Source organism: Aristolochia californica, unplaced genomic scaffold (genome assembly GCF_029961685.1).
Source record: "Aristolochia californica isolate CCGP_79_NKW_82.1479 unplaced genomic scaffold, dmAriCali1.0.hap1 SCAF_7, whole genome shotgun sequence".
Classification (NCBI taxonomy): Eukaryota; Viridiplantae; Streptophyta; class Magnoliopsida; order Piperales; family Aristolochiaceae; genus Aristolochia; species Aristolochia californica.
In genome coordinates, this window is record NW_027182268.1 from 6656711 (window position 1) to 6725387 (window position 68677).

A 68677-nucleotide genomic window follows, 5' to 3' on the forward strand; every position below is an offset into this window, starting at 1 on the left:
GATTTTGATGTTTTAGAATGGTGGAAAGTGAATCATATGAAATTTCGGAAATTATCTAAGATGGCAGCAGACATCCTTGTAATTCCCATATCCATAGTAGCTTCAGAATCTACGTTTAGTGCTAGTGGTAGAGTAATAGACTCATATCGTTCTTCCTTGACACCAAGTACAGTTCAAGCTTTGATTTGTGGCAGTGATTGGGTTCGGGTTCTTCACGGTGTAAAGAAAAATCAAAAGGTGAATTTCTTTGATCAATTCTTTATTATGATATTTTTTAGTATATTTTTTAGTTTTATTTATTAAAATTTTGTTTTATGATTATAGCCTGAGAAGAAGAGTATAGAGATAATGCTACCAGCTATATGATTTTTCATGTTTCTCTCATCATGGTAATTTTAATATTTTTAACGACATTAAGTAACTAGTAGTGGAAGAGTATTTTTTTATCTGACAATAACTAATTTTATTTTTTTGTTTTTGTCATAGGTGGAGATTTTGCTCATGCAGGGACGTATATTATTTTCTAGCATTAAGAGAAACAACTATAGTTTGTAATTTTATAATGGATTTATAGTTTTTATTTGGGTGATTGTAAATTGATAGTGATATTTTATTTAATTTTGTTGTGTTTGATTATTGTATGAAGTTTATTTATAATATTATGCAGTGTATGAAGTGTTTAGACTATTTTATGGAGTATTTATGGAATGTTTATGGAGTATTTATGGAGCGTTTATGCAGGTATTATGTATATTGATTATGCCCAATTTTAAGTAGAGGTAATGCCGAATTTTATACAGGTATTGTATACATAGATTATACTCAATTTTAAGAAGAGGTTATGCATTAATTTTATACATGTATTATATATATCGGTTATGCCTAATTTTATGTAGAGGTCATGCCCAATTTTATGTAAAATGTATGTAAAATTTTATATATAATTTATTTGATATATAATTTTTGAAAATTTTTAAATGTATGTTGAGGCTTGAGTTCGGCTCGAAGCTCGGCTCGAGCTCGGTTAAAATTTTTGGGCTCAAGCTCGATAACAATTTTAGGCGTGAGACGAGGCTCGACTCGAAGCTCGGCTCGAACATAGACAAGTTCGGGCTCGGCTCAGCTCGATGCCACCCCTAGTGGCACTTGACTTTCATGTAATAATATCGATCAGAACTCAGAATATAAACTAGTTTGAGAGTCGACAGAAGGATCCATAGCAGAAACGGAAAAATGGGTTGGGTCTTCAAGTCTTTTGTTCTTGGTTTCTTATTAAGGATTAGTTATTTATATAGAAAAGCAATCCATTTCAGGGTCTGCTACCCTTTCCACCGATTACAGATTCGATGTCTTTATTCTCCGTTTGGAAGTTGCTAATTACTCGTTCTCTGCAACTTGTCTTTTGACTCTCTATCCATGCAACGTTAACTTTTAACATTGATAGGGACTCTCGTTCAGTCCAGCTCATATTAAAGACTCCAGAGTTCTCACCTTCTGAAAATTCAAATCTTTGTATGTTAATGTCTGTTTTTCCACTCATGGCGGCTTTGCTTCACCAACCTATATATATATGGCGGCTTTGCTTAATCAGTAAGCCTATATATATTACTTGGTGTCTCCAATATTCTCCATTCGACTTGTGGCTCAAGCAATTCTTAGGATTGGTTCAATCTTTCTGTCTTCATTAATGGCGTCCTCCTCTGCAAACTATCTTGTCTGTGTTCTTTGCTTCCTAGCAGTGGTTCTTCAAGCTCAAGGGCAAGGCACGCGAGTGGGTTTCTACTCCACTTCATGCCCACGAGCAGAATCCATTGTTCGTTCTACAGTTCAGAGTCATTTTCGATCAGATGCAACCATCGCTCCTGGTCTGCTTCGTATGCATTTCCATGACTGCTTCGTGCAGGGCTGTGATGCCTCGATTCTCATCAGTGGAGCCGGTACAGAAAGAACTGCTCCACCGAATTCCCTGCTGAGGGGTTACGAAGTTATAGACGACGCCAAGACCCAGCTGGAGACTGCCTGCCCTGGTGTGGTCTCTTGTGCAGATATCCTCGCCCTGGCTGCAAGGGATTCTGTTGTCCTTGTAAGTAGTAAATCATCACCTTCAGTACTCTTCAGCTACTGGGTTCTTTAGTTTGTTCCATTTTTCTTAATTTCCATCGATGAATTCTCCATTGTAAGGAAATATAATTGAAAAGGTTAGGCGATTTCATGCAGAGCAAGGGATTAAGCTGGGCTGTGCCTACTGGGCGCACAGATGGAAAAGTGTCGTTGGCCTCCGATACGTCAAACCTGCCATTCTTCGGAGACTCGGTGGACGTCCAGTAGCAGAAATTCGCTGCTAAAGGTCTCAACACTCAGGACCTCGTCATCCTTGTCGGTAAGCATCGCCATCTTCACTTTACAGAACTATATCAAGTTTCATCACCCGCAAGATTTTGGACAAATCGTCTTCTTTTGCTTTCGTATTAGGTGGACACTCGATTGGAACATCGGTTTGCCAACCCTTCAGCTACAGATTGTACAACTTCACCGCAGACGGTGGAGCGGATCCCTCCATCGACGCCGCCTTCCTTCCACAGATGCGAGCTCTCTGCCCCGCCGGCGGCGACGGCAGCAAAAGGGTAGCTCTGGATACCGGAAGTGGCAACGGATTCGACGTTTCGTTTTACAACAACCTAAGGAAAGGACGAGGAGTTCTCGAATCAGATCAAAAGCTGTGGATGCTTCCACCAGCACTTACGTTCAGCGTTTCGGAGGACCCATCAGGGGTCTGCTCGGGCTGCGATTCGACGTGGAATTTGGGAGTTCGATGGTGAAGATGAGCAACATCGATGTGAAAACGGGTGAGCAGGGCGAGATTCGAAGAGTCTGCTCTGCCGTGAACTAGCAATTAGTTGTGTTTTGATTGTGATTCGAACAAATTGTAACTGTAATTTCGAAGACAAAGACGAAAAAGAAAACGAAAATTGGCCCATGCAGGTCTCGAACCTGCGACCTTCGCGTTATTAGCACGACGCTCTAACCAACTGAGCTAATAGGCCATGTTCTTAAATTTTCCTATTGTTTTATAAAATTTAATAAATATGAGCAGACAATATCATCTTATAAAATATTTTCTTATATTTTCAATAGCATTTTGATGTACTGGGGAAAAACAGAATGATACTAATTAGATGATTAATACACCTGATATATAATAATGGCGCATATGAGATTGGGTGAAATTAAAAAATATAGAGCCTATAAAACAATATCATCTCCACTCGTCCTTATATGAATATAAACAACATAACTAATTTTTTATTGTTTCTTATTACGGCACCAACACAAAAAAAATGGGTTAAAGAGAAGGGTTAGTTAAGAAAATTTTCAATGAGAGAATAAGTTGAAGAAGAAACGATTTTCTAGTCAGTGTTGTTTTCCTATCTGCACAAAAGGTCCCCAAAAAGACTAATTTAGTATTTTGGTCGGAGACGGATATTTTGGTTTACAATTTGTCACAAACACTATCTCTATCTCGCTTTTTTAACAAAAAATTGAAGCCAAGACTCAATATTGCAAACGATGACTGTTTTTTTATTGCTTTTGAAGTGATTATTTTAAGCATGAATCGACTTTAATTTTTTTTTTTTTTTTGAAAAGAGAACTATTAGTAAAAACAAAAATCTCTTATTTTTATTTATTTTTCAAGCACATTGAAGTATAAATATCTCTTAGATGATTTTTATTGGATTAATTAGAGTGAAATAGAAAATTATAATTTTATTTATTTATCAAGGTTATTTTAAGCATTTATTTATTGAATTTGGAGGTGATTAAAAATTGATTATTGATTTTTTGAAACACGAAATTAATATTGATTAAGGTATCTAAGCCACCCGCCATATCCCAAGTTGGAATATTGACTATTTTTATATTTTAATAAGGTCAATTTATTTTTAATTATTTAATAATAAAATTTATGAAAATAAAATTTTGGCTAATCATCTTTGAAATAATTATGAAAAATTTGAGATATTTCGATTGTTCACTTGTGCGATCGTGTAAAGGAAATCGGTTCATCATGGGGCATGGGCATTTTCTGTAATCTCTCATCCCAGCAAGCTCTTGAAGTTACAAGCACAATTGAATAGGAGAAAAACTCTCATACGAACCTCCTACAGAAAATTCGAGTAATTCCCAGTGGATGATTGCATGCAATCGTGACATGACACGAATGGAATAGGGATGATGATGACTGAGGTGGCTTGGCTATCTCTTCAATTTCATCAGAAGACCCATTTTTATTGGGAAATCGCTGTCTCTTTTAAGGAATATTCCCACATGGATTAATGAGATAAAAGATCTTGAGTTTGTTAGTTGGCAGAAGAGGTTTCTTAAGTGGCTAGTCATTTTGGGATAGTACATTGGATTCAATTTATCATGGTATCAGAGCATATTCGATCCTGAAATAGTCGAACTTGCGTTTCCAGATTTTTTTTTCAAAAGTCTTCTGTTTATGTAGGTCTTTCCTGGAGTCCCTGTTGCAGAGCTGCTCTGTAGTAGAGCCTCAATTGCACAGATCTTTCCCGACATAGTATACCTCTATCACAGAGCCGCTCAGTCGCAAAGTCAAAAAATTGCAACTCTCCTATCGCAGAGTCACAAAACCTCTGTTGCAGCGCCTCCGATGCATCGTCTCCGTCGCAACACCGCTTCCGTTGTAGCACAACCATCATAGAGCCTCTGTCATAGTTGCATGCCGCCGCTCCAGCGCAGAGCATCCAGTCAAAGTGTCTTTGTTGCAACGCCTCCGGCGTACCGTATGAGTGCCACCTTCGTTGTCGTTGCCTGCTGGCCCATCGTGGTCTCCTTACAATTATCGATGCAATGAGAAAAACGACATTGTTGATTTATTTTTTCCAAAGTTAGGAAAAATTAAACCAATGTTGTCTCTACCCGAGTCTCGTATTGGACCCGTTCGAGGATTACTTGGTCCGGTTCTACTGAGTTAGATAGGGTCAACTCATTTTAAAAAAAAAAAAGGATATTACCAAATGGCATCCAACCTTGCTAATCCCAATCACCCACTGTATCTTCACTATTCAGATCTACCTGGGTTGGTTCTCGTACCACAACTCCTCACAGAGGAGAATTATAGCACATGTAGTCATTACATGACTATGGCTTTATCCGTAAAAAAATAAATATGGTTTTGTTAATGGATCATTGAAACGCCGAGACGAGGATGTCGACGATGAATTGCAACAGTGGATTCGTTGTGACAACCTTATCAAAACATGGTTATTAAGTTCAATTTCCAAGGATATTACAACAAGCGTGTTCTATTGTGATGGAACACAAACAGTGTGGAATGAACTATGTGAATGTTTTTTCTTAGGTAAACATCATTCGATTATTTCACGTGAGAATGAAATAAATGATTGTATACAGTGTAATATGTCTGTTACCTCCTATTTCACCAAGCTCAAAGGATTGTGGGATGAATGAAATATTATTTGTCCTATTTCACACTGTGATTGTGGAACTATGACAGATGGTCTATCCTATCGAGAAACACAGAAAATCATCAAGTTTCTCATGGGATTAAGTGAATCTTTTATTATAGTACGTGGGCAGATATTGACAATAGACCATTGGCCTAAGATTGGCAAGGTTTATTCCCTCGTGTTCAAGCATGAACGAAAGAAAAAAGTATTAGCATAGTTCAACCTGAGGTAACAACTTTTGTCGTCAACAATTCAAGCAAGAGCATAGTTCAACCTGAGGCAGCAAATTTTTTCGTCAGGAATTCAAGCAAGAAAGGTGGTACTTCCACTTGTACAAAATGTAATAAAGACGGTTACAATGTTGCAAATTGTCGATTACATTTGAAGTACACTTATTTATGAAATAGGGGTCACACAGTTGATTACTGTGGCAAACTCAAGAAAACAGAATCAACTAAGTACACAGAGAAGAAGAACATCTCCAGCTCCTCCCTTTTTACTCAGGAACAATGCCAACATATATTGCAAATGGTCTGTCATAACAAGTCATTTATGGCAAATCATGTGGATAACTCAACCCATGCCGAACTTTCAGGTAAAACTCTTTACTTTTCCTCTCCACACAAGTAAGCCATATGGATCCTCGATAGTGGAGCCACTGATCATATTGTTTGCTGCCCTGACTTGCTTACATCTTGGAGAGTTGTTACGAATAAAATAATGGAATTACCGAATGGTTCTCATGCCAATGTTACACATGTTGGTCAAGTGGTTTTTTCTTCTAGTTTGGTTCTTCATAATATTTTATGTGTCCCAATTTTCCAATTAAACCTCATTTTCATAAGCAAAATTTTCAATCATTCTATTTGCATCACAGTGTTCCTAACCCATTTTTGTGCCATATAGGACCTATGCTCGGGGAATATGATTGGGACGAGAACTAAACGAAAATGTCTCTACTACTTCGATCAACCACAAAAATCATCCTGATATTCCGTGTATTCTCCATTTGGCATTTAGCATCAACGTCTTGGGCATCCTTCAAATAATGTTTATGTTTCATTTCCCTTTTTGAATAAAAACTCTTGTAGTTCAAACAATTGTATAGTTTGTCCTTTGGCTAAACAAATTAGATTGTCATTTTTTTAGCACAATCTCTAGCAAACCATCTTTTGAAATGTTACATGTTGATATCTGGGGGGGGTTACAAAATTGCATATATTTCAGGGGCCCAATATTTTCTTACTATAGTTGATGACTTTACTAGATGCATATGTTTTTATTTGATGTGTCACAAATCTGAAACTCGGATTCACCTGATTAATTTCATTAGTATGGTAGAAACCCAATTTTCTTCAAAGGTGAAAGTTGTGCGTAATGACAATGACCCTGAATTTACTCGTGCAACCTACTACTTGTCCAAAGGCATTGTCCACTAAACAAGTTGTATCCATACCCCGCAACAAAATGGGGTAGCAGAACACAAACATCGACACTTGTTAACATTGACCCGTGCCTTGCTTTTTCAAGCCCATCTTCCTAATACATTTTGGGGGATGCCATTTTAACTGTTGCTTATCTAATAAATCAAACACCCCCAATCTTGCAAGGTAAAACACCTTATGAGCAATTATTTAATAATATACCAACTTACTCACATTTACGAGTATTTTGATGTTTATGTTTTGCCTCCACTCATACCCACAAATCATCCAAATTTGATGCACATGACATCCATTGCATTTTTTTGGGTACCCTTATGGACAAAAAGGATAAATTATATGATCTTGAACTCAATAGAGTATTTGTCTCCCGAGATGTTACATTCTTTGAAACGGAATACCCAACTTAACATGGTATCAAAACAACCACTCAGTATGTGGGCATTCCGCCCAAAGTATCCATGTACCACACGTGAGGGCCTCAATCCAAATTATCCACGTGCCTACACGTGATGGGGAGTGTTAAAGAATAGTCCCACATGAATTAGTGAGATAAAAGATTGTGAGTTTATTAATTTGATATTTTATAAGTAGTGGCTCTACTTCCCTCAACGACACCGTTTGACAGAGCTTTTCCTGCTCTATTTATTTAATAGGTTTTCTAAACTCTATAGACATAGTGGGTATTCAATTCATGGACAACGATAATGGGGTCATCACTGAATAAGAGATAGAGGATTGCATGAATTTTGAAGAGAGAGGCGTGGACGAGCTATAACAGCCGATGTGGAAAGATCGGATGTTCCTTCGACAACTTAAGGAGCTAAATCGGAACATATCCGGATCTGGTCAGTTGAACCAACTCACGGCGGCGAACGAGGAGCAATCTTGTAGGAAGAAGGTGGTGAGGGCCAAGACGTGATTCTCAAGTACATGCTAAAGATGATGGAGGTCTGCAAAGCGAAAAGAGTTTGTCTACGGAATCATCTCTGAGAGCGATAAGTCGGTCTTGGTTTATTCTGATAATCATTGGGAATGGTGGAAAGAGGAGGTGAAATTTGACCAGAATGCGCTGACGATAGCGAAGGAGTCCTTGGGGAAGTAGAACACCAACATGCTGAGACTAGTTTCTATGTCAGTACTCTTCATGAACTACAAGATGCGACACTGAGTTCCCTTCTTTCGGCACTTCTCCAACACTGTTTTCCTCCATAGAGGAAGTTCCCGTTGGAGAAGGGTTTTCGCCACTATGGTGGCCAACGGGGAATGAAACATGGTGGGGAGATAAGGGGACAACGAGGGAACAAGGGCCGCGTCCCTATAGGAAGCCTCATGACATGAAAAAGGCATGGACTGTGAGTATCCTCTTTGTAGTTCTGAAGCACCATGTCAAGAAGCTAGTGTGGCAGTCCAAGTGCTTGCAGAACAAGACCATAGCCAGAGAGACCGAAACTTGGGCCAAGTGATGGAAAAGAAGAAGTTCTCCTCAACCTCACCAATAAATCCCTTAAAATCTCCACCCCAAAAGAAGAAGACGATGACACATGCAAAGAGAAGAGGAAGAGTGTCTTCGATGAAGAAGCCAAGGCTGAGCGGACGGTGAACATTTCCCAATACCACAATTGTTCGTAGAAGGACCTTGATTCATAGTTTGCTACTAGGAGCTCTTGGGGCCATGATTAGTTGAGTTGCACTCACAAGGATGACAAGAACCTAGACGTCAAGGAAACCAGGAGGGTCGATTTGCCACAAATCGGTATAGCAGAAGAGGGTCTCAGATCAATCAATGAGCTCATGGAGTTATACTACAGTGTGAGAAATAAACCTACTTAGATGAGTCAGAGCTTGAACAAAGAGAGATGAAGATACAGAGAATGCTTACATGCTGAGAAAGAGTACTAATGGTGGCTTCAACTTTTGCTCGGAGAGGGATTTCATAGATGAAAGAATGGGGATGTAATTTGAAAAGTAGCAAGAAGAATTGAAGTTGAATGACAGTCTATTTGAAAGAGTAGTGATGAAATCACCTGAACTGGAGGCCATCAATGTTATGGCCCTGCGTTAAGTACCTATGTCTTCCGCTCTTAACAAGTCGGTCTTTTGGGTGGTATTGGCTAGGTGCTTGACTCAAAACTCAGAAGTTAAGCGAGCCTGGTCGAGAGTAATTCTAGGATGGGTGACCTCCTAGGAAGTACTCTTGCCTAGGTACTTATCATTTGGTATCAGAGCGGGCTCCCACTTTGCGAGTTTGAGTCCTGGGACGTGCAAAGGCCAGATTAAAATACTGGTAGGTCATTGTGATAAGCCTTGGGTCAGGACAATGTCATTGTGCGGGTGCAAAAGCTGGATTAAAATACTGGTAGGTCGCGTCTAGGTATTATCGCGGTCGGGCTAGTGTCGTTGAGCCGCCGTGGTCGTCGGCTAGCGAAGGTGGGGTGTGATGTTATGACCCTGGCTTAAGTACTTATGTCTTCCGCTCCTAACAAACCAGTCTTTTGGGTAGTATTGGATAAATGGTTAACAATCAACTGACGTTTTGGGTTGGATGAGGAAGCCTATAAAAACGGTGCTCATATATTTACGAAGAATTGATGAAAAGGAGTGATATCATACAATGTGCAGGAAGATAAGGACTGAAATAATGCATAGATGGAATTTTCTGAGCAACATGAATTGAAGCTGAAGAATTTCAAAATTTCTGTCAGGAAGGTGTGGTAGAGTTTTTTAATGGTGTATACTCGGCTTGAGTAAGTGACGATATAAGAGGAGAGCGGAGAGGGAGAGCCAGAAGAGAGAAACCTTTAGTGTTGAGTGAAAGTGAATTCACTAGTCTCATGGAGTTACTTCACTTTCACACATTTTTTCACTCCCCACTTACATAGTGCACTAACCCTTTTGGGCCACTTTCCTCCGTCAAAGTGAATTATTCACTTACATATACACAGTGCACTAATAGGGCATGTATTAGTATACATAATATTTGTATCTTTAGAAAGAGTAGAGGTTTTTATTTTATTAGCTAATTCAAGAAATTTTTATTGCTTGATTACCAAACAGTGAAACCATTTTGTGAAAATACCAAATTCAATTCATCCCTTGGTCAGCTTGCCTAATAGACAAATTGTTCACCAACTTATAATACGGGTTATTCATGGAAGACATGGGGAGGATTCCAGATTTGAATTTGGATTTATTCCATTGTTACAAATTGCCAAACACCACAATGTGATTGGTCTTCCAAATGGTGATTTGATATTATCTATACAAAAAATCAATCATCAAAATTAGGATTGATCAACGCTTTAAATCATCGATATCGATCAATATTGAAGGTTCTTGATGGTTAAAATCAAACTTCTCAAAAGTATAGAGATTTAGTTAATCAGTCGATCAATGGTCAAAATCAAAGTTTTGCTCAAACTTGAGGTTGATTATTAAGATCAAGGCCCAATCAATGGTCATGATAAAATCGATTACATTAACCACAAATTAAGATTAAATCAAAAGAGAACACCTAAGAGCCACATAGAAGGAAAAAAATATCGCAGTCCAATTCACAAATAGTTAACGCTAGCTTTCTAAAAGAGTTTAGGATTTAAGATCATTGGTAAGACTCTCAACTTTCACTTCCTATTTCAGTACATTGCCAGATTCTCTTTTCATTGACTTAGAATAGTTAGCTTGCTGGAAAGTTCCACTCTAGCAAGAGAGGTAGCATGGGCAACACATGTTGTCCTAGGAAAACTCCACCTAAACAAAGAAATTGACTCGTGGGCAACACATGGTGTCAGAAGGAAGCACCACCCAACTAAGGAAGGTGGCACATAGGTGACACATAACATCATAGGAAAACTCCACCCAAACAAGGGAGTGTTAGACCAATCATAAAATATTGTTGTTCTCCATTAGTTTGATAATGACAAATTGGTAGCTTGAAAGTGTGTTAGTAACAATGTTATCAATGTATTTCAGACACATGCCTTCTAACACAAATATTATAGTTTTATGACAAAAGGTTAAGACAAAAAAAATGATCAATCAAGTTGTAAAGTCAAGACAAAAACAAAAATACATTGAAGATTGTTGTTGTGAAGAAGAGCTTACACAAATAAAAAGACGAAAGATAAAGTCAAAGTCAAATAGAAAATCTCAAAAACTCTAACTACGTAAGCAGGTAGCCAAATTAAACTTCGATTCTTAAGCACATAGATTTTATAAAAATTTAGAGTATGAAACATTTCCAAAACCATTTTTTAACCGAATGCATAAATATATTTTATGATAGTAAATCCCTTAGAATAACATATATCATGCTTAAATATCAAAATAGTACAATGACATATAGCATGATCGATCAACCTAGATGAACTTGATTAGTCATCCAAAATATAGTTTGACATAACTTATAAAACATAATTGATCATTGGTTCAAGAATGATTGATTGTAGAGAATGCTGCTAGGAAGATGCCCTGTTGCATGATCAATCATCCCATGTTGCACGATTAATCATATAGAACTTTGCATAGTCAGTTCTATCATTCAGGTTCGACCAATCAAATTAGGTTTGGTTAGTCAATGATTTTTCGGAAAGGTTGATTTGTTAGGCCCCATGAGTGAAGTAGCTAGATCGACTTCTCATTTTGTATGGTTATATATTTTTATATATTTTATATGTACTTTTTTGTTTTTTTATATATTTTCTTTTTCATGTATATTTTTATGCATTTTTATGTACATCAAATATTTATAAAATATATAATTTTGATTTAATATATTTGTCATTTAATAATTATTTTTATTGTGTGAGTTTACTAGGAAATTTAAATTATAAAAAATAAAATAATCTACTTTTTTTAAGGAAGATCTATAATAAAAACAAATATAACTGTGAATTTTATAATTTTACCGGCAATGATATTCAATATTGGCACGGAAATAATTTTTTTTTGCTTATATATTAGAGTGGGAAAAGTGGGATTCATAAAGATTGATGAGAAACATAATTTCTTTGGAAAAGATTTTAGTGGCAAAAGTTTTGCCCCAAATTGTAGTTTTGTTGGCAAAAACTTTGAAACTTAGCTAGGAAAAACTCATGTTCGCTGGCACAAGTTTACTCTTTACCAACAAAAGTAGTTTCGCTGGTAGAATTATATAATTTTAAAAAATAATTCACAATACTGATCCATAGTTGATCCTCGCACTAATGAAAACCCCTGACTGGATCATAAGGTTTAATCAATTAATCAAAACTTGGTAAACATTTCTTCTATAATTTTGATTGAGAGTCAATCAAGTAGAGGAGACAAATAGATCAGAAATCAATGGTTGAGAATACTAAATATACTGCACAATATGGTAAAACTACGTGTTACTCCACTGTGTTGCCTCTACGTTTATCGTCTCTCCCATTACGATCAACTCGTAAGCAAGGAGTTAATGGTCTGATAAAAGCTTTGCTTAATCTATACACGGAAGAAGAAGAAGAAGCAGAAGAAGAAGATGTAGTGGTTGTGTTTCAGAACTCGTAGAAGCTGTGCCTCTGCGGTATGATATCATCGCCCAGCCGTGTCCCGTGCCTCCCTAAGCTCTTATTCATCTCTACCTCGGTCACGAAAACTGCACAAACAGGTCTGTGATCAGAGAACCTAGACTCTCCGCGGATATACGAAAGCTGATCGATGCCGTTCCCGTGCCAAAGGATACGATCGCACCTGTAACACAGGTGAATTCAGTTCTGGCCGGGTCCATTAAAGTAGAGGAAATTGATTCCCATTTTGGAAGATTTGACTAGTTACCAGGCCGGCGTCCGTCGTTTCTTTTTAGACTTCACCGTCTCTCCGGCGTAAGAGTCGGAGTTGTAAGTGTACTTGTAGGTTGGTGCGAAGAAGATCTTTCCCTCTTGCCAGCCTGAAAATACTCTACCAGCTTCTCTCTCGATTATCAACTGCAGATCATTAATTTGTTCGATCCAATCAATGTGACTTTTATAATTTGGAAAAGTCTAGAAATTGAAAACGAATCAGCTGCAATGAGAGAAACGGACCTGATCCTTCTCCAGAAGGGCATCCCAGTCGTTGTCTTCCAGGAGAATCCGTGTTTCAGCATAGCTGAGAGCTATTCGGTAATTCAAGTCGCCGAGCCATATTATCCGACTGCGGCAGTTGAAGACAATCGTTAGGGAGGTTAATAATATTTGAAGAAAACTTTGAGCTGCTTTGAGATTAAGATACTGGGATTGGGATTATACTCGTGCTCGAGAATTTTTTCTGGAATTCGACGACGGGAATGCTTGCAGATTCTGGGAAACTGTGTGCTCTTCAGTATCTCTGCAACATCAGAGTTCCTCCTTAGCTCATCGCCTTCTTTCTCTCCGGAAGCCAAATGGCTACAGATGAAGCAAAATGAGGTCCTGTGTAGCGACATGCTCACTGAAATACATCCCTGCAAGACAAATTCATCTCCATCAGCCTCGACATCATTTTCACTGTGAAACAACTGAAGAAAGAAGAAGATGTATGTATACCTTGTTTCCGAGACAACCCATGATCCCTCTCCCAATACAGGAGACACGGAGATGGCCAATATGGGGCACAAGCTCAGTCCTCGCCCACACAGAGAGAAAGATGCCTACCATCTGCTTGCTCGTGATTAAACAGTAATTCAATTGATTCGGCGAGTTGAAGTCCGACATCGAGAAACTGGGATTATAAGTGTCATCGTCGTAGTTAAGATCATGCCGGTTAATCAAGTCACTGAACTCCGTCGTTCTTCGCCGCATTGACAATGACTCGGAGTTACAGTTACAGGTCTTCAGCAAACCATTGTCGATCCTAAGGTTCCTGCTCAGAACTTTGAGAGAAGGCTTCTGGAAGTAGAGAAGCCCACTCTGCGACTTGGGTTCCTTGTTAAACTTGTAGTTGTTGGATTCGGAAGAACATATAACGTCGTCTCTGAAAGGGTCACTGGATCTGTTGAGAGCTTGGCTGATGAGGGTCAGCCATCTCACTGCAGGTTCATTGTCTTCTATCACAAGAACATTTCCTGCATTTAAAGGAACGATTTCCTGAAACCTGAAAAAAAAACAAAAAGCAACAACGCCATTATTTTATCAACTAAAACTAATCCTCAACAGTTTTCCTTAATTTTTTTCCCTCAAGAGGATTGATTAATCGATCATCATACCCTATGACATAAATGTCTGAAGAACCTTCGACCTGCAAGAAATCTTCCAAGTTGAGATCGGGAGAGGGACATCTTCCGCCCACGTTCCATGTTCCAACAAATATCCTTCAAATAACGAAATGAGAAACAGAAACAGCAATATTAGTTGATTAGGAATTCCCCAACCTTCTTGAACAGAAGACAAAGTAACAGTTCATACCGGAATTCCTGAACCTCGCCATTACTGTCCATATTGAGATCGTAGTTACTGAGGTTCAATCCTTCTAGCCTCGAGCTTGTGTGCCTTTCTGGATCAAAAACATGTCAGACCTTGATTCCCAAGATGAGTTTTGCTTTAGATATGGCTATTGATTCAACCTCGGAAACTCCAGGGTTAAAGAACTTGAATCTAGGAAACATAACGTGTTCTATCTTTACCGAGGGATTTTAATTTGTTAACAGTACTGAAGATCTTCCGGAGCTAGTTCATCAAATCTTCATAACCCTGTAATGAATTTAAACCATCCCCAAACAATCTCATGGCAGGTTTAGAAGCCCAGAGGTCTCAATCCGTAGGTAAAATGTATCCAATTATTTGTGTTTCCTCCATGGATAACCTTCAAATGGGTGGATTGGCTTTTATAGACTTTCAAGTAAGTATTCCCAGAAATAAATAGAAATATTTTTCCTAGGATATACGCTAGAAAGACAGATTCAAGCAAGTCCATCAGACGTATGACAGAAAGAAAAGAAGAAAAAAAAGAAATCTCCTAGCAAATGGCTACAATTTCCATTCTTACAGTTCACTGACTCTATAAACTCTCTTGTTGAATTTTATAACCTTGGATGGGTCCATAAGCCAGGTGTTCTTTTACAAAAACTTGCCGCAGACAGAGGATTTTAAAAAGTCCACAGAGGTAGATAACCTACTACAAATATATCTCCATCACGACCAGTTTCCGATGCTTTTGATTAGTTTCTTGATATCCCAGAAGCATGATTTCTAACTAAAATGGTGTGTTTGAACAGATTGGAAGATCATCACAATTTAAAACCACGCGAAATGAAGATGTGAACAAAAAAAATTAAATTAGAGGTTATGATCACCTGAGAAGCTCTTTCTTATAACTAGAGGAGTGTCTAAGAAACCCCTTTTTGCACCAGAAGTGAACCTCCTCTCCAGTTCTGTACCATGAAAAATTGATCACGAAAGAGTAGAGGAGTAAATGGAAATGCAGATCCTTTAAGAGTGAAATTCAAGGATTTTTTTTTTTTCCTTCTCAAGAGTACTGTTTAGACATTATTTTGGAAGGATATTGATGTGAAGCCATTGTTGTCCTTCAATATGAAACTCGTTAACAGAAAGAAAACGACAGTGTGGCCACTAACTGGCTTCCCTGGTTTAAAATGTTCAGTAATAGGAAGGAAACGAAAAGAGCAGTATACCACGAGCGGCTTCATTTCTTCCCAAGTTCTCATCGCCTTTCCCGTCCTTCTTCCCGAATATCTTCGGAAGGATAGACTTCAGAGGAGAACGACAATTGAAAACGAAAACCAAGTAAGAAATTAATAAATAACGAGTAGGAAGGAATCAGATTTTCGTATCTGTTATTGCATTCTGAATCGTTAAATGTATAGCAATTATAATGCTTTCTCTTTCTAGACAAACTTAACGCGTAGAGAATTGAAAGGGAGGGAGAGAAAGAGAGGAGCAATAATACCTTCTTCTTCTTGTCGTTCTTGACAGAATTATCCGGGGTGGTGCAGGGAGATTTTGCCATGTCCTGGTCGGCCTTTCCCTGCCGGGGCGCCGACGACATTCATTCAACGGCGAATGTTTTTCTGGGTCTGATTCCGGAAACTTCTTCCCACAGTCATACTTCGGTGGAATATCCACCCGCTCAACCTCATTACAGCCAAACAGGAAGCCAATTATACCGCCATCAACAACTACAACAGGACAAAAATTACACTAAACCAACGAAACCCAGAAGTTCAGTTTGTTATAGAAGGAGGTGAAAGAGAGAGAGGGGAGAAGAAGAAGATCTTGTTTTGCGATAACTAGTTTTCCTTTGGGAGGTCTGCATTAGTTTTCTTCGCCACAAACAAAACAAACTTCCCACTCCGCCATTTCCTTCGGGAAGGCTCTGCAAAATGGAATGACCTTGTCAACGTTGATATGGAGCCAGATACGCCCACGTCCATTTACATGGATATCGTCTGTTTATCCCACTCTAATTGCCGGATTTTCCGATTTCTTCTTCCTTTTAATGGCTTCTCGTTAATCTATTTCTGTTCTGCTCTAAAATTTAAATTCATAATCCAAGTTTTAAATGAACTTGGTTTGGTTTCAGATTTTCAATTCTGGAACTGAATTTGGCGTTATCAGACAGCACGCTAGAAAGAATTACAGGTTTGCATTTAGAATTTGAAAACTGATTAAATTAATTATATCCATTAATCCTAATAATCCAGCCATCAAGCCAGTAGAATAACTGGTTTTGGTCCAGTTTTTTGAAGTTGGACATTAATCAATCTTCGGTTGGTTGATACGGCTTTGAATCACTATTTGGTTTCTATCTTCTTTCTTAAGATGCTATGTGCACTTACGAAGCTCAGTTGAGAACAAGGATCCAGTACATACACCTTATAAAAAGAGTCTTCATTAAGCTTGAATCGTTGCAGCCTAAACAAGTATTTCAAATTACAAAACGAGAATCAGGAACATCTGATGAACTCAATCGCATTCACCACCAAATCTCATCAAAACACGAAACGACTCAGTAGAGCACATACAAAGGTCTGAAAATGGAGCTTCTTGAGAGAAAAGAAAAAAAGGACTTCTACCCATCGGAGACAATATTGCAGAGACTCCATGCACTGAACAACTATTTTTATACAGCTATGTGTAGAGTGACTTCCCAAAAGGTATAACTCCTGACTTGACAAGAGTTACAAAGGGTGATACATAAAACAGCTTCCAACTTGAGTTTCAACAAGTATGAATATCGATGACTAACACCTGCAAATGAACAATTAAAACAGCAGATATCAGCAGTTTTTCAGAAAAAAAGAAAGCAAGACCGATGCTTATGAGGTTCAGAACTCACCTCTTAATAAAACAGGAAGAAAAGCAATTCTAAAAAATCAGTGCCGCATTTCATCTAACTTCTCCCTATAAAGAGCCAAAGTCTGCATACCAAGAACAACTGGTTTTAGCATCACAAGAGATACGCATTGAAATGTAAATAGATGATCATTGACAGTAGCAAAATGATGATAAGCCCATCTTTAATCACTATCTGAATTCACCAACTTTGATCACATGTTGCCTTACAATCGAAACAACATTTTGTTCCTCCAAGAGACTCCTGAGTTAGAGTTTTAATGATTAAGAATGGTCATGAAGTTCCAACAAGCTTCTAGAGGTTTTATTTCAAAATATGCAAGTTCAGATCAACAGCAGGCAGGTCTGGTTATCAGAATTTTCAGGTTCATTCCTGGCGATCCATTGTTTTAAGTTTTGATTGCTTGATTGCCTGATGGTCTCCTAGCCGTCAATGCCAGAAGAGTTAATGCCATCTAGAGTAACTAATAACTGCAAAATATTAAGTCATTAGGGATGTAAACGGATCGGATCTTGGAACTTCGGATCTAATCCAATTTGGATATCCAAAATTTTAGTATTGGATCCAGATCCATTTACAGCCATATCAGTAATATTCTCAGAGGCCTATCATCAGAAGTCCGTCTTTTGAAGTAGGGACTACCTGCATCTCATTCTATTAACAAGGATTAGAAATTGTTTTGGAAGCATAAAATTGCATACCCTAGTGTAAGCATAGACGCCTGCTTCAGAGGGCCCAATCGGACTTCCTCTTCTAATAAATTTTCCTTCTTTAAATATGTAAAGCATAGGGATGCCAGTTGATAGCTCTAAGCTTATAACCTGTGACAAGAAACAATTCACAATTAGAACCACCATAATACAACAAAACTAGTTAATAGATTTTCTGAAGCACTTCCAGCATCACCTCTTGAGACGTTAATTTGTCAAGGTACATAATTATGGATCTCAAAGAATTCCCATGAGCTGCAATCATCACATGCTTCCCGGACAAGAGCAAGGGTTCAATCTGCCATGCAATCCATTTCAGTTTTCAGACTTTGACACAGGGAAAACAAATAATGTTCCCAAAGCCAAGGCAGGTAATGATACATGAAAACAAACGATTCAACCCTTGTAAAGAATCAAACACATCCTCGCATCCTACACATGGAAACATCTAAAAGATACATTGCCCAAGCACAAAGAGAAATGCCTAACTTTTAGGGAAGGGACAACAACACACTGTCTTAGACATCTCTTCCAAAAGAGAAATATGCCTACTGGTTATGTTTCTCTTCAGAATGCATTTTCCAAACCTTTCTACAAAATAATAATTAGAGAGAGAGAGAGAGAGAGAGAGGATATCACCATACTTACGTATTCTCTGAAATAAGCAACAGCTCTCTGTGCACACATTTCTAGGCTCTCGCCATTTGGAGGGGGGATATCATAACTTCGGCGCCATTCATGCACTTGCTCTTTCCCAAATCTGTCAGCTGTTTCTTGCTTGTTCAGACCCTGTAACTCCCCATACCTGCAATAACAAGCAGCCATGATATACATTTAAAAACTAAACAAAAAAAAAAAATCGGTTTGATTCAAACTAGAAAATAAAATACATGAATCAGAGGAAAGAGATTTCTTTACATTCTTTCATTCAACTGCCACGCTGTTATGACTGGGATAGACTGTTTCATTGTTTCTACACTGTAAACCTGACTCCAAAGTTTGGCTTGTTCTGTCTCATTGTGCATTATGATTGGCACCTACAGACATAATCACCAATAAGTTTCTTATCTCAGGGAGGAGAAGAAAGCAAAAGATACAAGTTGGTACATGTTTAATTCTACCTTCTTCCGACGGTGTTGGGTCATAGCAAGCATTGCAGTCATCTGTGCACGGATTAAAGCAGACGTGTAAATCATGTCAACTGGTATATTGCTAATTCTTTTACCAGCTTCAATTGCCTCTTCAACTCCTTTTTTGGTCAAGGGCACATCCACGCATCCCGTGAACAAATTTTTCTCATTCCACAAAGATTCACCATGGCGAATTAAAATCAAAGCAGTTTCATCTGAATTATAACAGAATAAATAAAAAATAATGAGATAAGGTAAAAAGAGAAAAACCCAGGAAAGAGCTTTCTCATAATCAGTAAAAAGAAGAGGATGGAAAACTATCCATTCAAATTTCAAATAATATGATACAATAGGATGAAAAAAAGGACAATACTGGCAATTTCAATTTGAGAAAAATGGTGACACAGAAAATGAAGCACAGGCTACAGTGTTGATCAAGCAAGAAGAACAAAAGAAAGTTCAATAAAGGACTCATAAATGATCAGAGGGAGAGTCTTACTTGATTTCTTGTGCGAATCACTGGTCTTGTTGCCTGAGGTCAACGAGACTGGATCTGCAACTGATGTATTAGATGCGGATGCACGGACCACACTTAATTTTAAGCCAGATGAGTGACAACCTCCTCTTCTCACCGAGATACTATCACCAGAGATACCCTTCGAAAGTTTAACAGAGACATTCCCAAATCCTTTTAGAGAACCCAAACCATCAAAACGTTCATGGGAGTGAAGGGTTCTAACAGCTTGGTGAAATGCTACTGCCATTCTGAAATATCACCAAACGATTGTAGAAATTATCAGGCGAGACTGGTTTTTGCAGTGGACAGGGCATGAAGCATAATAAAAAGTCCAAACAAATAGAGCTTAAAGTAGTCCAACTAAGATTATTGAATATGGTAACCAGGGAGGGAAAAAATGAAGAACGACTCTATTTACATGAATCGCGATCTTATTTGACAACACCATATCTCCGCCTCAGTAAATGGAAAAGAAAAATTAAATAAATAAACAACAAAATGAATTCCCCACTTTTCCTTTTTGGTTTCTTTTTTGAAGTAAGGGATGCCTTTACTTCGAGAGCAATTTGTTTTAGTACGAAGAAGTAATTCCTCGTTAAAACATTGAAGCTTCTCAAATCCAACAGACACGCATCTAAGCTTCACAAATCGTTTTGCAGATGCTTTAACAGTTCTTAAGATAAGAGATAAAATCTGATCAAATTCTATAACCATCTGACCAGCATACATGAACGGTACAACCGAATAAGAAGTCCATGTACTATTTATCAGAAATCACTCAAAAACATATTTTTCGTTTGTATCTCTTAACCTGAAACTAATAATTGAAAAGAAAAGGAGAAGACAATATAAATATAAACACAACGACAGCAAACGAGCTGGTAATCCCAAAAATGCCTAAGATCAACGCCCGAAACAATGTCATACAGACATAACATCAGGAAAAACGAAACACTAAAATCCAAGTTCATTCAATTCCATTCTCAAACGCAGCACAAACAAAAGATAACCACCATACAAGCCCAACCAACGGAAAAACCTCCAACCAGTCGTAAGTCCCAAAAACAAGCAAGAACTCCACAACCCTTTTTCGATTTTATAAAACCCAGAGACGGAAGCTGACCTTTATACAGCAACAGAGGCCAAATAAAAAAAAGGGTCCGTCAAAACCAAAGGAACGCGGCCACTTTCAGAGCCTCAGGAGACAGCAACACACAACAGCAGAAGAACACGAGAACTCCAGCAGAGCACGTCGATTCAACACGACAGATGTATATATCGAAGAGATCGTCTACAGATGTAAGAAACTAGGAAAGCTCCCTCTCTCTCTCTCTCTGTCTCTCGTTGTTATAAGAAAGGAGAATAAGAAGGAGGAAGAGGGTGGCGTAATTTATTGAGCACGACACATCCGACGCCAAATATTTGGTAGGTGACAAGAGTCGCAGAACTCAGAAGGGGTCATTGGCTTTTGGTAGCATTCTCGGCTGTTTTTTCTCTCTTCAACCAAACGTGACAAAATTGATTCAGATTTCATAAATATACCCAAATCAAACAGTGAAAACTTCCGAGTTTTCACCCTTCAATAGGCTGCCACTGCTTGGCACGGGTGTCACGCGGAATCTCAAATGGGATGTTGCTGAATATTCTCCGTGAATCACAAGGATCGGTTTCTAATTTCTACTCTACCTGAAGGTATTCGTACGAATGCAGAATCTGATCTTCACAAATTATCAACAGGAAAATATCAAATTTAGTTGTATCTTAAACACATTTTTCAATAGGGAATTTCGTATGAAAAGGGACACTTTGATCTACAATAGATTAATCACCATGGTTTGTAACCCAATATCGAGAACTACATTGACAGTGTGAAAATTTGATCCGTCAAATTTATTTGAATTGATTCGTTCGAAGCTGTGAATTCAAACCAAGTTTAAAATGAGTGATAGATTAGATGACTGCTTTGGTTTTGATGATGGCCATCAGTTTGGTCAAAAAGGGCTCAAAAAAGACTTCCGAGATGACTGCTTTTAGTATTTGTTCAAGCCATGGAAGCTGCCTATGAAATGCACATTTAGAGTACAAATTTTATAATTAAACAGACTTTTGTCACACACGTGAGACATCTTTAAATTGAGACATAGTAAAATATCCCAATAAATTGATGCAAATAGATGGCAAAATTGCAACTACTCCCAAATGGGGTCCAGATTCATTCAACAGCACAAATTGGCATTTTGTAAAAACTAAAAAATTATTTTATCTCCTATGATTCGTGTTTGAGAAATTGGGTTGATCACTCACATCTCACAATTTTTATTTATTTTTCTCTCAATTGTTCATACAATCTGTAAATCACGAGCTGCATAAAACATGGTGCTTCTAATTCAACCTATTTAAGCACAAAAAGGAAAAGTTGAATTCATCTCAATCCTCGTATACCTGATATTGTTTGAGCAATTCAGCGCAGCCGGCAATGGGAGCATCCTTGATGAAACCCAGGTTGTTGGCGTAGCGGGTGGGGGAAGCAATGCCGTTGTTGTTAGTGAGGAAAACGCGGGCACGCTCGCGACCAGGCTCGATGGCCGCACACTCGCTCTGGGAGCTTTGGACAAGCACAGACTCGCAAATCTGGTCTTCGTGATCATTGGCCACCAGGATTTTGTAGGTTCCCTCCTTGTTAGTTATTCCCTCTGCTGTGTAGAGCACCTTCATCGTGTCCCTGTCTTTGCATTCGACTCTAACTTTCGCGCCTGTTGAGCAACAGAAAGTGATCAATCAGACAAGATTTTACTACAAATCAGTATTCATGTTTGGTTTGGGAAAGGATACAGCAATGAAAGCGTCTGAACCATCGTCTTCTATTACACAAAATTACCTGCTAGTACCTCTAAAACTGACGATTGAATCTGTGCCTAATGGAGTGACCAATCAATCAAACTCGATCTGTGATCAAATATGGACAATGGATTCCAGGAAGTTGCTAACGGGTAGGTTTTAAGTTACAGCCCATTTCACAAAACCAGAGAATTGCACAAACAGATTCGTCAATTCGTCTTTAAGAATCACCAGATTAACCAATGGTCGAGACTACAGGGTTTACTCAGGAACGCAGTAAGCTTCAATTGACCAGCACAATCGAAGCTCCACTTTGGATTAACACCAAGAAACAGATACACCAGAAGGATCTGTACACAGATCTCACACTCTAACCACCAACAAATAAACCAGTGACCCCCTAAATTACTGCGTTATCCAGATTATCCACTTAACCGAACGTCTCACTCCTCCAAACATAAAAACATTCATCACAGGGCACACCTCACAGTTAAGAGCCTCATTTTCTCTCTTTTCAAAAATCAAAACAAAAAGAACAAAACGCAATAACGAATTTTTGTTTCAGATCGAAAGCAGCAAGTCCGCACCAAAGAACTGAAATGCAAATGCAATGAAAATGATCCACAGATTACCTGGCATGTACTTAGTGTAAGGGGTCTCAAAACCAGCACGGCAAGTGTCACAGTAGACACGACCCTGAACAGTGAAAACAGTGCGAACAGAGCGAGCAGCGGCGAGGGCTGGGAGGAGGCAGAGGGCAATGAAAATCAGCTGCTTCGCCATGGAAATGATCCCTTCCTTTCTTCTGCTTCTTCTTCTTCTTCTTCTACTGCTCCTTCGTTCGTTCGCTGAGAGAGTAATAGTGACACAGAGAAGGGAGAGCGAAGCGTGAGGACGTAATAAAGGGCAGAGTGAACGTCGGTGATGAGAATTCACATGGGTGGGAGACAGCGCGTCACGTGCTTTTTGATTGGATGGGCCCACCTTCGACTTTCGGTGCCATTTTAGGCCGCTTTTTAATCATTAATTAAAGTTTAATTTAAATATAATTATGATATTTAATTTTAGTATTTCTAAGAGTAAAAATTAATTTGGCTCCTCTTAAACTTATTAATTACCACCACCGACACATTAAATAAAAAAAGTTTAATTAAGAGAGATCCTCAGCTCAGACCAAGGAAAGGAAGTGCATCGCGGCGGCCATCACGGATCGGAAGCAACACCGCCGCGTGGCTTTCAATGCCTCCGCGTTTTCGTTCGGACTTTACAACATGCACCCGGCGTAGGATAGACATCACCAAGATTCTTCTGTCCCGAGTCTTTGACCCCAATACTCGCAACCCAATGAAATCATGAGTGCAGAAAAAAAGCAACCTTTTCATCATTACGAGACGTCGTTATAACCAAAAGTCAAACTAAAACATTCACAATAATTACGAACTCTACCGTCCAATCACTACTAGTCACCGCATAGACACAGGGACTCATCCGTCAATTAGCTCACTTCTTGGACTGATTTTTCGTTGACGTCTTCTTCCTCGGAATACACTTTCCCGTCGCGCCGCCGCCCCGCCGCTGCCATCATTGCTCTTCTCCGTCACCTCCTCTCCCAACCCCGATTTCTCGCTCCTGTCCCACGTAAAAACCAGTAAGTAATTGACACGTAAATAACGGCATCACAACTAGATGAGTGGCTGAGTCGATGTTACCTTTCTTCGTTGTAGGAGGACGATTTCATCAGCGAGGGCTCCGCGCCGACTCGGTTTTCCGTCATCGACTCCACGATGCTCCCGCTGAAACACTCCTTGTCCTCCGACTGCTGGTTTCTAAATCTCGGATTCTCGGAAATGTAAACGATCTCTTCATCCCCGATCGATCTTGCCGTCTTGCACAATACCCCTTTACCCATGCTGCTGCTTTTCCTTGACGCCACGGAGTTGATCGCCCTCGTCACCGACGAGCTCCCGTTTTTCCGAGCGGAAATGGACCCGCAGGCGATGAGCTGCAAAAACACCGAGCTGTTCCGGGTCATGGCCGATTCCGAGCCCGAATCGTACTCGAGTCGTTGGGTAGTTGAGGCGTTGTGGGTCTGGTTTTTATCGGAAACCATCGAGGACGACGACGGAGAGGAATCATCGTCGAGGCGGATCTCTGACGTGTTGTTTTGGGCCTTGGTGTTTTCGTTTTCATTCGTCTCGTCAGTCGAAATGCCGCGCGAGCAACGGGAGGTGTTGGAGCTTCTGTTGCCGTGTTTCTTCTCCTCCTCGATCTCTCCGGTTTGGACGGGAGGGAGGGGTTTACGCTTTGGGGGAAAACTGGGTTCTGGGTTTTGGTGCCTGGGGCTCACCTGAGGATGCCTGTCTGCAATGAAAAATTCGAAGAGTGGCATGCAGTACTGGAAAGAAAGTATGACGGACCGAATATAAGCAGAAGTCAGGAAATTTCTTGTTCTGACCTGTGCAGCCATCGATAATCTCGGAGCCTTTCAGAACGTACTCAGCTCCTTCTGCTGGATACATCACATCGTTCTCGGACAAGTCGTTCCACACATACCCGTTCTTGTAGCTCCTATTACAGAAAGCCGTAACGCAATTCAGGAACACTGAAGCGAATGATCGGAGGTATAGAAAGTGGATTTCTTGTGCACAAGGATTCTTTGCTAAAGAAGAAAACCAAATTATAGATGACGATTACATCTGGAAGGAAGTACCTTTTGCAGGACCAGGAGAAGAGAGACACCATGCCTCTGCCCCTCAGAATATCAAGCCTATCGATCACATCTTAACGAATAATCAAGCAAGAAATTAACAAAAGATCAGTAAAGTTTTCACTGAGAAAAGTAGAAAACGACTGACATGCATCTTTTCGTAGAATGATCCGTTACATATCGCCTTACCTTTCAAACGTAGCTGTTGGTTGGCCAAGTGAGAAAACTTCATGAAATGTGGGTGTTCAAGCAGCCCATTTCTGCAGAGAATACACAACCCGCACTTTTCTCAACATCCTCGTTTTCGGCTGCATGTAGACTCCAGCTCTATCCGGACTCGCCTCTCGACTCCTTCTGGCTCGAAAATCCATCTCCCAACCTCCTATTCCTTCCAAACGAAACTTTCAGCTTCTCCTCCCTAGTTCTTATCTACCAGAGTAACAGAAACTTTCTGCACAAAGAGACCTTTATACGAAGCAGGTCTTTTGGGAGGTCTCGGGGGAAACGCGGAGTTCACGGGGAATAATGGAGATCAACGGTGATTGGTGATTTCTCCCGAAAACGTCAAAACGGAGAAGAACTATTTAAATTTTGATGGGTTAGTTTGTTTGTTGCTGTAGGGACAAAAGGCGGGAGAGAAGCAAGCACAGATTGATATTCGAGACTGACGTCTTTGGGAGGAACTGCAGGTCAGACATTAAAAGTTTTTTTAATCGGACCCTCTCGAGTCCTCTACTATAGGAACTGGGCAGTACCTCGCGAAACGTTGGATCATCTCACTGAAGCCGTCTGGTTATCATCGAATAGTTTCAGGAATAGAAAATTCACATTGTCACTGTCTCACAGGGAGAAAAGCTCAACAATGTTTTTTTCCCTATGCCATGCCTTTAATCACAAAGAAAGAACGTCTTGGCAGATAGATGTTAACCTTGTTACTGTAAATTTTCCTCCTCATTTTAGATGACTGTTTGTGAGAGAATTCAGTGATTCACAACTCCTCGTCAAATCAAACCGGGTGAACTGGATCATGAACTTCTCTATGGTCTTATCCGGGTAGCTGAGGGGATCTTAGAGGCAGAAAGCACCGGCAGCAGCAGATGCCTCCAAAAAGGATTTCCGGTGCTCGAAAGTCGAAATATGATCGTAGCTTTCGGCTCCGATGTGAGCCAAAATCTACAATATCGCAGAAGACGCAGTAACTATGTACAGGAATACGTACAAAAAAATGTCAAATCGTAGGTAACTATCCCATTTTCCTCCAATGAGTAATTCGAGAATTTGGTATAAATAAATGATAATTTCGTTATTGTTGGCCATTTGCATTTACTGCTTCATCCAGTTTCTGGAGAATCTGGACATGGTTGCAGTCGACTTTTTAGATCATCATCCATGTTTGACGAAATACCACAACGAAAGTCAACGAAGGTCTCCATCATCGTCCCTCAATCTGCCACAGCAATTCATCTTGCAGATTTGCAGTGATGCAAAACGAAGATTACCCTTTTGCTCCGTGAAACTGGTTCAGACTTCCGAGAATGCCACTTTTATGAACACACGGATGGACGATGTAAACCCGTCCCTTCGTACGGCGATTGAGATTTTCTGTAAATGAACATGGACATTTTCTGTATTGAGAATGAAAAGATCAACCCAGGGAATAACTGAAGATTATCCGGCAACACGAGGGCGAGACGGGGAAATAGGGCTACGTCTAAAAGCAACTCCATGGCTGAAGGGATCAGAGCTTCCGAAACCATTTAACTCCACGTCCAGAGAGTCGTCTTTGATGGAAAAGAGCAGAAACGGTAACTATTTAACTAGTTAAGACTTCATACAGAGATGAACAGAATGGAGGCTGCCATTAACCCAAAGAAAGTCAGGATCAGATTCAGGCCCACTACCCAAGGCGCCAATGAGATAACGCCGATTTCACGACGACGATGAAACTCTAGCATTGCATTCACATAAGACTCACAGTAAAGAAAATTGGGTCCAAGCAATCTTCTCCACAGCAGATTCCCCATTCCCAACTTGATACTGGACATAGTGAAACTCCATCAAAGTCGATTCACACCGGTATTCTGTAAATTTGGCTCAGAAACCTGTGGCCAAGCTAAAGTCTCACTCAGAAGTCTAATATCTTGACCTCAAATCAACCTTTCAGCTATTCGGAAGGGTGGATTAAACCGTCGCTGTTCGATGCAATACCCAATAATGATGTCCTGGTATCCGTTAGTGTTCTTGATGTCCTTTGCTGGGACTATTGAGGGGTGAGTTCCAAATAACGAACGGTTAAGGTCTAGAAAAAAGCCATAAGAGGTTTTGACGGTAAGATCACATGCTCGATCAAGATGTAAAAAATCCTTGAACTGACTTCGATCATAGACATGATAGTAAAAGGAATTGGTAATCGATCTCAGGAACACTTTCATTGTGGAAGAAGATTTCATGTTTATCATGGAAAGCAGAATGAACGCTGTAAGAATTCCAGTTGGATGGTGGATTGCCTATGATCACTCGCCTCCTAAAGCCTTACGTGGGGGGGTCACTGAGTGCTCTGGATAAAATTTTCTCATGGGCGCAGTAATTGGATCATCATCTCCAATGCCACTAGCATCAACGAGTTACCATCACGAAGCCATGCTTTCATCTGCCCATAGGCTTTCCGCTTTCATTTATAAACTCTTTTCTTCCATGGAAACAAAAAACAAAAACAGCCTGCTTCACTACAGAAGTTCATGCACAGCGCTCTGCAGCAGATGCTTATATTTTAAACCAAGCGAACTTAAGTTTCATCTGAACTTTCGATTATAAATTTGAAGAGGACTATGAGACACAATCACCAATGCCAACAGTGAAAGTCTCTAAGGATCCAAGGAGCAATCACACAATACCTAAAGTCTTTAACTGTGATAGTTTTGTTCTTCAAGTTTTACCCTCAAAAAGATGGGTACCATGTCCTGTCCAGGGAGAATTGAAGCCTCTAGCTGCCTTAGCCAATACCAACAGGTGTCCCACAAATAGATTCTCGAAGTAAGGATGTCAATAGGGAATTTATTTTGCAGTGGGTATTTCAAAATTTGGTTTCCATGGGCTGCTTATGTTAAAGATTGCAAAGAAGGTATTAATCGTCCGTATGCACAACATCTGTTCTCAAATATGATTACATCATCAGATTATGGAGAACAGAATCACAGGTTTATAAGCGAATGTTTCTGTTATTAAACCAACACCTTCAAAGGATCCTGTCAGCTGTTTTCCTTGTTATAACTTCCCCATTTTTTTTACAGTTCTTGTATGGCAATATAAATCTTTCAGCAAAAATAAGTCGTTATAATGAAAACTGAAATTCCTGTCAACCATGAACTGAATCATTATGCAGAACAGGAATTTCTAATAATCTGCAAAACAGAGGTTCCTGACTAAAAGGAAAATTAGTTTCCATGAACTTCAATACTTTGAGCATCCACCTGCATTCTTTTGATTCTGAAAAATGAATATATACCCTATATTCTCCTCTTCAAAGCCAATGACCCAGAAAAGCAGGACCAATCTCTATTCCTATAATCCCTAGGGAAACCTCCATAATTTCCAATCCCATTTCCCATAAAAAGAAAAGATGATGGGGGAAATACCAGAGAACTAACAAAGATGTGACCTTAGAACACTATGTAAACAAACGATCATTTATTCTGTAAAGCAAAGCTGGTTTACTTTTACACTGCACACAACAGAAATACAGCATTTTAGATGATCAAAACAAAAATATCATATTCATTAATTCCTTATTTCCACTAATTAGTTATCAGTCCATATTCTCTGACCATTCCAAATAACAGAATGCTATCTAAAGACTCAAAAATTCAAAAATTCAAAAAAAAAAAAAAGTATGACATTCATCATTATTGAGGTTTTCTTTTTGAGATAGAGGAAGAGCAAAACAAGCAGATAAAAAGGAACTTGTTAATAACTTGATTATACAGATCGAGCCTGCAAGTTTCGTAGCACCACGACTGCTAACATTAGCAACAAGTACATTCGTCTTCAATGCTTGAGGATCAATTGGTTTCATCGATTCTTTTCAGGGAACTAGACCCGTGAAGAAGATGATATAAATCCACAAAGGAAGGACAAGTTAAAAACCAACTAAAACACTTACAGGACATAAAGCTCTATTCAATGAAATTGAAAGACAGAGTCTTTAATGGCAACAAACAAGAAATAGAAATTCAAGAGAAATGGAATAAAACCATATCTGACAACACATTGAAAACTAATGCTAAACATCAGATTACCAAGACTCAAGATTCACCACCACTTCCGTGAGACGATCGAATTCACCTACCACTGGTATTCTATACCATAGATTGTACACCTAGACTAAAGAAAAGCTAAACGTAACAACAGATTATATCTTAAACTCTAAAAAACACATTGGAAAGAATAGTAATGAAAGAAAGAGCAGACATACTTCAAATTCCTTTTCCAGTTGTATACACCGAAAGTTCACCAATTTGATCAGTCACTTTGAAGCCAACAGAATCTCTGGCTTCCTGGGTTTGCTTGGTGTACTCGGATTTGAAGTCACACGAACGACTGTCTCCCTGGCAACTGCTCGAGCTCTCTTATCCAACTGTATTAAACTCCTTGTGGCTAGTATAGCTTGCGGCATCACATCGTGCATGGCTCGGGCATATAAACTCCTCACAGCCTCCCCTGCAGCATTCCTCACATCCTGATCGTTCATTGGCGCCAAAAGGCAATGCCCCAGAATTCTCAACAAGGGTTGCAAAAGCTCCCAAGGAAGCGGGATTCTAGCCCCCCTCAGAGGCTTACCATTCTCCATTGACTCCCCATTCTGTACACCTTTATCCCCAATTCCCAATTTCTCCATCTCGTCTTCAAGATACTCGGTATCATCCACAAAGGCCCCCGATGGGTTCTCAAAACACGATAAAGATTCCTTGTCCCGGTCGAATTCACTCCTGCAAGAACAATTCTGCCCTGCCCACGCTGAGGCAAATTCACACAAATCGAGTTTCGACCAACCGGGCATGTAGGAAATCTTCTTATGGTAGCAGTCGAGCGCGACGGCGACGATACAAGCGCGTTTGGTTGACTTCACGGCGAGTTGGTGTTCGAGCGGATCCGACAGAACCGCGACAGTCGGCTGCGATAGCGACGCCGGCGGGACCCTGGGAGTATGGTAGAGCGACGGCTGCGAAAGATCAGGAACCGAAATTAAAACGGGTTTACCATTTCTCAACTTGGCCTCACTAGCGAAGAGCGCGAGCAGCACGGCCTCGAAGCCGGCAAGCGACGGGGTGGAGCCCAATTGCACGACACGGGAAAGGTAAAGTCCAGCGAGAAGCGGAAGGAAAGAGAGAACAACAAGGCGGAGGTCCGGGTCGGAGGACTGGAAGGTATCATACAGCCAGTGGCAGAGGGGGTCATCACCGGCTCCGGAGTAGGGTGAGGAAAGAGCGCCGGAGACAGCGGCGAAGGCGGCCGGAGACTGGAGGAGGGAAATGGCAGGTCGGTCGGAGTCAGCGAGGGAGGAGAGAGAGATGTCGGAAGGGAAGAGAGCAGACAAAGACTGGATATGGGCGCGGGCTTTAGAGATAGATTCCCACCAGGAAGGGGTGGGGGGGGCGTGGTTAGGGTTGGAGGAGGAGGAGGTGGAGGTCGAAGGAGAGGGTGAGGAAGGTTGATGAGCCACCAGCTGGATCTCCATGCCGGCGGTCGATTCCTTCACCATGGCCTACCGGGACTGACTCTCTCACCGGAGCCGAATTCTCCTCGGCCTTGCGTCGGAAATCACGAGTGTTGGACTTTCCAAGAGAAGGGATACCCGGAATAAAAGGAAAACTGCAAGAAACTGAAAAGAAAAGAAAATTAATAGACTAAGACAGCATGACCCGTTCCTGAACCATCTCAAATTACTTTTTTAACTACCCCTTTGCCCGAACCAGTGACAGCTCCATAGAGAGTCAGCATCAATGGGCAATATTGTCATTTCAAAAGAGTAATTCCCGATTGTATTCTGCTTAGTAGTGGTCCCCTCACAAAACACTACTAGATTTACTCCTATTTTAACAGCCGAGAAAACTCTCTGGAGTAAATATCTACCTCAGTACACGGGTGGGTCCTGTTTGAGATGGGACCCACAAAGTTGATGTTCATAAGTACAGTCAGACCAGGATGGTGAACAAGGAGATGATGCTCTTGGTGATTATAGTAATGATCAGAATGGAAGGGTCAAAGAAGCACACCTGATGTTTGATCAATTTCCAGCTGGTGGTGAGGCTGGAAGCTCAACATCATATCTCTTGCTGCATAATATGTATGTGGGTGGACTTCGGTACATGGGAAGATGCAAAGAAGTGAAAAGGAAGATGGAGAAGAATGGGATCAGGAAACAATGTGGGTGTAGCTCTATGTGGGTAAAGCATGACAGGGTTCATCTATTTGCTGCAGGTGATTGTGACCATTCTAATGCTGAGTAAATTCATGCTTTGACAGATAATATTAAAAGAGTCATAAAGGATTTGGATTTTGAGATTTTTCTATCTGTTTTTTATAATTGATGAAGAATTTTTTTAAAAGCTCAAGTTGAACTTCATGAGACAAAGAGGAGATTAACCCCAAAGCTGTTAAGAGTGTGAGCATGGAAGTGAGCTTTTACTGCCCTATTGGGGAGCACTGGCTGAGCAATGGTTATTTTGTATTTTATTGAACATTCCCATAACTGTGTAGAAGAATGGGATTTTGTCACGAAGATTTCATGTACCGACTATTTAATCGATTCAGTCATATGTCAGGTATGATCATCTATTTCTAAAAATTCTTAAGATCGATTTATGTGAAATAGACAATCTCTATCAGGTGTTGTACTGATCAGAGTAATATTGTAACATTAATTTTGGATAAGACATTTTTTCTTGCCAAAAAACAAAAAATGGAAAATCTTTCCCATATTGTTTCCTTCCGGCCCCTGCAATCATGATTATAATGATATAAGCTTGACAAATTTTAACAGGTTATGCGAAGAGTCAGAAATGTTCAGCACCTAGATATATTTTAACTGTGATTCCTTTAGGTGCTGCATTCACTTTTCACATTGTGTTGTATTTCTTATGCTATACAGGGAGGGAAGGTAAGGGAGAAAGGACGTATTTCCATCATAGATGGTGTTTTACTGATTGAAAAGAACGATTGCAGCATTTAATTTCCTGTGCTTTAGAGAATCAGAATGCAGAAAATCTATATCTTGCAGGACTCTTTTTCTTCTATCAGTTCAAAGTTTGGGTTATGTTCTCCTTATGATATAGTTCAATCAAACCAGCGACGCATAAAGAAGAAATTCAAAAGTACAAATGACAATCAGAACAACAGGCAATCAAGTCACTGACCAAGATCTTTTGTGGCAAAATGAAAGAGAGATTGAAGAGCGGATGAACCAGAAGAGTAGGTTTACTTGTTTGGCATATCCAAAGGGGTTCTTTCTTTAGTTCTTTTGATCATCAGCAGAACACAGCACTCTATGTTATATGACAGCGAACGTAAAAAACTTTCTGGTATTTGAAGGGTTTTAAGAAGTCACTCAAAAGTTTAAATCTGTTTTATGTAATCTTGCCTTAAATTTGGTACCTCATTATTAACACAATTTTTTTTGTGTTTGACTTTGCTCTTTGCATAACCATTGATAAGGAAGAGAACAACAATTCACTTTCATAATTATAGTTCTTTCATGGCAACTTGATTCTTTTTGTGAGTTGGGGAGCTGATGTAGTCAGAACTGCACCAAATATAAGCTGAACCAATAGCTTTAGTTCAGTAAATTTGTTTTTGTTGATTCCACTAGCACAATCATAAGGAAGTCATCCAAAGCAAGATTTCCTTATGCAGTAATTTTACGAGATTGCGTAACCTGATCCTTAGTGTCCAGCTATCAACTTCTGGGGCTTACTATTTGGTCTTCAAAGTGCTTCCTTACTTGGCATTATCTACCTATAACTTTTTGTTTCAGTTTTGTTACTTTGTTTTACTTTGAGTTCCCAATTTGACTGAGGATGGGAATGTAAGATGTTCTTCTGTTAGTTACAGAAAATCAGTTCTCTTGTGGAAGAAGTTACCGTTAAAAAGTTCAGATGTTTTTTAGTAGAAAAGAAAATTACAACTGAAAAAAAAAATCTTAGAAGTTTGTTTTGGTTTATTAAGCATTATGATCTTAATAAATTTGCTGTTGATTGCCACAAGTTACTGTCCTGTACAGATCTTCCCACATTTGGAAGATTAAATATAGACTAAAAAGCCATTTTCAGGCGGGGTCTCAGACATCGTGTACGAGATGGATCTTTAAGAAGCTTATGGACAGATATTTGGGTGTGCCACACTCACTATCAATGGAGTTTTCAAGATTATTCAGGTGTTGATGAACCAACACATTTCTGTAGCTGACTCAAGAGCCTAGCTGACACCTCAGCTAGGGAAAGGGTCATTCATCAGCACCTTGTGTAGGAACTTCACTCCCAATCTGGCTTGGCCTTTGCATCATCTTGTAGGATCCTACTTTGTTGTTTCCTTATATTTGTTGCTTGTGTACCTTTCCTCCTCTGGGAGCTTTCTTAATGGAATCCACCTTCTCACTACTATAAAAAAAAAATCTTTTTGCCCCAGCTTGGAATCTCAATTTCAGGAGACCACTTAATGACGCAGAAACTGAAGAACTCGTTTCCTTATAGCAGCAAATTGACAGTATTTACATAAGTGGACGAGGAGAAGACATGATAACATGGAGCCCCAATCCTTCAGCATTCTTCTCCTCTTCTTCATTCTATTGTTTCCTAAGCCCAACTCAAGCATCAGTGGGAGAACTAAAGGCAGCCTTATCTTGGAAATATATTGGGCCAACAAGAGCCCTCCACTTTCTTGGGATAGCAGCTTTGGAAAAGATACTAACCTGTCTTGAACAAACAGGTTTAGGTAAGATATAACCTGTGACGAACTAATTAAGAGGGGCCGACTAGTGATAAACTCCTTATGTGAGTTGTGTGGGCGAGAGGAAGAAACAGAAAAACACTTATTCCTGCATTGTAAGACAGCTATGTGATCTGGGGGACTGTTTTCAAGAAGTTTGGTAAAAGCACTTGGCTTGCTCACAACGTTTCTGATTACTGATGATAGAACTGAGCAAACCCTTTTATTGGAACATATGTCTATGTTTTCTCCCTCATTGCTAGTAGTTTAATGGGTCACATGCCTAATACACAAGTTTTGGCCTTGTGTCTCCATAACTAAAAATAGTTAACCTACTGACCGTCGATTGACTACCCATACTCACCAGATTCATATGAGCTATTGGGGAGTGGTCAATGATCTTTCTTAAGATCGATCTGTTTTAACGAGGTCGAGGGATTGTATATTATAGTAGTCATGCATGGAGTATAAATGAAAGGAGTGGAAAAAAGTGTCACATGGGGTAACTTGGGTATTAAAAATCTTATAAACCGATGAGTTCCCAACTTTTGAAATCCCTTCCAAGATGACAAATCCAGTTGTAGGTACCTCTACATAAGCTTTGGGTGTCCACATATAAATTGGTACTAGAGGAACTTTATGACAAAGAAAGAAGTGAAAAGAAACAATACGTAGAATGATTTGGCGCTAATCACTAAGTATGAGGTTAATAAGATTTATAAATTGGTGGTTTCTTTTTGGATTTTATCTTATAATTTTAAATCTTTTTAGGGCTGTATTTTATTTTTGCATATCAAAAACTTTGTAGAAGTCAGTCAAAAGGTTTTGATGGTAATTTTGATCATATTATACAGGTACATAGGCATTTAATTGAATATGAGTGGTATACATGCATTTTTGCCATGATTAAGGGTATCAGGTAATTAACCCATTGTATTATTCTCCTGTCTTTCTTTTTGTTTTGGTATATAGGTAATTAACCCATCGTTTTATTCTCCTATGTTTCTTTTTTGTTTTTTAATCTGAATTTTTCAATTTCTTTGTATTTGAAAAAATGCTTGTAATTTCTTTTCTACTGCATATTTTTTTTGTTTCTAGTCTACTGGACTCTTTAGTAAGTTTGCTGGTGAGATGTCTGTTTAATTGTACCTGGTGCTGCACTTTAGGATCAAATTTGGCCTTGTAAACAACCAAAATGCATGAATGATTTGGTAGAATCAAACTATACCCACTTGTTACTGTCAGTCAAATAAATATACTTGTTGCAGCTTTTTTAAAAGCATGACTTTAACTAAAATGGTCCCCTGTTTTCTTTGATTAGAGTTGAGCACTTTGTCTTTCACTTGTACTAATTACTTGTTTATTTTTGTGGCTTTGAAATCTTTATGTAGTCAATGCTTATAGAATCTTCTATCTTCCTCTTAAATAATTTCAGAAACCATTGACCCTCTGATGAGGATCGCTTGTTTCATAAGGAAAAGGCACTATGCTCCACATTAGAGGAAGGGGCTGAACTACCCTAGTTTGGCCTACTTTGAGTATAGAAGTTTGCAAAGAGTAAAATATCACAATTGAGTTTTTTTTCCCTGCCCTTCTTTATGTGAATATATTGTCTATTAGAGTATTATATCATTTGTGCATTTGTTTTAAGTATTTAAGTGATTGATTAATCAGTTGAAGACAAAAACTGTCTTATTGTCACCATTATGAAATTTTATTTGTCTCAAGGAGATAATCCAACTTTTACAAAATATCAACCATTAGTTTAATTTCCCAACAAGAAAAGTAGTAACAGAAACAAACCACTGTTCTAATTTCTGCTGCTAATCCATCTGAGGAGGATCATCTCTTTTCCTTCTCTTTTCTTGAAATGTTCGTTTGTTTGAAGACTTGCACACACAAACACGCATACTAAAAGCCTTCACCCATAATGAACAAGTTGACTGTTTTCTGCTGGTGAGATTTAATGCTGGTGGATTGTCACTATGATTGTTTCATCATTATTGCCCTACTATTATTGCTTTCATGACCATTTCAGATCTTTCTTACAATAGGTTTACACCTTGAGAAAAGTAGAAGAAAGTAGTAGATTCCAATTAAAATTAAACTACTTGTGTACCAATTACACCCAAAGTCTAGCACTTAAAGATATGTCCTAGCATAATTAAATAACTCAAGATAAATAGAACACTAACATAACTAAAACACCTTTTTAAAGTGAGACTCTTCTGTGAGACTCCTGTAAGACTCCACCTTATTAATTCTGACTCTGTGAGACTTCTTACTATGATAGTCATGTAAAAGTCTTCCATATTTTCTCATCAACACAGATCTTTCTTACAATAGGTTTACACCTTGAGGAAATTATTTCCAAAAATTGTTGGCAGGCTTATTTGTGAACAACCTTGAGACTTTCTTGTTTTTTTTTTATCTTGCACTGGCATACAGGGGGCTTTGTGCCTTGGTTCCAGTACGAAGTGAAGGACTGATATCCAGACTTTTTGGCTCAGCAGAAGCTCAGGTATTTTTCTGCTTTTCTGGGAACAGCCGAGTTCTGGTTTTAGCAGCAACTGCTATAGTACTAGCCATTTTGTGATCTACTCTTCATTCTGTTTTTCATAATGTGCTAAATCATATTTCTGCCAAAGAATGATATTTTCAAGCCTATCCATGATGATCGAGGCACATTCGACCTTCATGACCTTGTGAAGCGACCGGCCACAGTTGGAAGAGAGGATCTCTCACCCCCTCAAGTGCAGTGAATTCATTCTAGCACTTGAGACCCATATTTAGATATATTTGTGCACTCAGTGTGCCACACCTTTCTTTGTCCATGGTGGGAGACATCATAAATTCCCCTTCCCAAAGGGCAAACATGAACTGAAAGATTCTCATCAGTGTGCCCCTCAGAAAGGAACCTCACTCAATTGTTACCCCCTTTCATCAGTTTCCCTCAATGAGTTGAACCCTCTTCTCTATTCTTCTTTTCCTCCTTTCTTTCTTTCAAGCAATTGCTCTTTTTATTTCTCAAGTTGTTTTTGTTTTAGAGTTTCTTACATGTTTTCCCTCTTTGTATCTTTACCACTTTTAGGCATTTCCATGGTTTTTACAATTGATAACTCTGCTGCAATTTATCTGTCATTTTCTTGTTGCTCTCTCTTTGAATCTGTTCGAAGGTGGGTTTCACTTCAGCCATTCAATTTGGTGGCCACTATTTTATTCCCAGGGAAATTGTATCATACTGGGTCCACTGCAGGAATCTACTGCAACAAAAAAAAAAAAAAAGAGTAAGTGGCTTCTCATCTTCATTAAAAAAAGTTATATTCTTGAATGATGCCTTCAATCTTCTAAAAAATCAGAATGAAAATCACAAAAATGTTTGAAATGTTTCCTCTACAAAAGCAGCAAATCTCTGCAAAAATTTACAGAAAATAAAAACACAAGCCATCATATTATGATACCAAATCATGCCAGAGGTCCTAAACTGAAGGGTCTGTGTCCTACTTTTTTTTTCTTTTTGAAATCCTATACAGGCTTGCTTGTTCTGTTCTTGAGAAAATATCCAAATTGATTGCAGAAGCCAGTAGGGAAAGCCACTCGAAGGAAAAATGGCAAAGGCATTCCAACAATATTGCAAATATTGGAAACGGGAAAAACACATTTCTCCTGCTGTGAGGGCAGACCTCACCATGATTGATTTAAGGTGGGGGCCTGCTGAGGTTCTTGCATACATTAAAGGCAAACAATGACACCAGTAGTGGCTGATCACTTAGTCCAATGGCCACCTTGCCTTCCATCACTTCTCTTTGATTTAATCTCTATACCCAAATAGAGAAGATATCTTAGATGAGACATGGACACACCATTCTTCAATCAATTTTATTTTTTTTATAATAAAATTCTTACATTTAATATTAGGTTACCCAATAATTAATTAAATATAAAAATAAAAGAGGGAGATAATGAAATTATTAATAAAAAAATTAAATAATTATTTTTTAAAAAATAGATATTAAAAAATAAAAATTATTACCCAGAAATAAATTTCTAAGAAATTTATGATTTAAAAATTTTTACTAGAAAAATAAACAAAAATTTAAGTGTGAAGGTGATGGCGGACCATAGGAAGGGAAGTGGGCCCAGGCCGTTAATGATGAGAGGCCAATGGTGGGGCTGCCCGTCAGTCTCGTCTCATCTCACTCTCGGCCAGACTACAGTGTGGGCCGTCTGGCGCAAATAATTGCCGCCACTCCTGTCGAAACCGCCGAAGCCGATTCGCACCGGCAATAAAAAAAAAACAAAAATTACAATGTCTACCATCGTAAATTTGAAATAGTTATATCATTAAAAATGGTATATTTAAAATAACGGTCTCTTTTTTGTCTCGTGATGACACGAATAAATAACGAATAATTATAAATAAAATGAATTATTTAAATTAAAAAAAAAAAAAAAGGACCTGAGCAAACCGGAGGAGGGTCAACTTTTGTCTACGCCTGTCCCTTATTTTATGCATGACTAGGAGTAATAAGTGAGTGGCACAAAGGGGCACGCCAACACAAGTCCACAACTCCATAATTGGAATGGACCACAACGAACCACCTCCCCCCCGGGGGACCACTGTCCTCCCTAGTGACCATCGCCACTGTCAAAACAAATCCCCGGGCCCATCCATGCAGTGGGCAGTTGTTAAGCTATGGGATCCATCCCTACAGCTCATTGGGCATGCCTTGTGGGTCCCCTCCCCTCCTACATAAAAAGATCAAATTTTTATTGGAAATACCTCTCCCGGCCGTAAAAAAAAAAAAAAACGTCGACATAAACCGGGCCCGCCGAATTGGCCCACTTAGCAATCCAACAAAAACAGCTCACGAAGCGGACGGGGCTTTTCTGGTTTTTTCCTCTTCGGAGAAGACTCTGGAGTCTGACCGAAAGGTGGTATGCTCGACGTTTGGGTGTCCGGTGGAGGGGACGGGCTGTAGCCGGTGGAAAGGTGGTGGGGTCCAGCTGGACCGGCTTTTGTTGCGGCTTTCACCATCTGGCGCCCGGAGAGTTGGGAAGAAAGAGGATCAGACTGCATGTCAAAAAACCGAACGAGGGGAGTGGGGGCTTTTCACTGTTGTACGACGTCCATATCATGTCGTAAATTAGTAATTAAATTATCAAATAAAAAAAGAAAAGAGAAATTAAATATTTTTTTATTTTAAAAATATTTATCCTAAATAAAATAAATTTTAATAATATTAAATAAATAAATAAATAATCTTGGATGCCGACATCATCATGACTTTTAAAGATAATGACCCTTTTTCAATTTTTTATTCCGTGATAACTTTTCTAAAGTTTAACTACTTTAGTTTTTTTGCTACTATTCAGTATTTATTAAAAAATAAGCCCTTTTTCCTAATTATTAAAAAAATTAAAAAATAAAAAACTGAAGATGAGGGAGGTGGCCTGTTTTTGTAATTTGTGAAAAGGTCATTAAATCGAGGAGTCGGTAATTTCTTCATCTCTCAGGGGAAAGAAAGTGAAAAAAGTAAAAATCATGAATGTACTAAAGAAAAAGGAAACGCTGACGTGTATCCATATGTACGAGGACACAAAACCGACGGTCGAGATCAATCTCTGTAATTTCTGGCTGGCCGCTCATCTTCGTCTCTCTCGACCCTCCCTCTTCTATATTTATCTGCACCGGACGCCATCTTTGCTTCCCTCCTCCCCTCTGCTCTCTCTCCCTCACTGCCAATCTCTTGTCGGCTCTCTGCTTCCACAGAAGCGGCCCAGAGACGAAGTCCTTTCTGGGTCTTCTTCTTCTTCTTCTCTTTCTTCTTCCTCAGATAAGTGTAAAGATGTTGCTCGGCAAGCGCCCCAGGCCTCCGATGAGGAGAACGACCAGCTTGACGGAATTCACCGTCGATCTCGGTCCGGTGGAGGGTGCGTACTCCTCGGATCATGGGAACTCGAGGGACGTCCAGAAAACGGCGGCGGTCGGGCCGGAGTTCGGTGGGCGGAGATGCCCCGGCGGTGCGCCGTCGGATGGAGGATTCGACCCGAGGTTTCTGTTGTCTATTTCGCCGAGAAACCACCGGAGGAATTCTGGGGAGATTTTGGAGCCTGCGCCTTTTTTGAGGGCTTGTGGTCTCTGCAAGCGCAGGCTGGGACCCGGCAAGGACATCTATATGTACAGGTAGTCGTTTGCTTCTTGGATCCTCTTTGCAGTCTTGGACTGTATCGATTTTCTCTCTCTTTTGGTGGGGTGATCATCAAGTTCTAACATGCGATGATTCATCTGCAAAGCAGTTCTTCTTTCTTCTTTTCTCGATGCGTAAAAAAATTGATCTGATTGTGTGTGGTTTTTCCTTATTTTTCATTCCTAAATGTTCTGGAATCTCCTCTGCATGTCGAAGAAACGGCTTATTTATTACAGTTCGGGAAGGTTTCATCTCGCAAAAGAGAAGAGATTTCCTTCTTCTTCTTCTTCATCTGTTGTCTCCGTTTCAATCAGCATCTTTTCTTCACTTTCAGTAACCGATATTTCTGCAAAATGTAGAGATATTTCCTCAATTTTCCATCCTGGTTCCCATTCTCATATCTCCATTTTTCCTGTGCACAGGGGTGACACTGCTTTTTGTAGTCTAGAGTGCAGGCAGCAGCAGATGAATCAAGACGAAAGAAAAGAGAAGTGTTCATTGAGTTCTGTGAAGAAAGAGGCGTCTCAATCCACAGGGTCTGAAGCTTCAAACAAAGGGGAGACCGTAGCAGCAGCCTGATAGACCTCATCAAAACTCTCAAGCTTGCCTTAAAGAAGCTATTAAAAATACAGAAACCAGATGGCAGTATCTCTGTATCGTTAGAGCCTGAAACAAAGCCTTGAATTGAATGAATCTCCTCGCTTTTAAGAGTTTCATACTTGAATTAGCCTCCTGCAGTCCTCTTGGGAATCATCGGAAATGTACACAACCAACTCTTACAGTACTTTGTCCTACTTGGGTGGAAAAAAATCGCAGATCCACTTGCCTTACTTTCTCAGTATCTCTTCATCTGAAATTTTATTATCAGCAGAGAGAGAAAGAGAAGAAAAAAACAAATTCAGTAAGCTGAGAATGAGACTGGTTTGAAGAGATTCCCATCTTTTTTTTCTAATGATTCTTGTGCTCATGTGGTTTTGAAAATCCCTTGGGATGGGAGGCTTTCCTATGACTGTGGAAGATGGTAAATCCAGCAAAGAAAAGACTCGCCATTAATTTACTAAAAATTTCTAATGAATCTTGTTTTCTAGAGCACCCACGATGAGTCCGATTTTCACAAAGACAGTAGAGAATGGAAAATCCAAACAGAATAACTCCATGTTTATCCATTTCTGGCCCTGTAAAATTCCCCAAGTTTGTCTTCATGAAAATGTTATAAACTCCTGAAATCACTCCCTTGCTGCTTCAGGAAGCCAGAATCGATCTTCTGGTTTTTCGATTGAATTTTGAATAGAGATTCTGCTTTGGGAGGCACCAAGCCATAAATTAAATGAGCTGTCACTTGCTTAAGCAGGGTGGAATTTTATTTTTTATTTTTTTGGGGGCAGTGGCTTCCATAATCATGTGAGGCCCCAGTATCGGAAAGGAGAAAGAGATTCATTTAGAAGGTTTGTGGTTTCGGTGTCATGTGGGTCCCATGAATTGCTGCCTTGAAAGACCCACCATCTGGAACCCGGACCCACCCATTTGGCACTGGCACACCTTCCCATTAAGACCCCCCCCCCTCCCCCCACGACCTAAAGAGTCTTCTCCCCTCCCAGAAGTCTAAGTCGATCCTGGCCATCTGTTGGAGGTGGGCCATAACGTAGGATTTGATCGTTTTCTTGGAGAACTTCCAATAACCACTCTGAGACCGATGGGTCGTCGCCGGTTGGACTCCACCATTCCACCACCAGCGTGTGGTCCACAGATTTGGACAGTTTTGTCCTCGAGAGTGGGTCCCATGGACTTGCTCTCATTATTGATATATTTGAAACAAAATAAGCATGTATTATTGTAGCATGATGTGACAATAAATCCAGCTAGTTAAATTAGGTATATATATATATATATATTAATTAAAATATATTTAATTTAATTCAAAAGTATGCACCTTAAGCGTTATTGATATAATAACGTTAAATAACCCATATGAATTATTGCCGTTATTGTATTAAAAATGCTCCCAAATCTCCAACAGCAAAGCATCAAGATTTGAGGGTATTATTTTATTCCTGAGTCCATGCATTATTGATCTGCCAATTGGCAACATGTTCAATGGCATCGAATAACCAAATTCCTTCCCTATTTTGCTTTTCTTACAAGCCAAGAAAACAAAAAAAAAAAATTTATTTTTTCCCTTAAAAATCTGATATTATCTCGAATTTTAAATTATTAAAAATAAAAAATTAAGATATGAAATATAAATCTATTCGTCCACCATTGGGCACATTTTAATATGACCTTATGTTATGAAAATGATGTGACATACCAATTGTCACATCCCTATGATGTTCATGTTTGTATAATTGGGGAGTTTGGTAAAAAAAAAAAAAAAAATTGGAAAATGGGGTTTGGTTTTCAATTGCTTTCAAGTGGTAGAGTTTGTGGCTTTTGAGTGTGTCTTCCCCCCCCCCCCCTTGCCTGCTTGGTGATGGGAGGCCAAGGAATAATTAAAAAGGGGTTTAAAGACAGCTTTGATGCATTTTCTAAAAGGAGAGTTGTACTTTACAATGAGAATCTTATTCAATTCTCACTTTTTACTTCCACTTGTGTTAGTGGGACAATCTCTCCTTCCCTTTCAAATAAGTAGGAAAAAATAAACTATTTAAGAATATTTTTTCAAATATTTAAGAAAATTCGATATCGATTGAAAAATATTTACACAAAAAAAAAAAAAAAAATCAGCCAATGAGCTGGCCATGACTCCCTACTTTCTCTAAAATTGGCTAAGAACAAAATGCTAATGGCAACATAACCCTAATTTCCTAATGCCAACTTGTTGTTTCTTGCTCTTAAAAATGGGGAACAAATAAGAGCATAACCCTTTTTGTATACTTCTAATTTCTTAGTGCAACTTGTAGCCCTTGTCATGGCTACTAGCTCACACTAGAACATTTTTTAATGGGTCTCTAATATTACTAAAATTCAAATTAATAATGAAGGGTTTGGCATCTCCCCACACCCTCAAATACTTGGCCACTTAGATATTATAAGGTTTGCTTCAATATTTTTCTATGGTAACATTATTTTGTGGGAGCTATAAAGAAAGTCTACACGTGAGCGAGAATGTTAAAAATAGTATTACTTGAAAAAAAAGTACTTTTTAACTTGACTAGTCATTTTGAGATAGAACGAAACCAAAACAATATACCCACCCGATACCTTATAAAGGGATGGAGTAGGTGGTATTATTAGTAGTAAATGCTGAAGAAAGAATTCTCGCATAGATTTTCATAAGTCGCAACCACTTGTCACTTTACACCTAAGCAGTTTGTTTAGTGCATTGTGTGGTCAACATCTAAGAGCTTGAACAAGGCAAAGAGTCCCCTCTTTCTTTTTAATTATTTTTGTTTCCCAATTGCTAGATGATAAGTCCATATAACTTAGATGCAACCGTTTTTTCATATAATTAATAGAATTAGGTAGAACTTAGAATAGTCTATTTTATTTAATTTTATATTTTAAAATATTAGAAACAAAAATAATAATTTTTTCTTCCGTAGATGCAAATTACAAGGTCTTGGGTACAAATCTTATAAGGTATGAGGTGTGTGTGTGTACATTTCTATAATCGACACTAGAAAAAAGTCAGTATCAATTAGAATTACAAAAAATTAAAATTAGGTTACGACTCTGGAATAAGAAACAATAAAATTCTCCGATCAATTTCGATTGGGCGTAATTTATATACCAAAATAAATTTAAGAGGGAACCACATGGACAATTTTACATGTGACAAAAAACTGGTCACAACCATACAACCCTATTGCTTTCCTCAATTAATGAATTTTTGTCTAAACCCTAAGTTTAAGGTACCTCACCAGACTATTATGCCATTGGAAGCCAAAGTAGAGAAAAAGCCCCAAAAAGGTAGAAAAAAAAAAAAAAAAGGAACGAGCCCTATAGCAAGTGATCCTTGAAAGGGGGGCTCACCCCCAAACTAATTGGAGTTGGAAGCATCGAGTTGATTGATGGGACACCCATGTCTGCTCCAAACGACCGTATTATGTGTAAAGTGTAAAGTTGTAGGGAGGGTGGCCCCCTATCGTGGGACCCATTTGTTGGACCCTTTTTTTTATTAAAAAAATTATAATAATACCCTTACGTAATCGAAAAATTATCAGATTGTGTATTTCATTTGATTAAATAAAATTTTAATGAAATAAAAATAAATTTTATTTAGTTTTAATTCTTGATTAAAAAACATGATTTCTATTAGGTGGTGGGTCAGGTCCAAAACCTTAAAACAATTGGTAAAAAAATAATTAAAAATCAAGAGAAATTAATGCTTCTACCACTTAGGGTTAGGGTTTTGACATTTTTTGATACCTTATGTCAATAAATCCATTATTGTCACCCACAAAAGACTTTGAGGTTGACTATTGAATATTAATAATATTAATAATATTAATAATATTTTATTTTTATTAAAATAATTATTACAAAGAAAAAAATATTTTTATATAAAAGAAAATTTAATTTTAAAAAGAAAAAATGGAACCATGATTTTAAAAATATTTTTAAATAATAACTGAAAAAAATTGGATTTTTTTTTTTGGCTTAGATTACAAGTTTAGGGTTTAGTGCTTGCTGACCGCACCACATCCCTTGATGGACTCGGGCAGCATTCCCACACTATCTATTCCTTCAGCAAAAACCACTCCCATGCCCAAAAAGAAATGGGCCTCTATGTGGCAGTGAAAGGCCCACACTCCAGGATTATCGGCCGTGAACCTCAATGCGGTCCATCCATACGGATGCACTGGAGCCGTATTCTTCATAATTGGATCCACCAAGTTGAACTTCTTCGGATCGTTAATCGGATCGAACTTCCCTTCCCCGTACCCCAGCACCCAGAAGTCATGCCCATGGAGATGCCATGGGTGCGTCTCGCTGTTGTTCTTGTTCATCGTGTTCGCGTTCTGCAACACGATGTCCACCGTCGAGTTGAGCTCCAGTCGGTAGATCCCATCGCTGTAAGTGGCGTTCTTGTTCGGCGCTACCTCGTAGATGTCGTAGTTCACGTAGTCGTACGTCTCCGGCGGCGGCGTTTGGTTGAAGGCGTCGGTGAGATTCTCCTTGAGAGCGATGAGGTATGGAGTGTGGGGAAGGGTGAAGGAGACGTTGTTGACGGACCAGCGGTTGTATCCGTCGATCAGGTTCTGGGTGTTGAGGAAGATGATGGTCTTGTTGGAGGTGGGCGGAGGCCGGTGGATGTAGCCTTGTCGGGCGCGGATGGCCTGGCTCTGTGCTAACCTGGTCTTGGTATCGTTCCAAGCGGGTGCGGCTGGGGTTGGCGTGGGAGGTGATCGGCGAGGATGGTTCGGATAGTAGTTGAAGACGGCTAGGCCTGCAGCTGTCTTGGGTGGTCGACTTACAACGTTAGTGGCTATCCAGTAGTTCCTGGAGGGATCTTGGTCTGCTTTCACCAGCACCGAGTATGTCTCGCCGGAGTAAATGTTTAAGCTCTGGATCACAAACGGTTCGACGTAATGCCCATCGGCTTCGACCACGGTCATGTTATGCCCCTGCGAAATTAATCGATTCGGTGCCTCCATTAGCATTCATGGAGAGGAGATAATTTATGGCGATGAAACTGCTGCAGAGAGAGAAAGGGTTTAAAAGTGGTTAATTGGAGTACCTCAATCTGGAAATTGAGTGCGGAGAGGGAGGTGAGACTAGCGACTCTCAGGCGGTAAGTTTTGCCAGGGACGACGGTCAGCACGTAAGGAGAGCATTCTGGGTTTGTCGCATTACAGACTCCAGTAGTACTATCCGACGGACCCAGTGAAGAACAGTTGAATCTTCCTCTTCCTTGAATTAAAAGAGACTGAAAAATCGAAAATTGGAGAAGCAGACATTAGATTGACGAAAGCCTTCATCAAACCCGTTACTTGAACCAGTGAGACGATGATGATCTGATCTGGATAATTACCTCCGGCTCGTTAACCCAACCAAAGGGGATGGAAGATAATCCAGTCGCTTGCTCGTAAGTGCTCTTGTGCCACCAATCGGCGAGAATGAGGCTTCGATCTTCGTCGTACGTGAAGGGTTCAACGACTCCGTCTGGAACGGAGACTCGGATCGAACCGTAGAGACCGGCTTCTCTTTGCATTCCGTAATGAGCATGGTAGAGATAAGTTCCCGGCTGTAACCATGGAAATGATTCACATCAATAAAATATGGCGGAATAGCATGTCATCACTGAAAACTGAGTCGAAGTTTCAGATTTTATTTTTTTTAAATGCTTTCATTCCTGCCTTTATGCTGTACGATTTGATCTTCCAGATAAGAACAGTGAGGATTAAAGAGTTGCTTTAATTTCCTAATTTGATTCTTGCTTTGACCAGAAAAATCAAACTGGATTAAGAAGAAAAATATGACTTGCTTCAGAATTAAGTGCGGAAAACTGCAGTGTCCACTGGATCAGTAGTCGGTCAACAAATATATTCAAATGGACTGTGTCAACAACTTGGAATGGAAGATACCCATGAAAGTTGTCGACGGGTTTCCTGGCAATTGCCATTAAAGTTAGAAAGGACAAAGAAACGGAAGGAACAAAATTGGCTGTAGAAAACTGGGAATGAGCTGGTTCATCGTTTTTGTTTGGAGGAGCACGAGTTACTCAATTCAATTTTCCAGAAACACAGACCAGTTAAAAATCGTAACCAGTGAAGAAATGAGTTCTCAGAAAGCGAAATCTTTGTTGTGGAGTGTTCTGGATAACCAGAATCCATTTTGGAAAGGATTATAAGAGATCGTTTCAGTTTTGAAACCAAGTTTGAACGAATTTGAGCGTAATGTGTTCGGTCAAGGGAAACCTAAGTAAAGAAGAAAAGGAATTAATTCTCACCCTGTCGACGACAAACTTGTAGACGTGAGTATCGCCGGGTAAAATCGGACACTGCGACACACCTTCGGTTCCATCGGCCCAAGGCGTTCCTTTCTGTTATTTAACGACAAAAGCAGTATTATGACCATGTTAATAACAGAAAAAAACCATGTCGATCGAGAAAAAAACAATTGAATTCTCGTTTTACCTGTCGAATTCCATGCCAGTGAATCGCAACGTTCTCTGTAAGCAGCCTGTTCTTCAACTCAACGACGACGGTATCGCCTTGCTGCGCCAAGATGGTCGGCCCCGGTGTCCTTCCGTTGATGGCAATGGTGACCTTCTTGTAACAGTCCGGGGACTTCATCTGATAATCCACCTCCCATTTGTACCTTCTTACTCTAGCTTCCGCCATTGGAGTTGCAGCCAAAGCGGTCAAACAGACCACAGAGAGGAAAAGCGGCCGGACCCATGACGGGAAGTTGAATACAGAACCCATATTTGTTATGGAGCTCTTCTGTTACAATCCGTGAAAGCCCTTCTGACCAGAATAATCCCGACTGATCAGTCTCGGAAGATGGCGAAGGAAACCTAACTAATCCTTCTCCGTTTTTTCAGTTGCTGCTGGTGCAAGCCTGCAGCAATTCATGGACTGGACAAGAATTTATATCTGCTGACGGGAGAGGAAGTTCCAGTGCAATTTCTTGTTTCTTGAACTGGTCAGAATGGGCGGCTTCAAGTCAACTTTTCTCTAAAATCGGTCAGAATAACACAGAATTTTTACAACAAGGGAAAGTCTCACCGCGTTGGACACGACTAACCAGGTCGGAATTGACAGAAATAGAAAATGGGGAAGATGATTTTTCAGACACGATTATGAACAGTATGAAAAAACTTACAGAAAGAGAACTAAAGTGGGGAACACGGATAGATCAAAAGCTATTTTTATGTTGTAAAACACAGCAGAGAAAAGACGATAAACCGCGTCCCTGCCATCTCTTTCGTTACGTTTGCATGAGAGAAGATTCGTCTGATCTGCTTCGACTAATTCTTGACGAGTTCATACGGTGGAATCGAAGATTAACAAAAAAATAATATTCATAGTACTCGATTACGACAATAGTCTAAGAGTTTTTTTATAGTTTACAACAATATTTTATGAAATCTCCAAAGAAAGGATTCATGGTCCTGTACATCTTTTTACTCGATAACATCTCTGCAAAAGTGAAAGTAGGAGACTCCAATCATGCGAATTATAATCCATCGATTGATCTAGATTTTGACTAAACCTTCATGCTTTTGGCCGTAGAGAGCTTTGATTTGTTAATCAAGATGAGGTTACTCCGATCTTGATGTCGATCGGGGTTCTAAATTTGGTGATTAAATTTTCATTCCCGAACATGCTTACGTTACAAATCATGGAGATAAACAATTTAAAATCTGATCTAGATATATCGATTGATTAATCTAGAAGAGGGGTGATATTTTTTTTATGCTTGCATGATGTTTCCTTAGAAGCTTCGTGGTAGACTTGAGGGCATGTCTCTTTCAGGTTAATGCTTACAAGTTAAATCCTGGCCGCTGGAGTGTCTTGAGCAACTAAGAAATGTCAAGACTTAGAATGGAGAGGGAAGGGAGATGACTTGTGACTATGGGTTTGGTCTTGACCTTTCGTAGTCTTTGATCAGCTCAAGAAATGGTCAAGATGGATTGGGAAATTCATCCAATGATCATTGCTTCTCCTTTGGAATTTGGAATCCAATTTTATTCACAAGCATGAGTGAGCCTGCCCTAAAGCTTAGAAATCAACCATGTTCCCTTCTTCCTACATTCTCCTACTCTTTAATCCCATTCCTCCCCCTACTTTTTCAAATGGTCCCCCATGGGTCATTCTATATTTAACATAACTTTATAAAAAAGATCAAAATTTAAGAAAAAAACATATAACAATATAAGAAATAAATATATAAAATAATAAAACTATATAAATGAACAAACCTATGACAATTCATTGAAATAAATAAAATTTTGATATTTCAAATACCCTTGTTCGAGTGAAAAATATTTTTTTAAATAATAAAAGATAACTATGTAATCATGACAAGACGGGGTTTTGCAGATAAGGGTTGTAACCTAGTGACGTTATTGTGAATAAACTAAACTTAGTGATAAGATTACACAAAACAACAACTCTTTTTCAAGAAGGCCAACTACCCATAGACATAAATATAGCTACTAAATATTTTTAAGTATGATTAAAATAAATTCAAGGTAATTGACTTAATTTTTAATTAAATTGAAAAGGGAATTTCACCAAAATAACCATTTAAAATAGCATATTTTGAAAAACAACGACATCATCAATTTATTTTAAAAAATACCCAACTTTGACCGGTCCATTGCACATGTGTACAGTCAATGGCGACACGTAAGCTTTGATTGCTTACGTGCCATTGGCCTAATGTGAGGCCTACTTAATACATTCTACCTAAACACAAGTGGAGATGCATTTCAATGTGTGAGAACACATCTAGTTAGGATTCATCAAATAGATTCCAAAGTGTCCCCTACCTTACAATCAACCAATAGAGGGATGCATCAGGTTTGCCCACATTCAATTATTGGTTTATTTACAAAATCGACCCTCTTACGTTAATTAAGCCTAGATCCAACTTATCTAAATGCAATTTTCGAAGGCTTGATCATATTCCACTTTGTCCAAAAGGGGTCCAAGTTTGACTCCAATTCATTAAAATTTATCTTGACATGATCTAAACAAAAGGGTCCAATTTGAATTTAACCTAATTTCAAGTCTAATGGAATGTTTAAAAATAGGGGAACCGACTCCAACCCATTGTCATGTAGTTTCTAAAATCAACATTTTAAACCATTTCCCTTTGCTATGAAGCAAAGGATGTAACGATTTTTGTGTACTTTGTGTTAATACTACAATAAATACAACATTATCATATCTTTGCTATTATTTCATTTTATCTTGTTATTTTATTAATATAATTTCATTAATTCATCCTCGTCCCTCTTGGCCATGAAGGGCTGAGAGCTAGGGGTGGCATCGAGCCGGGCCCGAACCTGCTTATGTTCGAGCCGAGCTTGATTTAAATATTTCGAGTCGAGCCTTGCCTCCAGCCTAAAATTGTTATTGAGCTCGAGCCCAACAAGGTTGAGCCGAGCTTCGAGCTTCGAGCTGAGCTCGAGCCTTAACATACATTTAAAACTTTTCAAAAAATATATATCGAGTAAAATATAAATAAATTTATGCATACATTTTACATAAAATTGGGCATGACCTCTACATAAAATTGGGCATAACCTATACATATAATACGTGTATAAGATTGGGCATAACCTCTACTTAAAATTGAGCATAATCTATATATATAATACTTGTATAAAATTCGGTATGACCTCTACTTAAAATTGGGCATAATCAATATACATAATACTTGCATAAACACTCCATAAAATTGTCTATACATTCCATAAACACTCCATGAAATTGTTTATACACTCCATACACTGCATAACATTATAAATAAACTCCATACAATAATCAAACACAACAAAATTAAATAAAATATCACTATCAATTTATAATCACCCAAATAAAAATTATAAATTCTTTAAATAAAATCCTATTACTATTGGAGACTTACTAGAAAATTACAAGAAATATTTTAAATTTTTCTTAGGGAAGTTAAATGGACCTCTTATTGCCTTTTCTAAGGAAATAAATAAAAATTAATAATTAATCTAATATATTATTATACTTATCAATAAATTTTTAATCACATAAAATGTCAAACACAAAATTATTATGAAAATTGCCTCATGCTCAAAGTATTATATCATCAACATTCAAATATTTATTCAAAAATTTTCTATATGGTTTTCTAACCCATCTTGGCAAGAAAATCTTACTTAGAAAATTATATGATTTTTTTTTTAAAAATTATAATTAGAAAAATATTTTTAAGAAAATGAGGTACTAATGGTCCCTATATTTCTACTTAAAATTTCTTTTCAACATTTATTGAAAAAACCACTAATAGTCTCTAGAAACATATTTCTACTAAAATATTTTTTCAATTTCTTTAAGAGCCATAAGGAAGGGACAAAGAGTTTTTTTTTTCCTTGTTTATGATCTCGCACGTAGGGGTGACTTTGAATAAATTATATATAAAATTATGCATACATTTTAAAAAAATATAATGATAGGGGAAGTTCAGGATTGAATTTCAATAATGGATTAAAATACACCAATATTAATTTTTTTTACTCCAATTGTTGTCTAGCTTGTTTTTTAATTTTTGAATCTGGCCATAATTTATTATGGCCTCCTTAGTGCCCCTAGATGAAAATTTATATTCTAGGAAAAACTAAAAATATTTTTCCTATGATACATATTCCTAAAAAAACCTTTAAATAAAATCTTATTACTATTAGTGACTTATTAGAAAATTACAGAAAATATTTTAAAATTTTCCTAGGAAAGTTAAATGGACCTTTTATTGTCTCTTCTAGGGAAATAAATAAAAATTAATAATCAATCTAATATATTATTATACTTATCGATAAATTTTTAATTAAATAAAATATCAAACACAAAATTGCAATGAAAATTTCTTAATGCTAAAAGTATTACAACATCAACTGTTAAATACTTATTCAAAAAAATTCTATACAATTTTCTACCCATCTTGGTACGAAAATCTTACTTAGAAAATTATATAATTTTTAATAAAAAAATTCAATTAGAAAAATGTTTAAAAAAACATGAGACACTAATAGTTTATAGAAACCTATTTCTATAAAATTTATTTTTAATTTTTTCTAGAGGAATTTTTTTTTTAACTTTTTGATATCTTATGTGCGACATCATTTTCGCATGGGGGAGGGGGGATATTATTTCTCCCCTGAACTTAGGTTCTGGTTTTCCGCCGAGACGACGTGGAGGGAAGGTGGTTACGGTGCCGGGGAGGACTTATCGTCGGGGATGACGGCTACGACGGACACAGCGGTGACGGAAGTGGCGGCGACGGAAACAGAGGCGACAGCGAGGAGATGAAGAAATCGAACGGACGGCCACAGAGGCGGTCGGCGAGTAGCTGCGACGGCGGTAGAGACGGCCGGTGAACAGCTGTGACGACGGTAGATGCGGCGACAACAGCTGATGGGAGGGGCTCGACGGTGATGAGGGGAGGAAAAATTCTCCCCCCCCCCCCCCCCCCCCCCCCCCCCCCCCCTCTCTCGATCCCACTCTCGCTCCCTCCCCCCCCCCCCCTCCCCCTCCTCTCTCGATCCCACTCTCGCTCCCTCTCCCCCGATCCCAATCCCGATACCGATCCGACTCACCTCGAGCCGGCTCACGAACCGACGAACCGAACTTGGCTTCGATAAAGCTCGGCTCGTTAAGGTAAACGAGCCGATTTCGGTGTTCTAGCTCGATAGATAACAAGTCAAACCGAGCCGGTATCGAGCAGAACTCGAGCCACTCGCGAGACTCCATATATATATATATATTTATTAGAAAAAATAGGCAAGATCACTTTTTCCCTCTACAGGAAGGGAGAGGTGAGTTCCCTTTTAAAAATTACAAATGAACTTAAATCAGTAACGAAAGAAAATGAGAGAGAAAAGGTATCCTAACATGGAGCCATGACACAGGGTGGTGATGATGTGTCACGATGACAAGTCATACATGTGTTTGATGATGTTCTGTTTCCCGATGATGTCGTTGTTGATGGTGGCTGACATGGCACCACATAAGCGGTCAAAGTTGACATGTTGAGTTGGTTTGTACACGTGTAGTTGACCCGTGTAAGTAAAATTTTCTATTTTTAATTAATAATTTAAATTCACTGTCACTCCCGTTGGTTGAGCATATTCAGAAATGTAATTTAGGTAATAAAAAAATTTCAAATTGTGGCTCCCCTGGATTTGGGAAGCTTACAAGCTTTCTCACGTACTCTATCCATAAAGAACTAAACCTTGGAGACAGCAACCCAGAACAATAAAAGAAACAAGGCAACGTCCATCTTCTCTATCATCCATTAATCCAATTCTACTAATAGGAACCAAACATAAACAGCACTGCAAGAAATCCCCCTCCTCGCTAAACGGGAACCTGTTCATGTGCCACTTCTCTCAAAGGTTCTGACGAGGTTTATGGTCATCAATGGCTATCTTCCCGTCTGAACAAGGCCAGAACTCGGCTTTCTTCACCTTGGAGATGCTCTCCAGGACCACTTCTGGCGACACATGCCCCATCACAGTCACCCTCTTTGATTCCAAATCAATGCTGAAGGATGTCACTCCTGCAATTTTTTCCATTAAGAAAATATTGGGTCATCATGAAAGCTTGTAAAGAGTTGCTGGAAATTTCTTTCACTGTAATTCCCTTTTTGGCTGTAAAATGATCCCTTGGATTTAGATCTTGCCTGTATAATATATTTTCTTTCACATTGTCAATGCCGAAGTAGATCAAATCAAACTGCTGTCAAACAATATAAAAGTAAAATCAAAGTTTTTCATCACCATTAAAGCCTTGACTCCGTTATCATCTCAGCTACCTACATAAACTACTTGCTCTTATCATCATCTCAGCAACCTAAATAAAGTACTTAACTCACACTGCTTGATGAACAGTTGAAGAAGAAACAAGAGAAAGGAACAAAATCAAGAAGCCAAACGGGGAGATACCTTCCATCTTAGACAAATGCTTCTTCACTTTCCCTGCACATCCTTGACAATGGAGAGAAACTCTCATAACAACCACCTGCTCCACAAAGCAGGAAGAGAAACAGTAACAGCATGTGAGCTCGTAACAGTGTTGACCTCTGCTTCTTCAAACAGTAAATAAGAAAACAAGCTGGCAATCAATAGAATGGTCCCCTCTGCTTCAATTCCTTGTGCTTCAAGTGTGACAGTTCATATTTTTCATCAAAGAGATTTCCTACACCAAATCATGCCTCTAATGGCGCTTGATTCGGTTTCTAAATGTTAATAAACAACTTTTGGCATTTAAAAAAGGTTGAAGAGATTCTTAATGTCAGTTCCATTCTGAGCCATATCAGAGCATCTTCACCTTCACTGCTCCCTTCCTCACATGCCCTTGTGAGTGAGAGAAATTCGAATTCTTTGGTTTACCTGGGACAAAGCCCGTTTTGTCCACCTTGGAGACAAAATGAATTTTATAATTTTACAGTAGTTGCTCATAGTAAAAACAACACGTAACAAAGAACTTCAGTTTTCGAGAAAGAGAGCAAAAAAGAGACAACACGAAGGCAAACGAAAATTCTTCCGCATTTTCAAATCCTAGAAAACAAATCACAGCAACATTCCAAACCAAAGATGATGCAAAATTCCATTTTATTTTCCCGATGCACTGTTTGGAATCTCGCCCGTGATCACGACGAGTTTCGAAATGGAATTACCAGTACTGTGGCTAGCTAGCTGCAGCTTCTACAAGGAAAACTACCAGTCACCTGAAAGACATTGTCCGAAGAAGGAAGTGAAGACACGTTTCTGGGCTTCAATGGAGCTTTTGTCACGGCTAGATCTCTATGGGAGAGAATCGCGAGAGCAGATCTCTTGTCAGTGCCGCCTATCTGAGACTCCAGAAGACGCGAGTACTTCCAGTCGAGGAGCTTGGCGTGGTCGATGTAAGTTCGGTCCGGCTTTCTGGGGACGATCACCGAGCGCTGGTCGCCGATCATGCAGACAGCAGTGGAGGCCTGGGAATGGCAGCTGAAGCGGGTCATCTTCATGGGCTTCACGGAGAGAGAGAGAGAGAGAGAGAGAGAGAGAGAGAGAGAGAGAGAGAGAGAGAGAGAGAGAGACCTCAGAGAATCGAAGAAGAAGACGAGTAGAATGCGAGTGAGCCGCTGGAGGATTTAAAGAATGAGAAGAAGAGGCGAACGCATGCAGGCTTTATGATCAAGCTAACCGCGGCGGCAGCGCCAGTGAGCCCCGATTCGAATCCGAATCTGCTACCAGCTCGATACCCTAAATTACGCAACAACCCCTCGTCTCTCAGCCAGCCGAAACCTGAAAATGACGGTCAAAGTAAAATTTCATTTACGGAATTCGAGCAGAACTGAGGAATCTGACACCCAATGTACTTCATAGACTAACAGAGAATGGGGTGCACATCGAAAATTAAATCCTCGTTTAAGGGGTTTTTAGTCATTTAAATAGTCTGAAATGTGCACACGTAACATGACTGTCACCACCGTGACAAGCGGTGGTCCGTCACGTGCATACGTGGTTGCTGTCGGGGGCTTTGAAAAGCCTCAGTGGCAGTCTGCAATTTTAGTCCTAGAATTTGGTTCTTTACGGAGCCGGAGTCGCCGAACTCGAATCGCTAACGGGGTCGCGGAGAAACCTACACAGAATCCGGACTGGGTTTATAGGAAAAATGGTTAAAGTTTTGGCCAGGTCGGGTTTAAAAAAATTCGATACCGACCCGACCGGTTGGCATCCGAGTCAACTACCACAAAAGTCTTTATAGTTTCCGAATCACTCGCTGACAGTTTGTATAAGGTCGTTAATTGCTAAAAGCACGTAAATAACGGTTAAGAAGTCAATAAGTAACATGGACGGTGGACCCAGGAAAGGTGACAGCCCAATTGGGCCACGTCATCCCAATCATTCAAGCAGGTAGATGTTGGGTTGGGCCCACATGGAAGGCCTGTCAACGAACGTCGGCAGGAGTGGGACGATAAAAGGACTGGAGTGGCTTATCGTTATAGCGTTTAAGGGGCTTGGCGCTGAGGGCCCACAGATTCGGCCCATTCGAAGACTATAGTCGCTAAAACTGTTCTATTTAAAACCTAAAAGAAAGAGATCAACGCTTCCGATTATTTACGATTATACTAATAATGGGCCCACCATAGGCTATAAAAGAAAACAGACCTTCAGGCAAGCGATGCTTGCGCCGGCAGCCACCGCCAATACCTCTGACAGGCCGAGATCGGCGCAGCCTCGGCCATGGATCTCCAGCCTGAAGCTTCTTCCACCGACCCTCTCTCCTCTGGCCTTTCGCAGCCTCACGAGATCCAGACCCTCCAGGACCTCGCCGCGCGCGGCTCCTGGCGAACCCTCGTTGACAAAATCGCTCTCAACCGCGGCCTCGGCAGCCTCTCCAAGCCCCACGAGCACCTCGTCTACTTTGCTTTCAATGTCCTGGCCCTCATCAAACTTCGCAGGTTCTCCGAGGCGGCCGCCGAGCTCTCTTCCCTCGATAGCCTCGACTCTGACACTTACCGCTACGAGTCCCACCCGCAGCACTATGGTACTCTCGCCGGATCCATGGTCCCCTTTGCCCTGCGGTTCCTGCAAGCGTCTCTTCCTCAATACCTGAACAACCGGGCCGATGCCCTCGATCGTCTCTATTCGCTGCTTGCTTTCGTTCGAGGCAAAATTCAACGAAAAGGGGATAACCCAGAAAAGGGTTTGGTTAATGATTCTGTTTGGAGAAAGAGAGAACTTTTCTTAATCAATTCTATTATTGCGGTTCATTTGGTAAACAAGGAATTCGGAGTCTGCCTGCAATTGATTTCTGATCTTCTCCGTCTCGATCAGGCGGACCCCGACCTCCTCTCCAAGCTGGGACTAATCCATCTGCAGATTGGGGACATAGACAGCGCGAGGAAGACGTTCGCGCGGGTCGAGAGTTTGGTGAACGACAGCAGTGAGATCAAGTTGAGGAATTTGGTGAATCGGAACAGGGCGCTGATTTATTTGGTCGGGAAGGATTATGTTTCCGCAGTGAGGGAATATGAGGAATGCCTCCAGAGGGATGAAACGGACGTGGTGGCGGTTAACAACAAGGGTCTGTGCTTGATGTATTTGAGGGATTTGTCCGATGCTATCAAAGTGATGGAGAGCTCCTTGGAGCGGGCACCCACTGTGGCTTTGAACGAGACAATGGTTGTGAATCTGTGCAGTATGTATGAATTAGCTTATGTGAACCATTCTGATGTTAAGAAAACTCTTAGCAATTGGATTGCCCAGGTTGCGCCTGACGATTTTGATGCCTCTTGTATTCGGAGTTGAGGTACTCTAATCAAATTTTAGACAATGTTGATTTTCCATTTTCTTTTTTACTGCTTGCTGAGAATTGTTTTATTGCACTTTGGCCGTGGCTGCTTCTATTTCATTCATTTGTTAATTCCTGAACCTGCACTTCGTATAACATTCTCTCTTGGTTGTAAATACCCCTGTCCTTGTAGTTTAACCTGTTAGTCTGCCAGCATTGGTAGACTGTAGAAGGGTCATAGCCAGTCCAAATTGATAGTGTGATGTCCACTTTGAGACTGAGACGTCTCATATTCAGGGCATGCTTTTGCTCGATTGTAAGTATTGCTGGGTTAATGTTTTGTTACTCAGCAAGATTTTGCTTGCTTCTGTATTGAACCCTAGAAGTAACTGTTTGCTTAACTTTAACCTCCTTTTGGAATTTTTTTTTTTTTTATGGTTATTCATTTGTATAGATCCGATTTGAGAAAGGAACTTTGTGAAACTCAGGGAGATGGGCAATATTGTGTATATTGTAGGTAAAATAGAGGGAAAAGATTTACTTACCCAACCCAAACAAAGTTGGGATGATGCTCCGATTTCGGTGATGATAGAGGCAGGTACAATTTGCAAAGAGTTATTCTTTACAGACGTCTTAGGATAGGTTTTCTGTCAGAACATAATTATGATTGTTCTTAGCCTTGTATCTTAGAGTTCCTTAGGAATTCTTATTTGATTATAGCTTATGAAGTGTTTAAGGAATTCCCTGCTTGGCCAACTCTTTGGTGGACCGTCTTGCTAAAGCTGGTTTATCCAAAGCTTCTCTTACCTTCAGGCCATTTGTTTGATTGAGCTGAAATGTACTCTTATGTTGTAAAACTATGAGTCTCTTATGCTTCTCAATAAAAGCTATTCATCAGTATGAAAAAAAAAATAGCTTATGAAGTCATGGAGAAGTTGTCTGGATGAGTGAATAGGCAACTTATGCTGGATGATTGTACTCAGTAAATTTCTTATGCTTCTCAATGAAAGCTATTCACCAGTATGAAAAAAAAATAGCTTATGAAGTCATGGAGAAGTTGTCTGGATGAGTGAAGAGGCAACTTATGCTGGATGAAATCTTATATTTCTTACCAGAGTAAACTGAAGTAGCTAAAAATTATGGAGGGCACAGGAAACTGTTCTGAGATCATGGCCTGAGGCCATGTTGCAAAATAAAACTCATCTGCTTAGATTAGTTAGAATATAGATGTAATTTAAATTGGAGGTTAAGATGCTTCAGATTTCTTTCTAAAACAAAATTCTTTTAAGAGTCGTCTTCAGGCTACCTTCAAAATGCTCATGATTGCTGCAACATTTGGTTTAGAGGCATCAGATGTGTATATTGCGGATTGAGAAACAAAAAGGAACTTGCTGGATTGGGCATTGTGAAAGTGGTGTAAGCTAGTGGAATGCTCTCATTTTATTGCTACTTGAAGTTAATCATGTAGATGAGGTGATAACGAAATGAAATATTTGACAATTACTTGAAGCATTCAAATATTGTCTAGTATCTATTCATCCAATTCAGAAAACTTGAGTTGGAATTTTTCTTTAGTAGCTTGTGATCACGTCTGGGAAAAAAACATACAAGAAGAAAGAGGAATACTGGGTTGTCACTTTTGGTATGTTCAGCTCAGCTATGAGCATTGTCAAAAGAAGAAGAAGCCTAGCGTTGGTCAGATGTCCATATGTGATAGTATTCGGTAAGTATAAATTTATTGGATGAAACAATTATCTTTACTTCACCGTTGGTGACTATTTGAATTCCGAGTGTTGGAGCAGTAAGTAGAAGGATTCGAGACCGAGTCTCTCAGGTGCACGCAGTTTCCTTCTTCCCACATGGGCGGTTCCCCGTCAAGGTTCAGTGGTGCACAAGGAAACGTAAGTTTAAAATATAAGGAAATTTGAATTAATTTTGGTTTTATATCAAATATATTTAATGTATTTAAATAATTTTAATTAGTTTGAGCATAATTGATATATTAACAATTTTTAAAATTTGATAAATATAAATAATTAATAATAAATATTATGTATAAATTTATAAGACAAATATACAATCTTTCAAAAAAAATAAAAAAATAAAAAATAATTATTATATATTTATTAATCAAATATTAATTTTGTACTACAAAACATATTAACAAACAGAATTCCATCTAGTCAGCATTGGCATATTTCAAAGCCTCTCTCACCAACCCTCTTGTTGCCTACCAACCCCCGTCAGTCTACAAAGAAGCCGCCCCCCTCCGGCTCTCCATGGACGACGAAAACGCTTGATCTGTAGCGGACCCGGAAACTGTCTCTTCGTCATGGACGCTCTCATCTCTGGCTCCTACGCCGGCGGCATCTCTCTCAAGTCTCGCTTGCGGGAGCGTCAGTCCCCAGTTTCCGATCCCGATACCCTCTATTCACTCTCTTTCTCCACTCGGTTTCCCAAATTTTCTTTCAAGTAAGCGGCTACATCTCTGGCTTTTGATCTACTACTATCAGATACTTCTTTTTCTCTGCCCATTTCTTCTTACTGCTGCTCCTGTCTTGTTATGTTAATTTTGAGCTCCCTTTGGTTGTTTGATGCTTGTAATGAGATTGACTTGGACTTTTTTAAACTTTCTTAGTTGCAATTCTGATCAGTTTGAAAGACACGGCTCTTTTCGGCTTTCCTCCTCATAGAAAGCTATTTTTTTTAAAGCAATCTGTTTTTTTAGTTTGAAATGTTTCTGTTACTGAATTAGAACTTTTTCAGATTCTCAGTTCTCCTTTGGTAAAATATTCTCAATTTGGCTTCTGCGCGTAGAAATCAGATAGTTTTTGGAATTTTTTCTTCTTGGAGATCGACGTTTTACGTTTTAATTCTTATATATATATATATTTTTTTTTTTGTGTCGTATTATTTGCCGTTGGTCTTGTAGCTTTAAATTTATATGAAGTTCCTCTGCTGCTGAAACTTACAGCTTTTAATTTGACGAGTGAGTTAATCGTTTGAATTTGATAGATCCTCAGAAAGAAGACACTACGCGAATTGTCATAAAATGTCGGCTGTGATAAAAGGGGACGGGAGCACTGATCCTGTTAAGCTCGATATTTCAGTTAGTCCAAGAGTAAATTCACTCAAGCCATCTAAGACAATGGCTATATCTGACCATGCGACAGCCCTTGTGCAAGCTGGTATACCTGTCATCAGGTTAGCAGCTGGAGAACCGGATTTTGATACCCCAACTGTGATTGCTGAGGTAATTCGGATACTCCGTTCTTCATTTTTTGGGTTTTATCTTTTACATTGGATAAAACTATCTTTAAAGACTTTTGCATTGTACTCTTCATTCCCTTGAGAGCTCTTTCAATGGATTCCTCTTTTCTCGTTGTTAAAAAAAGAGGGTCTATCTTCATTACTCTTTATTTTTTTCTGTATTTAGGCCGGCATGAGGGCTATTCGTGAAGGATATACAAGGTATACTCCCAATGCTGGTACTATGGAACTCAGGACGGCCATTTGTAAGAAGCTGAAGGGTATGCTACCATGTGATCACATAGCACTTCCTTTCTCAAGTTTTGATTTTAAGGATTCACTTGTTTGAATGAATCTACTACTGCAGAGGAGAATGGGCTCACATATACTCCTGACCAGATTCTTGTGAGCAATGGAGCCAAGCAGTGCATCCTGCAAGCTGTTCTAGCTGTTTGTTCACCGGGTGATGAGGTGAGGTTATTTATACCAAAAAATTCTTACTTGATTTTTATCTTGCTTATGGCTATATATTTTTCCAAGTGTAATCTCTAATATGATTGGGAGCATAACCTGAATTATGAACCTTCAGGCAATTCATTTATTTATACTTTCATGATTGTCTTGAAATGTAGCTGAAATATCGAATTTGTACTTTTACTCCACGATTAAGGCAGCTTATTCATTTCCGTTTTGAATCATCTTGTTTTCAGAGCAAATTATGTGGCTTTATGATTTCCAGGGTGCTGAACTCTGTTATTCTTTCTGTTAGTGTCATAACATTGATCACATACTTCTCAATTTAGACAAATCTTGATCGCATTCTTGTAACTGAGGACTTATAGTTTTCTTTTTTAATAGGTTATTATTCCTGCTCCATTCTGGGTTAGTTACCCAGAAATGGCAAGGCTAGCAGATGCAACCCCTGTTGTCATTTCCACACTTATATCAGATGACTTTCTTTTAAACCCAAAGGTTCTGGCTTCCAGAATTACTGAAAAGTCAAGGCTACTCATCCTGTGTTCCCCATCCAATCCCACTGGCTCTGTGTATCCCAAGAAACTGCTTGAGGAGATTGCAGAGATAGTTGCAAAACACCCAAGACTGCTGGTATGCAATCTATGAAGCCAAAAATTATTTGTTAAAAAAGTAGTGAGCTTAAAACAGTGACAGATTATTACTTACTTTGTCCACAGGTATTATCAGATGAGATATATGAGCACATAATTTATCCACCAGCAACTCATACAAGTTTTGCCTCTCTGCCTGGAATGTGGGATAGAACATTAACTGTTAATGGTTTCTCCAAGGTAACTGACCTACTGGGGTTCTACTTTTGCTATCTGTTGTTTCACAATTTAAAATATCCAAGAGATTCTTGCTTTTTTTTTGTTCTTGTTACTCTAAACTGCTATGTTCACAATTGCTGGCCAAATACTTCAGAGGCAATCATACTTTGTTCTCACTCCTATATGGAGTATATCAAAATGCCCAAGTTTCTTTTATATGGGTTTTAACATTCAGATGGGTTGTTTAGGCTTTTGCAATGACTGGTTGGCGGCTTGGATATCTTGGGGGTCCCAAGCATTTTGTTGCTGCATGTGGGAAGATCCAGAGCCAGGTAAAAGCAAATTACACCTCTCTCTTAAATTTGAATGTCTTTTATTTGTCGTCACTGCTTGTAGTACACTTTTTCTCTTTTTGATTGAATTCGTGCCACTTCCGAATGCACTGTTGGTCAAATTTTCTTTGGTTCTAGGCTGCTTCTGATGATCAATTTACGTTGTGTTTCCAGTCTACTTCAGGTGCTAGTAGCATTTCTCAGAAAGCTGGAGTTGCTGCTTTAGGCCTTGGGCATGCTGGAGGTGAGGCTGTCGCTACCATGGTGAAAGCATTCAGAGAGAGACGAGATTTTTTAGTTAAAAGTTTTGGAGAACTTGACGGAGTGAAGATGTCGGAGCCTCAGGTAACTATATCAACCAGGCAGTTACCGTTTAAAGTTCTCATTATTGTCTCTTACAAAACCAAAACTTCAATTTGCAGGGGGCATTTTATCTCTTTTTAGATTTCAGCTCCTATTATGGAACTGAGGTCGAGGGATTCGGTGTAATAAAGGACTCTGATTCTCTCTGTCGATTTTTCCTAGATAAGGCACAGGTAAGGGCCTCTATTTGGTTGATGATTGTTTGTCATTAGATGGATTTCATGAGCTAAAAAATATGTTTGTGTTTTGAAATTGCAGGTTGCTTTGGTGCCTGGGGATGCTTTTGGGGACGATAATTGCATTCGGATCTCATATGCTGCATCTCTTTCCACATTGCAAGAAGCCATGAAACGAATAAAGCAAGCTCAGCTCCTTCTTAAACCTGCCGTTGCCATTTGATTGAGAAGTTATCAGATCATGTAACCATTTGTATCATTTACTTCGAAAATAAAGTAAACATTTTTACTGTTTTTGTGGTGTTACTTATTCGGATCACGTCACCAATTCTTCTTAGAAAATGTTGAATTGAATTTTGCAGCTCTTCTGCATCTCAATTCCTTCTCTCGAAGAATTTAGTGAACATCCATGTACTTTGCTGTGAAGCTTTTATAAACAGTCTCATTTTGGGTTCAGTTCGTATTGGTTAGTTTCACTCTAGCAGAAGAAGACTCCCTTTCTGGGGTTAGTTCATTGACAAAGCATTTTGAAACTATATTTAGGATCAATAGATCAGTAAGAAGGTAAAAGGCAATCTCTTACCTTGACCTGTTAAATGCATGATAAGAATTCCATTCTCTGCTTGGTAGAGTCTTTTTTTTTTCTTGTTCGATCTAAACGAAACAACTACCCAATTGAACCACCGAATACACTTGAGGACAGTGAGGATCCTGTTGAAGATTATACCTTAAGAGATGCTGATTGAGTATAATTGCCCTGTTTAGGGCCTTCCTTACAGAAAAATTTGATCCTCCATTACAGGAGCTAATTAAACTCCATTATTCCTTTTCTGTAAAATCATATCAATTGTAATCAATTGTAAATCTTTGAAATTGTGATACTATAGTTATAAATTAATGGAAGAACCTCACCCCGAGCAGTGTGGTGAATTTAGAAATTGTTTTCATGGTATCAGAGTTTTACCTGGATTAACATCCCGTGATCCTCAATGGCCTCCAATTTTTCTCCCGATCTCCTCCCCTTCAACACGTTGATTCGTATGGTCACCATCAAGCTCTTGTCCTCAAATTATCTTTTATGGAAGAGTCAATTTCTTCCCCTCCTTAACAACCAAGGATTACTGGGTCATGTGGATGACACTCTTGTGACACCACCTCCGTTTGAACCTCCCTCCTCTCAGACGCCAAGTCCCAAATTTCAAGCATGGAAGGCAACAGACCAACGCCTCCTCAGCCTTCTGCTGTCGTATCTTTTCGAAGAGGCCATGGCAGAAGCCGTTGGTCTGACCACATCCTGTGAGGTGTGGATTGCTCTCGAAAATACCTTCAGTCACCGATAAAAGGCTTGTGAAATTCGTTTCAAAGACGACCTTCAATTGATGAAGCGCGGCACTCATCCGGTCAGTGCCTATACTCGAGCGTTCAAAGCTTTGTGCAACCAACTTCACGCCATCGGGCGTCCTATCGATAGCACCGACAAGGTGCACTAGTTTCTTCGCGGTTTAGGCTCCGATTTTTTGAGCTTCTCCACTGCTCAAATGGCGCAAACCCCTCTCCCCCGTTTCTCGGATTTGGTTTCAAAAGCAGAGACCTTCGAAATTTTTCAGAAGTCGATGGAGCTTCCGGTAGCCTCCACAGCCGCATTCACGGCAAATCAAGCTTCATCTTCCCGTTTTGGCAACTCCTCTCACCCAAATCGTGGTCGAGGACATAGTCACGACCACAACTCTGGCCACGACCTGCACAACTCCTCCAGCCACGACTAGAATGGCGACCTCGCTCACTATCAGGGTCGTTCCAACCCTACCCATCGTCGTCGGCCACAGCGGTGTCAGATTTGCCGTCAAGACGGCCATTACGCTGATCATTGTCACCAGAGGTATGCGCAGTAGTAGGCATCGACGCAGCTCACCGAAAATTTTTCGGCCATGTCCTTACCTAAACAAAATAATTCATTAGATTGGTTCGTGGACACAGGTGCTTCAGCCCACATGACTCCAGCCCAGTCCGCGTTGGATCAGTCTGACTCCTACACTGGTAAGGATCGTGTAATTGTAGGGAATGATGCGTCCCTACCTATTACCCATACATGTCATCTTTCCCCTTCACCAACCCTTAAACTAGTTGTTTCCCACCTTACCAAAAATCTTTTGTCTATTAGTAAATTAACAAATGATTTTCCCTTATCTGTTACGTTTACTAATGACATTTTCATTGTTCAGAATTGCCAAACAGGAAAGGTGGTGGCAACCGATAAACGTGATGGAGGCTTCTATGTGCTAGAACGTGGCAATTCAACTTTTATTTCTGTCTTGACAAATAAAACTCTTCATGCTTCATATGAATTGTGACATGCTCGTCTAGGCCATGTGCACCATTCTGTTATTTCCTTATTAAATAAAAAAGGACAACTTTTTCTTACCTCCTTATTGCCTTCTCCCAAATTATGTGATACATGTCAACTTTCTAAAAGTCATCGTTTACCTTTTTCTTGAAACGAAAAACGATCGTCTCATGTGTTAGAGTTAATTCATTGCGATATATGAGGTCCCTCTCTAGTAACATCCAATTTAGGGTTTGTTTACTATGTTTTATTTGTTGATGATTATTCTCGATTCACTTGGCTTTACCCTTTGAAATTGAAATCTAACTTCTACGATACCTTTCTTCAATTTCAAAAATTTGTAGAAAATCAACATTCCGCTCAAATCAAAATTTGCCAAAGTGATAGTGGTGCATAATTTACAAGCAATTTCTTTAAACACTACCTTCGTACGTCTGACATTCATCATCAAATATCTTGTCCCTTTACCCCTGCTCAAAATGGTTGCGCTGAACAAAAACACTGTCATGCAATTGAAACTGGCTTGGCACTACTTTTCCATTGTCGCATTTCTCCTCATTTTTAGGTTGACGCCTTTAGAACTGCCGCCAACCGCTTGCTAACACCACTTCTCGGATGTAAGTCCCCTTTTGAAATTCTCTACGGTCTTTCTCCCAATTATGCAAATTTTCATCCTTTTGGTTATCGTGTTTATCCATGTTTACGTGATTACATGCCAAATAAATTTTCCCCATGTAGTCTTCCATGTATCTTTATGGGGTATTGCTCATCTTATAAAGGGTTTCGTTGTCTTGATCCTATCACCTCTCGGCTATATATCACTCGACATGATCAATTTGATAAAACATATTTCCCTTCTTTAGCTTCTTCTCAGGCTCAACTCCTATCCTCTCTTCAATTTTCCAATTTCCTTGAACCTAATGTTTCTCCTAATGTCATGCTCCCATCTCTTCCGGCGCCCCATGCCCCGCACATTACTCAATCCGGCTCCCGTCTATGTGTTATTTGTACTGATCCTGTGGATGAGTCTTTGCAGGCCACTAATTCTCTTACAGGATCGCCTCTGCCGCTCACAGGTTTCCATCCGCCTGGACCCACTACTCCTGTTGATGCCCTTCCGATGAGATCTCATCCTATACTCACACGCGCCAAGGCTGGTATTTTCAAACCTCGTCACTCGGCTGATCTTGCTTATTCTGGTTCTTTTGGCCTTCTTTATGCTCTCTTGACATCCACTGCGCCTAAAGGGTTCAAATCAGCTGCCAAAAATCCTGCTTGACTTGCCGCTATGGATGAAGAAGTTCAGGCTCTGCAAAATAATCGTACCTGGATTGTCATGCCTTGACCAGCTCATACCAATATTGTGGGTTCCAAATGGGTCTTTCAGACCAAATATTTGTCCCATGGTTCTATTGAACGATTTAAAGCCTGTCTCATCGCCAAGGGTTTTACACTAGTACCAGGTCTCGACTACACCGATACCTTTAGTCTTATCATCGAAGCTACCACTGTTCATGTTGTGCTCTCTATTGTTGTTACCCATCGATGGCCTCTCTGTCAATTGGATGTCAATAATGTTTTCCTCAATGGTCATTTCACTGAACAAGTATATATGGAACAACCTCCTGGGTATATTGATCCTTGCTTTCCTAATCATGTTTGCAAGCTTCAGAAAGCTCTCTATGGCCTCAAGCAAGCACCTCACACTTGGTTTCAACGGTTCAGCTCCTTCCTTACTCATCTTGGCTTCTACTGCAGTCGTGCTGACACTTCCCTCTTTGTCTTTCATAGGCACTCTGACATCCTTTATTTGATCTTATATGTGGATGATATTATTATTACGGGCAACAACTCCTCTCTTCTTGATAGCTTTGCAAGCAAGCTTCACTCTGAGTTCACTACGAAGGATATGGGGTCTCTCTGTTACTTCTTTGGTCTTGAAGCTGCACCCACCACTGATGGACTATTTCTTAGACAACTGAAATATGTGCACGATATCCTAGCTCGAGCTCAATTACTTGACAACAAACTTGTTCACACTCATATGGTGGTTTCTCAGCATCTTTCTTTTGATGGTCAGTTATTTTCGAATCTTACTCTTTACCGATATCTTATTAGTGCTTTTCAGTATTTGACCATCCCACGTCCCGATATTGCCCATGATGTCAAACTCAGTCAGTTAGTACCTACACTCTCCCACTGATGATCATCACTTCCTTGTTGTTAAGCGTGTTCTTCGATATGTCAAGGGTACTCTCCATTTTGGTCTGACCTTTCGTCCATCTGCTTCCCTGGGATCTTTAGTTGCTTATTCTGATGCTGACTGGGCCGGATGTCCTGACACTCACTGTTCCACCTCTGGATATTCTATTTACCTTGGTGACAACTTAGTCTCCTGGAGTGCCAAGAAGCAACCCACAATTTCTCATTCTAGTTGTGAGTCTGAATATCGTGCTCTTGCTCTCGCAGCCGTTGAACTTCTCTGGCTCACGCATCTTTTACGTGACCTCAAAGTTTCTCTTCCAGAGCGGCCTCTTCTCTTATGCGATAACAAAAGCGCTATCTTTTTTAGCTCCAACCCTGTTGTCCACAAGCGGGCCAAACATGTGGAGTTAGACATCCACTTTTTGCATGAACTTGTTGTAGCTAGAAAACTTCGTACTCAATATGTACCTTCTCACTTACAGGTTGCAGAAATATTCACAAAAAGCGTCTCTCGACCTCTCTTTCAATTTTTTTGATTCAAGCTACATGTCTGCCCTAATTCGACGCTTAACTTGTGGGGGGGCTGTTGAAGATCATACCTGAAGAGACGCTGATTGAGTATAATTACCCTGTTTAGGGCCTTCCTTATAGAGGAATTTGATCTTCCATTGCAAGAACTAATTAAGTTCCATTATTCTTTTTCTGTAAAATCATATCAATTGTAAATCCCTAAAAAATGTGATACTACAGTTATAAATTAATGGAAGAACCTCACCCCGATCAGTGTAGTGAATTTATAAATTGTTTTCAGATTCTATTTGGGAAACAGGGATTCTCCCAAGTTGTTCTCATTTTGTTATATGATCTGTTGCTTTAGATTAGACTTCACCCAGTAAAAGCTAATACTCACGACCAAAATGGCGTGATCACCAACTTGAAAAAGACATCCCATTTCAATAAACATACGAAAAGAATATATACATATGAACTGGAGTCGTATAATTGATCATGAGACTAATACATGCTTCATCATGTTAAGGCTTTTAATGTGAATAAGAACATCAAAGGAAGAACGAAAAGTCGAAAAGAGAATCTATCCAGTTCTCGTGGACATCTTTCTCATCTTGTAAGCAACCGGGCGAATGCCATCCCACTTTGTGCCTTCTCAAGTTTCTCATCGTGGCAGAATCTGCTAACACAAAGCATAAATGTAAGAAAAAATACATGAAACTTGAGCCCCAGAAATAACATCAAGAGATCCTTCTGGCCATTGAGCCAAATGTTCCATTCCATCCACATGATGGTCAAATTTTATGTGTCCAGCATTACATTTAGTAGCACAAATGCACAAAGCTGCTTACATCCTGGGTATACTGGAATAACCAAATGAAACTTTTTTGCAGCTTCAAAGGAAAATAAGACCTGACAACAAGGGCATCTAACAGTTCTATTAGATATTTAAGATTTACTCTCTTTGATTGCAAGTATAATGTCA

General features: G+C 39.5%; 10 protein-coding genes, 1 non-coding gene and 2 pseudogenes across 14 annotated transcripts in view; 4 read left to right on the forward strand and 9 right to left on the reverse strand.

Annotated features, from left to right (window-relative positions):
- Positions 1-1538: 1538 nt before the first annotated feature.
- Positions 1539-2890, forward strand: LOC137937193 (peroxidase N1-like; annotated as a pseudogene).
- Positions 2891-2970: 80 nt separating this feature from the next.
- TRNAI-AAU (transfer RNA isoleucine (anticodon AAU)) lies at positions 2971-3044 on the reverse strand. The gene has a single exon. It is a non-coding gene; the product is annotated as a tRNA-Ile (tRNA).
- A 9406-nt stretch (positions 3045-12450) lies between these two features.
- Positions 12451-15916, reverse strand: LOC137937194 (type I inositol polyphosphate 5-phosphatase 5-like). The gene is given in 10 exon segments (XM_068782286.1): positions 12451-12646; positions 12731-12879; positions 12979-13087; positions 13183-13376; positions 13459-14005; positions 14118-14222; positions 14317-14404; positions 15204-15326; positions 15564-15618; positions 15818-15916. Coding segments are annotated over 10 exon segments (1665 nt in total).
- An 844-nt stretch (positions 15917-16760) lies between these two features.
- Positions 16761-20984, reverse strand: LOC137937167 (2,3-bisphosphoglycerate-dependent phosphoglycerate mutase 1-like). 2 transcript variants are annotated; one of them, XM_068782261.1, is made up of 9 exons: positions 20705-20984; positions 19564-19829; positions 19056-19279; positions 18853-18971; positions 18583-18739; positions 18131-18232; positions 17926-18045; positions 17207-17288; positions 16761-17118 (listed from the first exon to the last, which is right to left on the reverse strand). In XM_068782261.1, exons 2-8 carry the CDS (start codon positions 19826-19828, stop codon positions 17244-17246), a joined length of 1032 nt encoding a protein of 343 aa, XP_068638362.1. In that variant the 5' UTR covers position 19829; positions 20705-20984; the 3' UTR covers positions 16761-17118; positions 17207-17243. The 2 variants fall into 2 exon arrangements, with proteins under 2 accessions (XP_068638362.1, XP_068638363.1); XM_068782262.1 differs by lacking the exon at positions 20705-20984 and adding an exon at positions 20600-20673.
- An 884-nt stretch (positions 20985-21868) lies between these two features.
- Positions 21869-23300, reverse strand: LOC137936494 (protein DOWNSTREAM OF FLC-like). The gene is made up of 2 exons (XM_068781211.1): positions 23052-23300; positions 21869-22334 (listed from the first exon to the last, which is right to left on the reverse strand). The coding sequence occupies exons 1-2, from the start codon at positions 23200-23202 to the stop codon at positions 22009-22011; spliced, it is 477 nt and encodes a 158-aa protein (XP_068637312.1). The 5' UTR covers positions 23203-23300; the 3' UTR covers positions 21869-22008.
- A 520-nt stretch (positions 23301-23820) lies between these two features.
- On the reverse strand, positions 23821-25509 carry LOC137937720 (protein SOSEKI 2-like; annotated as a pseudogene).
- A 3564-nt stretch (positions 25510-29073) lies between these two features.
- On the reverse strand, positions 29074-30967 carry LOC137936511 (uncharacterized). Its single transcript, XM_068781233.1, has one exon. The coding sequence runs from the start codon at positions 30882-30884 to the stop codon at positions 29649-29651; it is 1236 nt and encodes a 411-aa protein (XP_068637334.1). The 5' UTR covers positions 30885-30967; the 3' UTR covers positions 29074-29648.
- Positions 30968-39830: 8863 nt separating this feature from the next.
- LOC137937737 (FCS-Like Zinc finger 7-like) lies at positions 39831-40985 on the forward strand. The gene is made up of 2 exons (XM_068782880.1): positions 39831-40292; positions 40719-40985. Exons 1-2 carry the CDS (start codon positions 39955-39957, stop codon positions 40873-40875), a joined length of 495 nt encoding a protein of 164 aa, XP_068638981.1. The 5' UTR covers positions 39831-39954; the 3' UTR covers positions 40876-40985.
- Positions 40986-44901: 3916 nt separating this feature from the next.
- On the reverse strand, positions 44902-47731 carry LOC137936593 (L-ascorbate oxidase). Its single transcript, XM_068781371.1, has 5 exons — positions 47376-47731; positions 47189-47281; positions 46271-46483; positions 45977-46165; positions 44902-45863 (listed from the first exon to the last, which is right to left on the reverse strand). The coding sequence occupies exons 1-5, from the start codon at positions 47664-47666 to the stop codon at positions 44916-44918; spliced, it is 1734 nt and encodes a 577-aa protein (XP_068637472.1). The 5' UTR covers positions 47667-47731; the 3' UTR covers positions 44902-44915.
- A 5331-nt stretch (positions 47732-53062) lies between these two features.
- LOC137936594 (protein SODIUM POTASSIUM ROOT DEFECTIVE 1-like) lies at positions 53063-55141 on the reverse strand. 2 transcript variants are annotated; one of them, XM_068781373.1, is made up of 4 exons: positions 55028-55141; positions 54673-54921; positions 53888-53963; positions 53063-53502 (listed from the first exon to the last, which is right to left on the reverse strand). In XM_068781373.1, the coding sequence occupies exons 2-4, from the start codon at positions 54901-54903 to the stop codon at positions 53333-53335; spliced, it is 477 nt and encodes a 158-aa protein (XP_068637474.1). In that variant the 5' UTR covers positions 54904-54921; positions 55028-55141; the 3' UTR covers positions 53063-53332. The 2 variants fall into 2 exon arrangements, with proteins under 2 accessions (XP_068637474.1, XP_068637473.1); XM_068781372.1 differs by lacking the exon at positions 55028-55141 and having other exon boundaries at positions 54673-55008.
- Positions 55142-56129: 988 nt separating this feature from the next.
- LOC137936517 (uncharacterized) lies at positions 56130-60317 on the forward strand. Of its 2 annotated transcripts, none has more exons than XM_068781239.1 (2): positions 56130-57245; positions 60243-60317. In XM_068781239.1, the coding sequence occupies exon 1, from the start codon at positions 56177-56179 to the stop codon at positions 57242-57244; it is 1068 nt and encodes a 355-aa protein (XP_068637340.1). In that variant the 5' UTR covers positions 56130-56176; the 3' UTR covers position 57245; positions 60243-60317. The 2 variants fall into 2 exon arrangements, with proteins under 2 accessions (XP_068637340.1, XP_068637342.1); XM_068781241.1 differs by lacking the exon at positions 60243-60317 and adding an exon at positions 57745-57763.
- Positions 59444-62927, forward strand: LOC137936519 (bifunctional aspartate aminotransferase and glutamate/aspartate-prephenate aminotransferase). The gene is made up of 10 exons (XM_068781242.1): positions 59444-59699; positions 60243-60480; positions 60664-60757; positions 60844-60947; positions 61335-61583; positions 61670-61783; positions 62011-62094; positions 62269-62439; positions 62517-62630; positions 62716-62927. Exons 1-10 carry the CDS (start codon positions 59560-59562, stop codon positions 62854-62856), a joined length of 1449 nt encoding a protein of 482 aa, XP_068637343.1. The 5' UTR covers positions 59444-59559; the 3' UTR covers positions 62857-62927.
- A 5203-nt stretch (positions 62928-68130) lies between these two features.
- The window catches only part of LOC137937833 (uncharacterized), a 2068-nt gene continuing 1521 nt past the window's right edge, over positions 68131-68677 (reverse strand). Inside the window, exon 3 of the mRNA XM_068783011.1 lies at positions 68131-68371. The gene's annotated coding sequence lies outside the window, so the exon portion shown is untranslated. The remainder of the gene's footprint in view (positions 68372-68677) is intronic.

Coding starts and splice junctions, on each gene's coding strand:
- LOC137936494 (XM_068781211.1), bottom strand. CDS start 23,202: ATGGCGAAGCAGCTGATTTTCATTGCCCTCTGCCTCCTCCCAGCCCTC. Junction 22,335..23,051: donor TTACACTAAGTACATGCCAG/GTAATCTGTGGA, acceptor GTTGCTCAACAG/GCGCGAAAGTTAGAGTCGAA.
- LOC137937167 (XM_068782261.1), bottom strand. CDS start 19,828: ATGGCAGTAGCATTTCACCAAGCTGTTAGAACCCTTCACTCCCATGAA. Junction 18,233..18,582: donor TTGCTTATTTCAGAGAATAC/GTAAGTATGGTG, acceptor ATTGCATGGCAG/ATTGAACCCTTGCTCTTGTC. Junction 18,046..18,130: donor ACAAATTAACGTCTCAAGAG/GTGATGCTGGAA, acceptor TTCTTGTCACAG/GTTATAAGCTTAGAGCTATC.
- LOC137936593 (XM_068781371.1), bottom strand. CDS start 47,666: ATGGGTTCTGTATTCAACTTCCCGTCATGGGTCCGGCCGCTTTTCCTC. Junction 46,484..47,188: donor ACAAGTTTGTCGTCGACAGG/GTGAGAATTAAT, acceptor CCATGGTTACAG/CCGGGAACTTATCTCTACCA. Junction 45,864..45,976: donor CACTCAATTTCCAGATTGAG/GTACTCCAATTA, acceptor TTAATTTCGCAG/GGGCATAACATGACCGTGGT.
- LOC137937737 (XM_068782880.1), top strand. CDS start 39,955: ATGTTGCTCGGCAAGCGCCCCAGGCCTCCGATGAGGAGAACGACCAGC. Junction 40,293..40,718: donor AAGGACATCTATATGTACAG/GTAGTCGTTTGC, acceptor TCCTGTGCACAG/GGGTGACACTGCTTTTTGTA.
- LOC137936517 (XM_068781239.1), top strand. CDS start 56,177: ATGGATCTCCAGCCTGAAGCTTCTTCCACCGACCCTCTCTCCTCTGGC.
- LOC137936594 (XM_068781372.1), bottom strand. CDS start 54,954: ATGAAGATGACCCGCTTCAGCTGCCATTCCCAGGCCTCCACTGCTGTC. Junction 53,964..54,672: donor CTTCGGACAATGTCTTTCAG/GTGACTGGTAGT, acceptor TTTGTGGAGCAG/GTGGTTGTTATGAGAGTTTC. Junction 53,503..53,887: donor GCATTTGTCTAAGATGGAAG/GTATCTCCCCGT, acceptor AAAAAATTGCAG/GAGTGACATCCTTCAGCATT.
- LOC137936519 (XM_068781242.1), top strand. CDS start 59,560: ATGGACGCTCTCATCTCTGGCTCCTACGCCGGCGGCATCTCTCTCAAG. Junction 61,584..61,669: donor CAAAACACCCAAGACTGCTG/GTATGCAATCTA, acceptor CTTTGTCCACAG/GTATTATCAGATGAGATATA. Junction 62,631..62,715: donor TTTTCCTAGATAAGGCACAG/GTAAGGGCCTCT, acceptor TTGAAATTGCAG/GTTGCTTTGGTGCCTGGGGA.
- LOC137936511 (XM_068781233.1), bottom strand. CDS start 30,884: ATGGTGAAGGAATCGACCGCCGGCATGGAGATCCAGCTGGTGGCTCAT.